Source organism: Populus nigra, chromosome 1 (assembly GCF_951802175.1).
Source record: "Populus nigra chromosome 1, ddPopNigr1.1, whole genome shotgun sequence".
Taxonomy (NCBI): Eukaryota; Viridiplantae; Streptophyta; class Magnoliopsida; order Malpighiales; family Salicaceae; genus Populus; species Populus nigra.
In genome coordinates, this window is record NC_084852.1 from 30,210,666 (window position 1) to 30,282,754 (window position 72,089).

The window sequence follows — 72,089 nt, forward strand, 5'->3', positions numbered from 1 at the left end:
GGTGTTTCCATTCTACTCCTCAACTATCGATAACGCCAGATTGATAGAGGTACAAGAATTAGAGGACATGGCTGTAGGCCAGTCTAAGAGGTTGAAAAAAAAAGGGGTCAATCTTTTAAACAATAGGGATCAAGTGCAGGTCCGTATAGGGGACAAAGTGGCCGTCACGACTCATGGGTTTAGAGGAGGTTTAGACAGAGACCTTTAGTTAGTGGCTCAGACGGTCAGAATGACAGTGATGGTACTCAAAGTTTAGTTTAGACTGCACTTTGTAGCTCATTTGTTTCATCTGGGATAGTTCTTTATGTTAGCATTGCGGATGATGTCATACTAGTGCAGAGTGCTACAAAAGGATTGGGGCTTGTTTCAGTTGTGGCCAGATAGGTTATAAGATTAGAGAGTGCCCTAGAAGATAGTCATTAACTCTGGGGTTATCTGTTTCGGTCCAGCCTCCTATTTAGGCACCATCAATGAGCTAGTCTGTGGCTTATGATGATAGAGGTTTTAGTGGCCGTGGTTAGAGAGGTCGGGGTGCAAGTGATAGAGGCCAAATATAGCAGGGTTAGGGGCATGCTAGAGTGTTTGGCTTGACTCAGCAAGATGCCCACACATCCAACACAGTTGTTTCAGGTATTCTTTCTATTTGCTCTTTTGAAGCAAAAGTTTTGTTTGATACGGGTACAACCCATTTATTTATATCCTCATATTTTTTCATGAGGTTAGATATGCAATCAACTTTGTTAAGATCCTCAATTTCAGTCTTTACTCCCTTACATGAATTAATATTAGTGAAGTATGTGTATTCAGATAGTGAAATAAAGATTGAAGATATGATCTTTATTAGAGACTTAAATGTCTTAGATATCATTGGTTTTGATGTGATTTTGGGAATTGATTGGTTGATAAAGCATAGGGCTTCGTTAAATTATTGGGGTAAGAAAGTAGTATTTGATCTAGATGAAGAAGTTGAGTCGGTATTTTAGGGAGATAAAATTGCGTCTTCATTAATTATGTTGTCGGTTATCTTGATGCAAATGGCGCGAAAAGGGATACAATGCTACCTAACACATATAGTGGATGTAGAGAAGGAAGTTCCTTATCGAGACCAAGTCTCTATATTCAGGGAGTTTATCGATGTTTTTCCGACGACTTACTTGGATTGCCTCCGTATAGGGAGATTGAGTTTTGTATTGATTTGGTTCTGGGTATCGAACTAATATTAATGGCACCATATAGAATGATGCTTGCAGAATTGAGGGAGCTAAATAAGCAACTGCATGATTTGTTGGATAAGAAGTTCATCCAGTCGAGTGTGTCCTTTTGTGGAGCCCCAATGTTGTTTGTAAAGAAGAAAAATGGGTCATTAAGATTGTGTATAGATGACAGTTCAAAATGGATACCTACTCCCTCGTATAGATGATTTGTTTGACCAGTTGTAGAGAGCTTAATTTTTTTTAAGATCAATCTTCGATCTGGGTATCATCGGTTGAGGATAAGGGAGGACATTTTAAAGACAACCTTTAGAACTCGATATGGTCATTATGAGTTCTTAGTGATGTCTTTTGGATTAACAAATGTGCCAATAACTTTTATAGACTTGATGAATAGGGTGTTCAGACAGTTTATTGATCGATTTGTAATAGTTTTTATTGATGATATTTTTGTATATTTGAGGTCTAGAGAGGAGCATGCGTAACACTTGAGGACGATGCTTCAAACTCGCTGAGACCATCAGTTGTATGATAAGTTCTTGAAGAGCGAGTTTTGGTTGGAGAGTAGCATTTCTTGGGCACGTAGTGTCAAGGAATGGGATTGAGGTTGATCCTCAAAAGATTGAAGCAATTAAGCAGTGATTTAGGCTTACTTCAACAACAAAGATTAGAAGTTTCTTAGGTTTAGGCAGCTACTATCGGAGGTTTATGGAGAACTTTTCTTTGATTTCTGCTCCATTGACTAAGTTAACACAAAAGAATGTTAAGTTTCAGTGGTTTGAAGCTTGTAAGAAAAGTTTCTTAAAGTTGAAGCAGAGATTGACTACAACGCCTATTCTAGTAGTAGCATCAGGTTGTGATGCTTCAAGAGTGGGGTTAGGATGTGTTCTAATGCAGCATGACAAGGTTATTGCCTATGTTTCATGGTAGTTGAAGAAACATGAATAGAATTATCTTACGCATGATTTAAAGATGACTGTAATTTTTGCTTTGAAGATTTGTAGGCACTATTTGTATGGTGAAATTTGTGAGATCTTCACAGATCACAAGAGTTTGAAGTACATCTCTCAATAAAGGGATCTAAGTCTGAGGCTAGGGTAAACGAGATGGATGGAACCGCTGAAGGATTATGATTGTGCCATACAATACCACTTAGGTAGGGCAAATATAGTCGCTGATGCTTTAAGTAGAAAATCATCAAGAAGCTTATCTCTTATTCAAGAGGTACGAAGACCTCTAATTAAGGAGTTGCATGGGTTAGTGGATGAAAGAGTTAGATTTGACCTTAGTGAAGTTGGAGCAATAATTGCTCACTTTCAGGTTAAGCTAGATTTGTTTGACAAGATAAAAATAACTTAGAAGAAATATGATTTCCTACTCAAGATCATAAATGAGGTTGGGTAGGGTAAGACTGCATATTTTGTGATTGGTGATGATGATGTGTTAAGTTATGAGAATAGACTTTGTGTACCTGATATAGATGATGGAGAAGAAAATTGATGGCAGAGAGAGGCACATCAGACAATTTACACAGTGGATCTAGGTTCAACCAATTTGTATAAAGTTTTTAAGTTGTGTTATTGGTGGAATAGGATGAAGGCTGATGTACCGGACTTTGTTTTTAGGTGTTTGACCTGTCAAAGGGTAAATGGTGAACACTAGAAACCTCTTGGATTGTTGCAACCATTGTTGATTTCAAAATAGAAGCGGGAAAGGACAATGGACTTTGTGACATGATTGCCTAGGAGTCAAGAGGGTTATGATTCGATATGGGTGATTGTCGAGAGGTTGGCAAAATCAGCCCATTTTCTGCCAATTAAGATTACTTTGGATATGCGAAGTTGGCAGAATTATTTATTAGCGAGATTGTGAGATTGTATGGAGTGTCAATTTCGATAGTTTCAGATAGAGGTTCGCAGTTTACATCGTGGTTTTAGGTGAAGTTCCATGAAGCTATGGGTACTAAAGTGCAGTTGAGTACAACTTTTCACCCTCAAACATATGGTTAGTCTGAGAGGACTATTCAGATGTTAGAGGATATGTTAAGGGCTTGTGTTATGGATTTTGGAGTTGGTTGGAGTAAGTTCCTATCATTAATAGAATTTGCTTACAACAACAGTTTTGAGGCTAATATAGAGATGACGCCTTATGAGGCTTTGTATGGTCATAAGTGTAGATCACCGGTCTATTAGTATGAGGTTAGTGAGAAAAGGCTAATGAGACTACAATTGATTTGGATTGCTTAAGAGAAGATATAAGTTATTAGAAAGAAGTTTCAAACAACTCAAAGTAGACATAAGAGTTACACAGATAGAAGAAGGCATGACTTAAAGTTTTTAGTGGGTGATTGTGTGTTCTTAAAGGTATCACCGACCAAAGAAGTATTCAGGTTTTGGAAGAAAGACAAGTTAAGTCATCGATTTATTAGATCGTATGAGATTCTAGAGAGAGTTAGAGCATTTGCTTATAGGTTAGCACTACCATCGAACTTGTCTGTTATACATCCAATATTCCATGTTTCTATGCTACGGAAGTACATGTTGGATACATCTCTTGTGTTAGAAATTCATCCAGTTGAATTGAGAGATGATATGAATTATGAGATGCAACCAAAAGCTATCGTGGACCGATAAGTGAGGAAGCTTGGGTAGAAGGACATAACTTCAGTGAAGGTGATGTGGAAAGGTCATTTGCGTGAGGAAGCGGCATGAGAGCTCGAGGATAAGATGCGCGAGGAGTATCCTCATCTTTGTGATAATATTGGTAAATATTCAATTGTTTCTATTAAGTTTCAAGGATGAAACTTTTATAAGGTGGGGACATTGTAATATTTTGAAAATAAAAAGAGAATAGAAAAAGGCAACAAAGTCCTTGAAGGCTTAGAAGTAGGTATAAATGAATAAGGGGTGTTGTGGTAATTGAATAAAACTTTGATAAGTATAAATAAATAAAAAAGACAGGGATCTGAAATTTGAAAGTGAGAACTAGCAGGAGAGAAGAAAAAGGAAATAAGAAGAAGACAAAAGAGGTAAAGATAAAGGAAGGAAAATAAAGTTAGAGAAAATAAGTTTAAAAGGTAAGATTTATGTTTCGATTTGTATAATTGTGTTATTTAGATTTGATTTTCTGTTTTGTTGAAGATTAGTGATTTGAAGATTTTGTTTTGAGTTTGATTGATGCATTGATTTGAATATTATGAATTAATTGTTATGGATAATGAGTTATTTAATTGATTTTGAAAGATTTTAGATAAATATGATTTTGAGTTATGGTTTGTTTAAATGATAAATTTGAGTTATAGATTTTGGTAAACCAGTAGGTGATCTGTGAAAAGATCTGGATTTCAGGTTGAAGATGATAAAATTTTAGTTTGGTACCTTAATTTGTGAAAATTATAGTTTAGTCTCCAAACTGTGAAAAAATTACAGATTTGTCCCTGTAACAAAATTCAAGATTCTGGGCAGAATTGAGGATGAGTTATGGTCAAAATTATAGTATGGTTATGAATTTATGACATTTTCAGTTTGGTCCTTTAATTTGACAAAATTACAATTTGATCCTAAAGAAATTTGATAAAATTTTAGAATGATCCCTAGAGCATAATTTTCCCATAATTCAACCTCAGTTCTGTCCAGAATCTCAAATTATGCTTTAGAGATCATTCTGCAATTTTTATCAAAATTTAAGGTGGTCAAATTGTAATTTTGTCAAATTAGTGGACCAAACTGAAAAAGTCACAAATTCATAACTATCCTGAAATTTTGCCCATAATTCATTCTCAGTTCTGTCTAAAATCTCAAATTATACTGCAGGGACCATTCTGAAATTTTATCAAATATTTTGGGTCAAATTGTAATTTTGTCAAATTGAAAGATCAAAATGAAAGTAATAAATTCATAACTATACTGAAACTTTACCCATAATTCATCCTTAATTCTGTTCAGAATCTCCAATTATGCTCCAGGGACCAATCTTTATTTTTTCAAAATTTGGGAACTAAACTGTAAATTTCATAAATTGATGGACCAAATAGAATTTTTTTCATCTTCAACCGCAAACTTATATTTTTTCATAGATCACCTACTGGTATATCAAGATTTCTAACTCAAATCCATCATTTAAACAAAACATAACTCAAAATCATCTTTACCTAAAATCTTCTAAAATCAATTAAATAATTCATTACCCATAATATTCAAATCAATTAATCAATTAAATCCAAAATTCTAATATTCAACAAAATAGAAAATTAAAGCTAAAGAAAACATTTATACACATCAAAACATAAATAATTTTAAACGTATTTTTTCTAACTCTTTTCTCCTTCCTTTATCTTTCTGTATTTTCTCTTCTTTCTTTTTCTTCTCTCTTGCCAGCTCTCACTCTTAAATTTCAGATCTCTCTTTCTTTTTTTTCTTTTTTTTTTCTATTTATACTTATCAAGTTTTATTCAATTACCACAATACCTCTTATTCATTTATACTTACTTCTAAGCCTTTAAGGGCTTTGTTACCTTTTTCTATTTTCTTTTATTTTCAAAACATCACAATCTCCCCACTTTATAAAAGTTTCATCATCGAAACTTAATAGAAATGATTGAATACTTACCGAGATTATAAAAAAGATGAGGGTACTCCTCGTGCATCTTATCCTCGAGCTCTCATGTCGCTTCCTCGCACGAATGATCGTTTCACATCACCTTCACTGAAGCTATATCCTTCGACCTAAGCTTTCGCACTTGTCAGTTCACTATAGCTTCCAGTTGTACATCATAAGTCATATCATCTCTCAATTCAACTGGATGAATTTCTAACATATGAGATGGATCCGACATGTACTTTCATAACATATAAACATGTAATATTGGATGTATAACAAACAAGTTCGGTGGTAGTGCTAACCTGTAAGCAACTACTCCAACTCTCTTTAGAATCTCATACAATCCAATGAATTGAGGACTTAACTTGTCTTTCTTCCAAAACCTGAATACTCTTTTGGTTGGTGATACCTTTAAGAACACATAATCACCCACTGAAAACTCTAGGTCACGCTTTCTTCTATCCGCGTAACTCTTCTGTTTACTTTGAACTGTTTGAAGCTTCTTTCTAATCACCTCTATAGAACTAAGGTAATCCAAATCAACTATAGTCTTATTAGCCTTTTTTCACTAACCTCAAACTAATAGATTAGTGATCTACACTTGTGACCAAGGTTGTTAAAATCACGATTTTAACACGGCACGGAAAGCTGCACACAAACTCGGATCGTAAAAACGGATCGTAAAATCATAAGGAATTTTAAATACATTAAAAAAAATTCATGCTTCAAATAAAAATTTATACATAGTTCAAGCACCTTAAAAAACATGTTTCAAATAAAAATTCATACATATTTCAAGCCTTCAAATAAAAATTTATACATAGTTCAAACATCTTAAAATACATGGTTCAAATAAAAGTCATACATAATTTAAAATAACTTTTCATTAACTAATAATTAACAAACTTAAAACAAACAATCTGCTGGTGTGTCATGTAAACTAAAACAGCTTCATTCCCTTCATCTTCCTTATCATTCCTCATGCATTCATCAATATCATTAGCATCAAAAGGATTATTAGTATCACTATTAGTACAAACACCAATATTATGAACATTAGTGCTACTACTAGTACCAACACCAATATCATCAATTTGAATATCCAAATCATCTTCAATACCATGACTCTCCATTTCAACATCATTAGGAATTTCTTCTTTATCACTTTCATCTTCATCACCATTTTGTCTTCGTGTTGCACTGTCAATAGCACCAAGCAAATCAAAGTTTGGATGTTTTTCTCCCTCGGTTATCCAATCATCATCAGATGAAAGATCATCTTCTATACCAAAATCACCAGCTTGCTTTTTGACTTGGTTATCATTCAATTTCAGATTGCACATTACAAATACCAAGTCATTCATTTTTTTCTGGTGCAAACGATTTCTTCGTTTTGTATGAACCTAAATAAACAATTCAAATTTATAAGATTTTTATCAAATATTTCAATATTTAAAATAAAAAACAAAAAAAAAAATACCATTTCAAATGCACTCCAATTATGCTCACATCCAGATGAAGTACAAGTCAAGCTTAGAACTCGGATTGCAAATCTTTGTAATTCTGGACATTCATCCTCATAAGAATCCCACCATTGAGCTAGAGTTTTTTTATCTCTTGTTGTCTTGGCAGCGTCAATGCCAAACAACCCTTTTGCATTCTTGAATGATTCAAGTTGTAAGTCAATTTTGCACCTTTCATTTGCATTAGGCACCATCCTTTCTAAGCATTGATATAATCCAATTTTAATGTTGGCATTAACCTTAAAATTGGGATTATAATGATAATGGGGATTCAAATAATAAGCCGTTGCATGTAAAGGTCTATGGAGTTGAAGTTCCCATCATGCATCAACAATATTCCATATAGGTATATAACTATAAAAAAAACAATAAAAATATCATTACAATATAGGAATATCTCAATTGAAAAACATTCATATTAATAGATGACAACATTTGAAATAAAAATTAGCAAGATATATAATTTTTTTTCATAGAACCAAAATTCACTTGTATCTTCTCTTTTGCTTCATCCATTGCTTTATATATAAAACCCATAGCTGGTTTCTCATGTGAATCAACTAATCGAAGCACTTTAATTAGAGGATATGCTGCCTTAATACATATAGTGACATCATGCCAAAACCTGCTGTCCAAAACACAATTTTGAATTCGTTTCCCTTCTTCTATTCTTGCAAACCTACATGAACTCCACTGGTTGGAAGTAAACATAGTCATCAGCTGCATTTTATGATCAATCAAACATCCTAGAGTCAAATATGCAGTAGCAAACCGAGTGGCAGCAAGCCTAATCAAATCCCTTCCTTTCGTAAAGTGCCTTAGCATGGAAATAAGAATGGTTATTGAATAAATATATTAGGTGATTCTCCTCCCCTTAGCAATAGTTACTTGATGAACCTCTAACTTCTTTCTTTTTATTCAATCAATACAATGAGCAACACATGGTGTCCAAAACAAACTCTTTCTTTTTTCCATTAATAATTGTCCCGCTGCCTTATAATTTGCAGCATTATCGGTGACTACTTGGACAACATTTTCCTCCCCAATCCTCTCCACAATGACATCTAACATCTCAAATACCTTATCAGCAGTCTTGGACATATTAGAAGTATCCATCGATGATATAAAAACTGTCCCTTTAGGACTATTAACCAAAAAGTTACAAATACAACGTCTTTTTTTATCTGTCCATCCATCAGACATTATTGAACAACTTGTTTTTTTCCATTCTAGCTTGTACTCCTCAAGCAATTTCATTGTTTGATCCACTTCTTGCTTCAAATACTTCTCTCTAATATCATAGTAGGATGGAGGCTTGAAACCTAGCCCATGCTTTGCAACCATTTCAAGTGCCTTAATAAACTCAGGATTTTTTACACAATTAAATGGAATTGCACTAGTGTAGAAAAACCTAGCAATTTGTCGACATGCTTCTTCTCTAATATCCTTTTTTAGCAATTGATTTAGAATTGTTTGTGTACTTCCACTCCCACTAGCTACTCTCTTTCCTTTGTCCTTGGAGCTAATTTCTTTTATTTCATCACCATCATCATCATCATTTCCACTATATTGAAGGGCCTTTCTTTTCTTTTCAGCTGCCTATAGATTTTTCACTAAAACACCCAAAATCATCTGCTTAACATTTTCTGACACTTGTTGACATGGCTCAACATCCTTATGAGTGCAAGCCAAATGCTGTTTGAAACGAAATATACCTCCACTAATAATTTTTTGACAATACTTGCACAAAACTTTCTAGAATTTTTATCAACATCTATACCATGCTGCCATCCTACATCAAGCCTATTACCATAAGCATTTTTTCTAGATGCCATAAGTTTAACAATTCAAAGATCAACTCAATCAACCCTGTAATCAATCCAAACATTTTATGATTATAATTAATTTTAATATTAAACATCCAGCTATAAAAAAAATAAATACTGCATTCGGAAACTAATACTGCATTCAGAAACTAATACTGAATTCATAAACATTTTAGATACTAAACATCCAACTATCAAAAAAGACTTACGTTTTTCTTCTCCAAATAATTTATTTGTTGTTCACAAACTTTGTAGTGTTTTCCTCTCTGTCCCGTAAGCTCTGAAAAATAAACAAACCATTTTCAAAATCAGAACCCAGTTTTCTCTCAAACCATTCACAATCACAGACTCACAGACTTTGTTTTCGAAATCCAAACAGCAACATCAATAACATTCAATAAAATCCATTCATCACAAATTCACAATTCATAACTCAGCAGCAACAACATTTAATAGACAGACTGACAGAGTCCATTCATCATAATTCACAACTCAGCATCCAAATCCAGTGCAAGAAAAAACAGAGTCACACATACGCTACCTCTGTTCTGAAATCCTCACTGTAAAGAAACTGTAAAGATATGAAGCTTACCTTTATTCTAAGCAGTTACCACCGAGGCTGAGCAGATGCAGCTCAATATTGCAGTCAAAGTTGGAGCCTGCGAATCCAATCAAACTAATATTAACATCACTACATCAGAGTAAGAAACGGAGAAATGAAAAAAAAACACCCCTGACACTGGAAAAAAAAGCACCCACGAACAGGGAAAAAGAATTAGTGGCTGTGGTGAAGACTTACCTGGTGTAGACTGGAGAAGACTGGAGAGACGCCGTTGTTGTTGTGTGGACTCTGGTTCTCATGGTGGCTGCTGAAATGGACGGCGTCCGTCGTCGATTATGGAAAAATAAAAAAGATCAGGGGCGACTGGCGAGGGCTGTTGTGGAGGTGGACTGTGGTTGATTGTTGGCTGAGAGAAAGAGATTAAGAGACCGAGAGTCCGAGACACCGAGTCACTTAGGAATCCTCAGTGAGGATTTTGAATTTTGGGTTTTCAATTTAGGGATTTCTGAACTTGAACAATGAATGTGAAGAGAAGAGTGATGACTGATTGATTCGGTGAAGAGAGATTAATGAATTACATTTGATCTGGTATAGCCAATAGGAGATCGACACGTGGCTCCTGAATTGTATTTAATTTCCTGCGGGCAAAAATCGTTGAATCGGCAATGAAATCACGATTTTAAGCGATTTCACCTGATTTTAACGATTTTACCCGATTTTGACTCGATTTTATTCGTTTCCGAGTTTCGTAAACGATTTAGCACGTAAAGCCTGATTCAACTCGTAAAAACATACGATTTTACGAGTTGAATCGCGATTTTAACAACCTTGCTTGTGACCATACAAAGCCTCATAAGGCGCCATCTTTATACTAGCATCATAATTGCTGTTGTAAGCAAATTCTATTAATGGTAGGAAGTTACTCCAACCAACTCTAAAATCCATAACACAAGCCCTTAACATATCCTCTAAGATCTAAATAGTCCTTTTAGACTGACCATCTGTCTGAGGGTGAAAAGTTGTACTCAACTGCAATTTAGTACCCATAGCTTCATGGAACTTCACCCAAAACCACCATGTAAACTGGGGACCTCTATTTGAAACTATCAAGATTGACACTCCATACAATCGCACAATCTCGCTAATAAACAATTTTGTCAACTTCACATATCCATAAGTAATCTTAACTGACAGAAAATGGGCTGATTTTGTCAACCTCTCGACAATCACCCATATCGAATCATAACCCTCTTGACTCTTAGGCAATCATGTCATGAAGTCTATTGTGTTCATTTCCCACTTCTATTTTGGAATCAACAATGGTTGCAACAATCCAGGAGGTTTCTAGTGTTCACCCTTTACATTTTGACCTAGAAACAAAGTATGGTACATTAGCCTTCATCATATTCCACTAATAACACAACTTAAGAATTTTATAGACCTTGGTGGAACCTAGATGCACTGTGTAAACTGTCTAATGTGCCTCTGCCATCAATTTTCTCATCGGATAATCTATATCAGGTACACAAAGCCTATTCCTATATCTCAGCATATCATCATCACCAATCACAAAACCTGTAGCCTTACCCTCCTCAACCTCAATTTTGATCCTGAGTAGGGAATCATCTTTCTTCTGAGTTGCTTTTATCTTGTCAAACAAATATGGCTTAACCTGATAGTGAGCAATCATTGCTCTAGCTTCACTAAGGTCAAATCTGACTCTTTCATCCACTAACCCATGCAGCTCCCTAATTAGAGGTCTTCGTACATCTTGAATAAGAGCTTAGCTCCCTGATGGTTTTTTACTTGAAGCATCAACAACTATATTTGCCCTACTTGGGTGGTATTGTATGGTACAATTATAATCCTTTAGTGGTTCCATTCATCTCCTTTGCCTCAGCCTCGGATTTAGATCCATCAGTTGAAAGATGCACTGCAAACTCTTGTGATCTGTGAAGATCTCAAAAGTTTCGCCATATAAATAATGTCTTCAAATCTTCAAATAAAAAATTATAGCCGCCTTTTCTAAATCATGCGTAGGATAGTTTTATTCATGCTTCTTCATCTGTCATGAAGTTTAGGCAATAACCTTGCCATGCTGCATTAAAACACATCCTAACTCCACTCTTGAAGTATCACAATACACTATATAACCACCCGAACCTGATGTTACTGCTAGAATAGGCGTTGTAGTCAATCTCTGTTTCAACTTTTAATTTTTTTTTTGTCTCAAGCTTCAAACCACTTAAACTTAACATTCTTATGTGTTAACTTAGTCAATGGAGCAAAAATTGGAGAAAAGTTCTCTATAAACCTTCGATAGTAGGTGACCAAACCTAAGAAACTTCTAATCTCTGTTGCTGAAGTAGGCTTAAGCCACTGTTTAATTGCTTCAATCTTTTAAGGATCAACCTCAATGCCATTCTCTACGTGCCCAAGAAATGCTACACTCTTCAACCAAAACTCGCTCTTTGAGAACTTGTTATAGAACTAATGCTCTTGTAGAGTTTGAAGCATCATCCTTAAGTGCTGCTTATGCTCCTTTCTAAACCTCGAATACATCAAAATATCATCAATAAAAACTATCACAAATCGATCAATAAATTGTCCGAGCACCCTATTCATCAAGTTCATAAAAGCTACTGGCGTATTTGTCAATCCAAAAGACATCACTAAGAACTCATAATGACCATACCAAGTTCTAAAGGCTGTCTTTGAAATGTCCTTTTCCCTTATTCTCAACTGATGATACCCAAATCAAAGATCGATCTTAGAAAAGAATTGAGCTCCCTGCAACTAGTCAAACAAACCATCTATGCGATGGAGTGAGTATCTATTTTGAACTGTCACCTGATTCAATTGCTTATAATCTATACACAATCTCGGTCGAATGAACTTTTTGTCTAACAAATCCTGCAGTTGCTCCTTTAGCTCCCTCAATTTCGTAAACGCCATTCTATATAGTGCCATTGATATTGCTTCAGTACTTGGAACTAAATCAATACAACACTCAATCTCCTTATACGGAAACAATCTAGGTAAGTGGCTGGGAAAGATATCAATAAACTCCCTAACTATAGAGACTTGGTCTAACTGGGAAACTTCCTTCTCTACATCCACTATATGTGCTGGGTAGCACTGTACTCCTTTTCGGGCCATTTACTTCGAGATAGCCGATAACATAATTGATGGAGACATAATCTTACTCCATAAAATACCAACCTAACTCCATCTAAATTAAACATTATTTTCTTACCCCAATAATTTACCAAAGCACTATGCTTTGCTAACCAACCCATTCCCAAAATCACTTCAAAATCAACCATAACTAAGACATTTAACTCGGGATAAAGATCTTATCTCCAATCTCTATTCCATAATCTGGATACACATACTTCACAAATACTAATTCATTTATGGGAGTAGAGACTAAAATGGAGGATCTTAACAAAGTTGGTTGCTTATCTAACCTCATGATAAAATATAGGGACACAAACGAATGAGTTGTACTTATATCAAACAAAACTTTTGCTTCAAAAGAGCAAACATAAAGAATACCTGAAACAAAGTGTTGGATGCCTGGGCATTCTACTGAGTCAAGGTAAAGGCTCTGGCATGCCCTTGACCCTACTGTATCTAGCTTATGTCACCTGCACCTCGACTTCTACCACTATAACCTATAGAATAGCAAGCCGCAATCCATATGTAGCACTTTGTACTAGTATAACCTCCTTCATAATGCTGACATGAAGAACTATTCCTAGATGAAATAAATGAGTTATGAGATGCAAATTGAACTAAACTTTAAGTACCACTACTGCCACTCTGACCGCCTAAGCCACTAGTTAAAGGTCTCTATCTAAGGCCATGTTTGTTTCCCGGAATTCATTTTCCGGGAAACCACTTTCCAAACTTTCCTGTGTTTGTTTACCATTAGGAAAGTTGGTCAACGGAAAACACTTTCTGGTCAACGGAAACACTTTTCGGTCAACGAAAAACACTTTCCAGTCAAAGAAAAATTTGGTTTGATTTATAGGAAAGTGTTTTCCCTTTTGGCTGTGTTTGTTTTCTGGAAAGTGGTTTCCGGGAAACCACTTTCCAAACTTTCTTGTGTTTGTTTGCTATTGGGAAAGTTGGTCAACGGAAAACACTTTCCAGTCAAAGGAAAATTTGGCTTGGTTTTCAGGAAAGTGTTTTCCTGAAAAATTTGGGCGGAAAACACTTTCCGGAAGTTGTGAAAAATTTAGAAATGTCATTATTTGCTAATTATATCAAATTTGATCCTCAAACTTTTGATTGCTATATATAATTTGTTTTGAATATTTATTTTTCAATTTCATCTCTTAAAATTTAATTTTTATATTAATTTTGGTCCTTATTTTTATAATTGCTATTTGCTTTTTTCTTATCATTTTTTTATTGAAATTTTTTATCTATCAAATTTGGTCCTCATTCTTTTGATTTTTACTTATTTTATTTGAAATAATTTATGAAATGTTAATTATTATTATTTTAATTTCTTCACCTTTCATTTTTTTTAATTTTTTAGATTTGATCTCTATTATTTTGATTATTATTTATTTTATTTGAGATAATTTATGAAATTATATTTTTTTTCAATTTCATTCTCATTCAACTTTTTAATTTGTAAGATTTGTTCCTCATTATTTTAATAAACTTGAAAAAATAAAACATTAATAAGTTATTTTCCAGCTCATTTTCCATAACATAACCAAACACTGGAAAGTGTTTTCCAACTTATTTTCCATTACACTACCAAACATCGGAAAATACTTTCCCGGAATTCACTTTCCTCGGAATTCACTTTCCAAAAGGAAACTACTTTCCTGCAAACAAACGAGGCCTAAACCTCCTTTGAACCCATTAGCCCTGACAATCACTTTGTCCCCTACACGAACTTGCACTTGATCCCTGTTGTTTAAAAGACTGACCCTCTTCTCTAGGCCTCTTAGACTAGCCTGCAGCCATGCCCTCTAATTCCCACACCTCTATTAACCTGGCACTATCAACAACTGAGGAGTAGGATGGAAACACCCGTGACACTATCATAATATACATCAAGGATTTGAGTCCTCTAATGAACCTCTTCACTTTCCACTCCTCAGTGGGTAAAAGATGTTCCGCATACCTGGATAGCTAAATGAACTTCAAATCATACTCATCTACTGTTATGCGGCCTTGAGATAACCTCTCAAACTTATAATGTTGAGTATCCCTACCAGTATGAGGGAGAAACCTGTCCAAGAACATGATGCTAAACTCCTTCCATGTCCACTGAGCCTTTACTAGCCTTACTCTTTTTTTATACTCAAACCAAGAGATTGTTATATCTCCCTCGAACTTGAACAATGCCTAACTCACAGCCTGATGGTTTGTACATCCCTAAGCTTCGCAGCGTCTTTAAATATCATCTAGAAACCTTTGAGGATCCTCTGAACTGTCCATCCTAGTAAATGTAGGAGGTGCCAACTTCATGAAGTCATTCAACGACACATGTCACTCCTTGAATAGTGTGGGATGATGATGTTACATCTTTATCCCTTCTCTTATCTCTCTCCATAGTAAACTCTATCCGGGTCCGCATAACCTGGCTAAACTACTGAAACTTTATAACAGGCTCAGAGTTAGCTACCCCTACATCTATTTCATCAACCACATTTTCCTCTTCTAACTCCTAAGGCTCTTCCTCAACATGTTGAGGTATGGGTGCACAACGCCTCCTTCTCTGCCTTGCAGTCCTCAATTGCACAATAGGAATGTCATCTTGATCGTCATATACTTTAATAGTACCAACTATTTATCTATTCCTCAGTATTTTCTATAAAAAGTGAAAACACTCAAGTCATGCTAGAACAATAACATGATAATTATCACAAAATTATAGGAAAACATATCTATAATAAAATATAAAGATTCGAAGAAGACATGCTTGATGAGAATTTAGAATTTCAAAGAAAAGAAACAAGACAATACGAATCCTAATGCTCCACTTACTATGAAATTAATTATACTATTGTTTCTTTAACCTAAAGCTCTAATACCAAGTTTGTCACGATTTGATTCCCGAATCCATGATCGGCATATAAACAAGGTCCCACTCCAGGGTTCCATACCTATGCAGACCCAAACTTACATACACACTTATCCTTTAAATAACTCAATTAGAGTTTAACACAACAGTAATAATAAAACTAACTTCATAATATAATTTGATTATCTTAATACAAGAGTTAATATAAATTCGTAATTATAGAGCACTAAATAGACATAAAGAAAAAGTACAAATTACAACAAAAAAGTAGGTTCTGAAGGTCCAATAAAAGTAACCTGCTAACAAGCTATGAGCCTGAAAAATGATAAATAATGAGAGGGTGAGTTCAACAACTCAGCGAGTAGATAACGTTCAATATACATACATGACGTAATACAACAATGATGAATACACACACACACACACACAATTATAGCTCTAGGTTCTTATAAGAAGGTTTCTCAAATAGGCTATAACAAGAATATCATAAGGTAAAGCTTGTTAAAAAATCAAAATGCAATGAGTATGAGACTCCGTATTGTGGGATGATCAGTCCACACATGTTGGTGACTGGGGACCAACAAGGGTTAAGATACGATGTGCACAAAGACTAACACTACCTTGTTAACATGAGTATTTTGACTGACATATCATATGTTTATATCATAATCAAATAGACATATTCATATCACAAGACTCAACTCATGACATCAATCAAATGAGGAGCTATCAATTCAGAAGTCAATTCAAAAGTATATATTGACTCATATCAAGAATTTAGTTTCAACAATTGATCATGTTTTATTGTAACAAGAAAAATAAATAGCATATATATTATCAAGAAACATGATTCAATTCGTATTAAAAACTCAAATATTTATACTATTTCTCATGCATATAAAAAATTATCCACTCACCTGACTTAAAAGCGAACATAACTCGAAAGTACATATCGAAGAAAATCTTACTAATATCCCGCAAGTAGAATATCAGGATTATCTGAATATAAAGGAAACATATTAAAAAACGACTTGAAAAGAACGTAAAACCAATTTAATACATTTAACTAAGGATCTATTCCATAACCCTATATGTTTTTGAACTAAACTATTAATTTTTTTTCTAAAAACCAAAAGATTAAACGGTTTTTCTGAAATCTAATTTATAAAAAAACAAATAATAAGACTTGATAATAATTCACTAAATAACCCTCAATTATTCATTAAACCAATATGAAAAAGCTAAACTTACAGTTAGGGACCAATCTAGATTTTTATCATATTTTTACGGGTCAAATTGTCAAATTAGAGGACCAAACTAAAAATATCATAAATTCAATACTATACTGGAATTTTGCTCATAATTCATCCTTAATTCTATTTAGGATCTCTAATTATGCTCTAGGGACCATTCTTGAATTTTATCCAATTTTTAGGGGTCAAATTGGAGGACCAAACTAAAAATATCGTAAATTCATTACTATACTGGAATTTTCCCCATAATTCATCCTCAATTCTGTCTAGAATCTTCAATTATGATCCAGGGATCATTTGGATTTTTTTCAAAGTTCGAGGACTAAACTGTGATTTTCACAAATTGAGGGATCAGACTGAAATTTTATCATCTTCAACCTCATACCCAGATTTTTTCATAGATCATCTACTGATATATCAAGATTTTTAAATCAAATTCATCATTTAAACAAACCATAACTCAAAATCATCATCTTTACCTAAAATCTTTCAAAATCAACTAAATAAATCATTACCCATAACAATCAACCCATAATATTCAAATCAATTGATCAATTAAATCCAAAATAAAATCTTTAAAACCCTAATGTTTAACAAAATAGAAAATTAAAGCTAAAGAAAATACATTTATATTAGGGGTGTTCATTTTCGATTCGGTTTGGTTTTTATAAAAAAAAATAACCAAAACAAATTTTTTTTTTAAAATCAAAACTGGTTCAAATTGATCGGTTTCGGTTCGGTTAGGTTTTTTAGAACAAAAACCAGTTCAAAATAGTTTGGCTCGGTTTTTTCAATTTGGCTCGGTTTTTTCAGTTTGGCTCGGTTTTGGCTCTGTTTTTTTTGCCGGTTTTTTTCAGTTCGGGTTCAGTTCGGTTCGATTCGGTTTTTTCGGTTACAGGCTTAAAAAACCGAAACCGAACCGGTCAGTTTTTTCAAAATTTTAATTGGTTTAATTGGTTTTTTTTCACGGTTCGGTTTTTTCGGTTATTGTTTTTCGATTTTTTCGGTTTAATCGGTTTTTCTGTTTTTTTGAACACCCCTAATTTATATACATCAAAGCATAAATTTTACATTTTAAACTTATTTTCTCTAATTCTCTTCTCCTTCCTTCATCTTTTCCTCTTTTCTCTTCTTTTTCTTTCCCTTTTCTTCTGTCGTGCCGACTCTCACTCTTAAATTTCAGATCCCTCTTTTTTTTTTTTTTTTTTTTCTATTTATACTTATTAAGTTTTATTCAATTATCCTTTGTTACCTTTTTCTATTCTCATTTATTTTCAAAACATCACAATTCCAGATCCAGAAGTCATGTTTATTCCTCGTGCTAGAGATGATGAATGCCTTATTTTAGCTAGTAATGGATTATGGGATGTTATTACAAATGAGGAAGCCTGTGAAGTGGCTCGACCGCGGATTCTGTTATGGCACAAAAAGAATGGGGTTGCATCTCTTCTTGAAAGGGGAAAAAGGTACAGATCCTGCAGCTCAAGCAGCGGCTGATTACCTCTCAATGCTTGCCCTCCAGAAGGGAAGCAAGGATAATATCTCTGTGATTGTGGTGGACTCGAAAGCTCAAAGGAAGTTCAACAGCAAATCTTAATCAAGGTTCATCCATCATCTAATTCAAGTCCATATACGTATAGATATTAGAACGTATATTTTTTTATTAATACATAGCTTGGTCCATCCCTTTTTTCTTGTGGGCTTAATGTGTGTACAAGAATAGAAACTAGTGTGTGCCGTATAGCTAGTGTATCTGGATTCCGTATTGACTGTGTTTTTGACAAGCACTGTGCCATAATTTTATGGTTATGTAAATTTTATCTGTTGTGGTAAGGTGATTACAGAGTTCAGTTTTAGATTTATTCTGTTGTGCTCTCAGGTTTCAGTCAAGTCAGTCTGGGTTTTTTTCCTCGTTAGACTGTCTGGTACAAAATCTCAGCATATGGCCAAAGAAGAAGATTTCAACTGGAAGTAGCTCCATTTTGTGGCAGTAGTTATGTGTGGTTAGAGGTTGAATTGATGGTCTAGCATGGCACCTCGTTAGTAGATGGCGTTTGGTTAGATGTTTGAGGTTGCTTGAAGCCTTGTAGGGTTCTGATATTTCTTCATTTTAATGTTTTCTTTTCCTTGAGGTTGGTATGCACAGCACAGGTGTCCTCTTTCTCTATGCAAATGCCATCAGAAGTGAACGGCACTCGTGATTTAAAGAACTCTCAATATTCAATGCTTGGTGCCAATTGTCAAGATCCAAAAGTTTGTTGTTAAAATGTGGCATCATTTCAAGCCATGTGTTTATTGAACTTACCCCATCTGTTCCTTTTTTGGAAGCGTTTCTGCTTGATATATATGATTGCACCATGCGAGCAAGTAAGAAACTACACCATAAAGAAAGGATCTTCATACCCAAGTCCTCCCAAGTGGTAGTGGTAGGTCATGCTAAACCCTCTGGTGAAGCTTGTTTTTATCATTTAGTTCATTTCCATCTTGGATCGTGTTTGTTAAAATAAAACAAAGAAGAGAGAGAAAAAAAAGGGTTAATTCAAGTTATAACCCTTGAAATGCAATGCCCTTTTAACTTGTTTGTGAGACATGGCAAAAACATTTTGTCAGCATGCTAAAGCTCACAGCCTCACACTATCAACTACATGTGTCAGACAACTCGAATAGAAAGTGTAGGAAAATTGAATAGATCATATCTCAAGATTCTCTTTATCAGAGACCATATCTCAGATTTGAATGCTTCGTTGTAGCCTGCAAAAGATGTTCGAAGATGATAAGCTGATCAATTCTACCTCTCAAGAACACATGTAGACGCACTCATCCACTTTCCCAACGACAAAAGAACACAATTCCCCTTTGCGTAAAACATCATATATGAGAAGGATGGCAGGCTTTGTTACGGAAGGAAAGAAAATCGGTAAAATCCTGGAAAGTCATCTAGAAGGAAAAAGTTAAAAGCTACAAAATGGATACTTTGAGCTTGAACATATGAATAATTACTATGAGCTTTGGAATACGTACTTATACCAGTTGAACTACCGTTCGAGATAATTGGCAACCACAAATATACTAAAAGCAACAGCTAGAAATATATACCTGGAATAAAAGAAATATAATTAATTAATTAATTACCATAACCATACATATTCTAAATTTAGTTTCCCCGGCAAAGCATCTTTGTTTCAGAAAATTGGAAATTTAATCCTCAATCACAACAAACAACTCACACTAAAACAAGTGTGTTGTCAAGAAACAAAACTAACTTAACAGCATCAATCCAGAGAAGGAAATATATAGTTATGGAGCTGGCTGCTGGCTGCTGGCTGTGGCTGGCTAATGTTTTTGTTTTCCTTGTCATCAATGTCATTTCTCTTACTAAATTTAGTTAAAACACTGTAACCAGACGGTTATCTTGGCAGGAAACTAAAACCATCTTCTTTCTTATATATAACAATGCAGCATTGTGATCTTCTTTCTGTTCAGCTCAATTTTGGACATGAAACTTTAGCGTTACCTCATCTGGTTTTTGTGGTCTAGTTTTCTCAGTGTTTCCATGCATCCTCCATGGCTTTGTTTCTACCAAATTTATCCGAAGTGGAAGAAAAGCACGGAATCACAGCTATTGCTATTGATGAAGACAAGAACAGCCAGCTTGCAGTGAAATGGGCTGTAGAAAACTTTTTTAACCACAAAAGCCGTCATTTCATCCTTGTTCATGTTCGAATCAAAACCTTTAATCCTCGTAAGGAGCTCCTAATTAATTCCATCATCAACACAACACTATTTTCTCAAATGTGAAAACATTTATGTACAAGATGATAATTTGTTTTTCCAAGGAATTTGAGGCATGATGATAAATTCTGTGAAATTTTATGAGAAAGGATCATGTATAACTGACATTACTAATGTTATTGGAAATTACAAGTATAGAAGACAAAACACGAGTTCAAACTCAGAATTGAATGCCCTTTGAGCTACACATGGTCTTTTTTCTTGTTCAAATTTGGAGAGCACTGCAGCTCGAACAAAGGCAGGATGTCTAGCTAGCCCCAGCTGAAAGGCATACGTGATAATGCTGAACCTTTAATTAAAGTTCAAGCTATCTGTTTGTATCATATATGCTGCGTTAATTCCATTTGAGACCGAAATTATTGAGTTTGGCATTACAGATTGTTGCCTTAATCAATATTGTGTTTGATTTTGTGTTTCCTTGGCTTCCCAGAGGGTTTTGATGCTGTACCAAAAGAGGGTCGTCCACCAACTCAGCAGGAGGTGCAGCTATTCCTTCCATACCGTGGATTTTGTGCTCGAAAAGGAGTGAGTAATTTTCATAAACATGTCTCCAGAAAAGGGCATTGCAAGCTCCATGATCTTGATATATTTGTTTTTGGTGCTGCACCCTTTACAATGGCTGCATTTGCATAATACCGTACTTGGAAAAGGCCAAACATGTATAGAAGATCTCATTGAACCCTGCCAATGTGCTGATTCCTTGATTTTTTTTTTTTGGGAATTCAGGTTGAATTGAAGGAAGTAGTCATCCATGATATCGATATTGCAAGAGCACTAGTTAATTATATTGGTAACAACTGCATTGACAATATTATTCTCGGTGCTTCCACCAGGAATCCTCTAACAAGGTCTACCCCTCTCTTTCTGCGCACGCGCACACACACACACACATCACATACTTATGTAGTTTTGGTGGATTCAAAACTGTATTGAATCAACTGAGATCTGTCATAGTTTTTTTGGCTTCAAATGTTTAGGTTTTCTTGAAAAACATCAACTGTTATAATAGAAAGCAAGAGCTCTTGCAGCTATGCGCAGTTCCAGCACACTGCTAATTTATGCTTTAATGAGCTAGACAAGTTATGCATTAATAAACATATCAACTGATAAAACCGTACTGCTTGTGCAATTGGAAAGTTAAAAATTGTAACCTACGGCAATCTTCTTCATGCAGGAAATTTAGGAATCTAGATATTCCATCCAGCTTACTAAAACTTGCTCCAGAATCTTGTGGAGTATATGTTATCTCAAGAGGAAAAATTCAGTCCCAAAGTCGACCTCAGACACCCACTAGTCCAAGGCAACCTCAAACACCGACTAGTACTGCTATTGGTCCAAGGAAACCTGAAACACCTACTAGTGATGCTTCTCACCGAAGGCAAGTTCGAACACCAAGAGGTGCCGCTACTCCTCCAGGACAGCCTCAAGCACCTAAAACACCACCTGCCACTCCCAGGCACCTTCAAATGCTTACTCATATTGCAACTACAAGGCAACAAAATCACCAGGGTTTTTTACCTTATCTTCTATCCGATAGCCCAAAACATGAAGATATTCCTAGGTAAGTTTTGGAATATGATTAATCATATGTTTTGCTTGGAGAGTGTCATTACTTCTGTTTTGACAGTCAAAGCTTTCAAAATGTTCATTCATTCTTGAGACTTGCTGAAAAGAAGAACATCCGACTGCCATAATGAGGTTATGATTATAGTAAATTGGTAAATAATTGTAAGCTTAGCTTAATTAATCCAATCATGAATGTTCTCAGTAGAGAAGGGTGCACTTAGAAGCGGTATATACTTCTTGCTTACCGAAATCTTACTTGCTAGCGGAAAAATACAATTTAAGTCATGCAAGTTGGAAAAGTAAATGTTTTGATACAATTTCTTTTGGCAAAAACAGCAATCCTCTGTCGAAGGCACCACGTGAGGAGCGTACATTCAGCTACCAGACTCTTACAACATCAATGGATGGTCGAGCGCCGAATGCGTTGAAAGGAGATTTTGTATCATGTCTCGGTGAACTTTCAGGGCCACCAAGTTTAGTATCAACTGAAATTTCCTCTGAAGATTTTGAATTCTCAATAACATCAGAAAGTCCTAGGGACTTCTCACCAACCCCAGTGAGTATCTCTCATTAAAAGTTGATACATAGGGCCACTGTATCAAATCTTCAACCAGGATGGTGACTGTCTCCAACTGCTCCAAGACATTTGACTTCATTTCCAAAATCATTATAAGATGCATTTTCAAAGTTAAAATAGGTTATAGGGGAAAGGTGCTCATTCGTGTGGGACAAGTTGGATGATGCTCTTGGCTTTTTGAACTATAGTTAATTCTGTTTTCAGCATTGTGAAAATGTAATCATGTCGACAAAGACTTCAGCTAGACTTTTTAGAGATCATTTGTATTTTGAGATTCCTGATATTCGGGATCAAGCTGCATGTATAAAATTCAAGCATGAAAGTTATTTTATTTTAACAGAACCGATTAAACGTGCAGTTCAGAAACAATCATGTGCAGGTCCTGCCTAGGGCTTATAGAAATTTTAGAATTCCATTAAAGCGGTAGATATCACAACATTATTGAAATAAATATTGTTCCTTGTCGCAGAATGTGGTGGAAGCAGAAATAAGGAGACTAAAACTCGAATTGAAGCAATCTATGGAAATGTATAGTTCAGTTTGCAAAGAAGTTGTTTTGGCCAGACATATGGTAATATCGTAATCGTAGATCGATAAGATTTATGAGCTTTTGAGTGTGCACGAGTAAGCTTATTCTATGTTTGTTTTGTTTTTAGGCAAGTCACCTTCAGCATTTGCATACATTGAAAACACGTAAATTAGATGAAGCAAAGCTTGCTGAGGAGGCTGCACTGTCATTGGCAGAGATGGAGAGGCAAAAGGCCAAGTCAGCTATAGAAGCAGCAAAAATGGCACAGATGCTAGCACAAATGGAAGCTCAGAAGAGACAGACTGCAGAAAAGAGAGCCATACAAGAGGCAGAAGAGAGGAAAAAAGCAATAAAATGTTTGGCACAAAATAGTGTGCTATATCGCAAATATACTATTGAAGAGATAGAAGTTGCGACAAATTACTTTGAGAGCTCCAACAAGATCGGTGAAGGAGGATACGGACCTGTTTTCAAAGCCACACTCGATCATACTCCGGTTGCCATCAAAGTTTTGAGACCAGACTTGTCGCAGGGCCAGAGACAATTTCATAAAGAGGTATCGTATATTATTTTGTTAGTGTAGCGCGCTGCATAAATGTAAGCTTAACATTCTTTTATTTGCTGTTTGCAACTGTTAGATTTTTTAGAATTTAAAACCTAGGTTAGGCTCAAGTTTTCAGCAAGGTTACATCTTTCAAGTATACACAAAGATGATAATGCAACTTAGATGGCAATATAGATTTGACAGTAACATGCTAACTTGTATTTTAGAAACGCCCGATATCCATCTTACTAGCTATGATTGATCATCATGCTGAGAGGCAATCTTGGTAGAAATGAAAACTTGAAGAAGAAAAACAAAAAAAGAGGAAGAATGACAATCTAAGTGGAGAATGGTTGAAGATTGTGGCAAGCATGCTGAGTTGCAGATGCTCAGTTTGTGCATTCCTGTGAGCTAGCCTGAAGGACTTCACCAACTAACACGCATGTCGATTTCATTTTTAAATGCTTGAGGATACTACACTCCCTTAGTGGAATCAGCATGTGCCAGATTAATTGAACCTCCTCTCCTACAACTTCAAAAGCTAAACAATTTAAAATGACAATGATATAGGTCGTAAACTTGCTTTTTGTTCCCTTCTTCTCTGCAAAAACACAGATCAAAGATGCGAGCATGTGATGAGGAAGAAATAAGAAAGCATAACAACATGACAATTAGCTTGTAGCCTTTAATTCCTTCTGTTTTTAATAAGTTATCGACCCATGTTATCAACACAGGTTCAGGTTTTGAGCAACGTGAGACATCCACATATGGTTATCCTGCTTGGTGCCTGCCCAGAGTATGGATGCCTCGTGTATGAGTATATGGAAAAGGGCAGCTTGGAAGACTGCCTCTTCAGGAAAGGCAACACTCCTCCAATTCCATGGAGAAAACGTTTTAGCATAGCTTCTGAAATCTCCACAGGCCTACTTTTCCTTCATGAAACAAAACCAGAACCCTTGGTGCATCGCGATCTTAAGCCTGGAAACATTCTCTTAGACAGGAATTATGTGAGCAAGATTTCGGATGTGGGTTTGGCCAGGCTTGTTCCGCTAGCTATAGCTGACACTATTTCTCAATATTGCCAGACAGAAGCAGCTGGCACATTTTGCTATATTGATCCGGAATATCAGCAGACAGGACTGCTAGGCGTCAAGTCAGATATATATTCATTGGGTATAGTACTGTTACAGCTTATTACAGCAAAGAATCCTATGGGTCTATCTCACCAGGTTGCGCAGGCCATTGAGGAAGGAACCTTTTCAGATATTCTTGACCAAACACAGACAGATTGGCCTGTAGAAGAAGCGTTATCGCTTGCAAAACTGGCGTTGAAGTGCAGCGAGTTGAGGAAAAAGGATAGGCCAGACCTTGCATCAGTGGTTTTGCCGGAGCTGAACAGGCTAAGAGATCTTGCATTGGCTAATGAAGCTGGTGAAAATCAGACGGTCTTACCACTACCCCACCCTTACGTGTCAGTCTCAGAAGGGAAATGTCATGCTAGTCAGGTCAGTTACTGTCTCAAATCACTTGACCTAAATTTCAAAAGCAGATAGTAGATATAATCCTGTAGCTTTAATCATCTTATCTCTTACCTCATACTTCATCCAGAACAGTACACATACTATAAATCTCCAGTAGGCCGTTTCATAATATGAACCAGGAATTAAGATTTCAGGCGATAACTGATTCAACCCTAGAATAGCAGATACATGGCCTCCTCTCTTTCCTTACTGGACAATGCTTGGGCAAAGAGCAACATTAGAAAAACATTTTCAGTATGACAACTGCAGATCAGGAAAATGAACCATGAAATGTTGTTGCAAACGGGACAGGCATAATAAACATGTTGAAGGGTGCATCGTATTCTCAATTTCACAAAGAGAAAAAGGGAAACAATAATTGCTCCAAAATTTCCTAAAATAGTTATAAATCTCTTTACTATGCAAGATAGGAAGGACTGAGAAACAATCCTAACGTCGAAATGCAAAATTCAACGTAGATTTATGTAAAACGAGGATGGCATCAGCGATACATGTCCACGTTCTGGAGCTTCAAGTCTAAAGATTCTTCCAGCAACAGGAAATCTAGGATTTTTCCGCCGCAAAGAGGAAACCGCAAGTGGAAAAAAGCAGACATGAAAAAATTCCATGGTTGCAGCTGGTCGTCCTTTGCAAGCTGTGCTTCCAATCCTAGTGCTCCGATCCAAAGATTGAAGTCATTTTCATGAGCAAAGTTTGAATTCTTGCAAATAATTGATTTCCATTCTGCATGTCCGATAATGGACCGGACACTGGGTAGATACTATCTTACTTTTCTGCTGGAAGACAATCTTTGCAACCATCTGATAATATATATTCAGTACAGTCAAGGCAATGATCTTTTTTTTTATAAATTTCTATGGCACTGAATCGTTACAATCTATCCTGAATTCTGTACGCGTGATTCAGTTGTTTATTAGTTGAATACAATTAATTCTTTACGTACGTATGTTTGGAGTACTTAATCTTTTGCATGCATCCTTAATTGTTTCTCAAACAAAAGTTTTGATTCCAAACAAGTTTTTTTGGATACTGGACGGAATCCCTCATCATCAAAGCTCGCCAAGTCAAGTGTTTTCCTTTCTCAGAATTTCCTCATTTCCATTGCCTGTAAGGATTCAACTATGTCCTGAAAGTATATATGTTTCTTGTCTTGGACAAACTTTATTGTTTTTTCCTTGGCTGTTTAATAATCTATTTTTCTCCTCTTCATATCCTGGTTTCTAATTTTCCCTTAGGATTTTCACTCGCATTTGTTTTTTTTTCCCTTTAAATTACAAGATCTCATGTAATACCATATAATTTGATAAAATCTAAAAAAAACTATAATAACTACAAAATTATACATTCATACTACAAGTTTCTTTGACAAATAACAATCAAACAAGTACATACATTAACAAAATATATATACTAAAAAAACAATAAAATTCATATTTAAATATTAAAACTAAAAAGGATAGATTTATTTATAAAAAATGATAAAATCCACAAGAAATAGATATTGTGACCACGTACAAGGTATAAAAAACTTGAATGCTTGTGTTGAGAATAGTGGAGAGTTGGGATGGGTGGTTGGTTGCAGTTTGGGAAGGGAGAGGTGGGATGGGAAAGAAGAATAAGGAGAAATAGAGGAAGAGAGTGTCAGCAGAGGGGGTGGGTATATAATGGCTTTTTCTGATGGAATCACCGACAGATTCATTCCGTCAGTGATTCCTTAGGTGATTCCGTCGGTGACAGTGCTACGTCACTGTACGGTTATCTCAGTTTGAATCCCTTCGTCATTCCGTCGGTAAAATCGTCTGAAAAAACTCCACGTCACCACGCCATTGTATCTTTCCAGACAAACTATATACTCTGTCGGAGAAACGGTCGGTATATACCGACGAAAATATTCCGTCGGTATATATCAACCGTTTCTTCGACGGAGTTAGGCCGTCGGTATATACCGACAGATTTTGAGATGGAATTATTTCCGTCAGTAATTCCGTTAGTTTTCTCCGGTTTTCTGGTAATGCATCTTTTTACGAATATATATAACATTTAAAACTTATAAAGGTACATATTATTTTTTCTAGGAAAATGCTGGGTATAATGAATAACAAAGACACGAATCAATCACAATAAAAAGATGATTGTACAACTAGGCCATTTTATGTCTGTGAAGTTTTCTAGCTATTTTTGCTTATCAGCACAATTTTTTTTTTTTGCAAAATAACATGGCTACAAAGAATTGGTGAAATAACATAATTGTAAATGATATATAAATTAAGAAGTTGCGATTTGGACATGCAATATTTATAAAATGTTGTGTTTCCGATATGTAATAACTACCAAACCACGAAGTACCACTAAATTCACCCCTAAACAATACCCAAACTATTTGTTAAGCTCTATCTAATTTGTAAACCTCTGGTTAAAAGAAGAAGAAGAAAAACAAACAAACAAATAAATTTGTCAGTCAGTGATAAATATTGTAATGTTTAATTAATAATAATAAATTTAGGGGAATATTTCATGATGATTTAAGTAAATAAAGTAGTGCGCAAAATTTGGATTTTTTTTGCGTAAATTACCAATTGTCCAGTTTAATGATATTAGCATATCTCTCAATCCGACTGTTGGATCAAGGTGAAATTTTATGAAGGGTTTTCTGACATATTATTTTATTATTTTATCTTGGGTTAAATGTGTATAGCGATCTGACCTCAGGAAGATGTCTAGATAAAAATATCAGTTGAGGGGGGTGCTTGTAACAAAAAAACTTTTAGGGGAAAAACTAAGAAGGGGTAAAAAGGTAACTAATCGAAAATATTATTCTTCAACTACAGTACATGCTATTGTTCACTCAGAACAATAGCAATGAAAAGAGAGAGGGACTTTGTTCCTATTTTCTTCAAGATAAAGCATCATTACATGTCTTTACATGAAGAAATTTGAGAGATATTGTGTGTGCATGTGAAGAAAGAACCAAACACTAAGCATTTGAGAGAGATAGGGATCGTTTGAAGAGTGAGAGAGTAGTGAGAGCAAGTAACTTGATGAAAAAGAAAGAGAAGAAGGAAAAATTGTCAAGGAAATCACAATCTTGTGCATAAATTCATTTGGTAAGGGAGTTTTTATCCTTTAATTTGCATTTTAAGTAGAAATTGATGGAGGGGATGTAACACCATAAAATTATGATGTTAGGGTTCTTGAAAATATTTTGGAATTGGATATTTTAGAGCAAATAATGTTAGGTTATCAATGGAAGAGTAAAAAGGAAAGGAATTATGAAAAAAAAAAACCAAAACAAACGAAGAGGAAACCCTTGGTATCGGGCCAACTGGTTTTGGGAAATAGAGGGGGTAGAATTTTGGCTTAAAGTTTGTAATAAAAAGTGTTTAATCAAACTATGAAATGGGAAATATGTAGTGGATTAATTATGTGTTCTTTGTGTACAAAGAAGGATGAACATATGGAAATGTTAGTATGGAACTTTGATGTGTATAATGTTTAAAAAGAAGAAAAAAAATTACTTGGGTTATGAGTAGGTTTTGTGTGTGTGTGTAATGAGATGAAAGAAATATAACAAATTAAAAGAACAGATGAATTGTGAAAAATGAAAGTGTAAATGGCATGGACCATATTTGGTCAAATGAGGAATTTTGGGGGTGCTTTAATCTAGCTAAAATTCTTGTTTTAATTGAGTTAGCAAAGATGGAATGAATAGAGGGTGTGGAAAATTAAAGGAAATTGCACTTCTTTTTACCTTTATATTGGGTCATTTTAAGATGAGGATGAATATGATTAAGTTGATTGTTGTGGGACTTATGTTTAATGGTGTTAAAAAATATAGTGAATGAAGATTATTGCCTTGAATTGTGAAAAATTGCATGAAAATATTTGGTTATGTATCAAGCTGATGAACTAGAATTTGGATAGTTTTATCAATTGACTTTTAGCTGAAGTTTGAACTAGTAAATGATAGAATTTGTAGTGCATTTCTTTGTGAAAATTGTAGCTAGGGGTGTTAAATTTCAAATGGGACTAATTTTACTTAATTTGGAGCTATAAAACTTTTTATATAGGTTAAAAGTTAAAGAAAGATCAGACGGAATATATATGTTATTAAAATAGGTAGTTTTGGTATTGTTAATGGCATAAATAGGTTTTCTTCCCTTCATCAAAATTATAGCTTTGTATCTTGGATTTCTAAAAAGACAAGCCACACTCAAAGCCAAATTTTATAACTTTAATTATGAATAAGTCATCAAACTGTGTTCTAGGTTGATTAAGTTAAATCGGCTAGATTTAGTCAATTTTAATATTTGTCTAGAAATGTTCTTGATGCAGTACTTTAATAGTAGAAATTACAAGAATAAAAAGGGAAAATATTTGTTTAAAGTTTAAAGAACATTTGTAAACAATAATGCTAGTTTATATGTTTGAAATTGAAAATTGAATCAAATTGAGTTAGTGATAAAAGAAAAGGAAAATGTACTAGCTAACTATATCATTCCTTTTGAGTAAAGTTAAATTGTTAAGAAGAAAAATGTGGGTTTGTGTGTAACTTCTTGTTTATGAAGTTTTCAACATAAGAGATTAAAAATATTTAATGTTAAGATGATTTTCTCTTTAAAACGGAGTGATGATTTTAAATCATGTTGGTATAAGAAGGACTGCAGGATCTGCAAAGAGGCAAACAATCGCAATGAGAGTATAAACACAAAATAGGTGTCCTACACCATAATATTTTTATTTGAATTATTTGAAATGTTTTATCTGCAATTTTCTTTAATGTTCAATCATGAGCAATGTATAAAAAGATAAAAAGGTGAAAGAAAAAAAGAAAATTGTTCGAGGTGATTTGGAAGCTAATGATATTAATGTAATAAATTGATATCAGCATCTGCTTGGATTTGATTAGTTTTTCCAAGTTATGGAGGCTAATGATGTCAATGGGTACAATGACATCAACATTGACAAAGTGGACAATCGACAATATTAAAGACTTTGATTAGTCGTTCTCGGTTTGGGAGACTAGTGATATGAATGAGTTATATTGGTATTGATATTTCTTAAATTTGATTAATTGTTCCTGATATAGAAGACTAATGATACCAATGGATTACATTGGTATCGACATTCTTTAGATTTGATTAATCATTATCAATTTAAGAGATTAATGATATTTATGAGGTTCATCGGTATTGATATCAATATGAAAGGTATAATTGAAAAATGGGTTTGATTAGCTATTTCGAGAAATGGGAAGGCTAATTATGTTAATAAAACTATATCATTTATTTATGTTGGTTTAATGTAGAAAACTTTTAGGACTATCTCATACCTATCAGGAGTAGATTCTCTTATCACTTTTGATTTTATAAGCTAGGTATGTTATCGTATATTTTGACTTATAATATAATTTTGTTTAAGCATGTAATATATGTTTGCTTGATTTTTTGTTATAGACATATGAAATTAAATGACCCATTATATTTACTTGTTGTTCATCTACGCTAGGATATCATATCATGTAAACTCTTTTCAATGTATAATTTAATGTGTTATATAATTAATTGTATGTGATGTTGTATGGCTTGGATTTAATTGATAAATGGTTGATGTGGATGACGATCTAGGATACTTGATCGTGGTTTGGAAGTTGTATAAAAGTGTAGATTTGACAAGTTGATAACTTGGAATTTTCTATTTATAGAAGAAACTCTACCGAAATCTTGATAAAAGACACAACCAATATATATATATATATATATATATATAAACCAAATAGCATAACATTGCATTCATATTGACCAAATGAGACTGTAAATGTAGTTTTGTAACGATCCATGGATCTAGATTTGCTAAAAACCTGATTTCATATCAAACTTAGAAAATATGAAAGCAAAATTTAATTTTTGTAATAAATAAATATCTTATCCATTTTAAAGCCTTATTAAGTGGTTTATAATTGATCATAAGTCTATGTGTGCCTCATTCTATTTCAGAGTTTTTGTTAATATAAAATGCACACGATCAAGGTGATCTGGACTTTTGGATGAGATTTTTTGACTCTAGATCTTGGATTTCAAGTGTAAAATGCTATTCTAATTCAGCATTCTTTTGGATTGGTCTCGCTTTTGTAGGTATTTGTTTCTTAGAAAAGTTATCTTTATAAGGAAGATCAACAACATGTTGTTTTCTTCTCCAAAAAGCATTTGACAGATCAGAGCAAATTTCATGCTCGACTTTATTTTGAAAATCTAAAATTCTTTTTTTGTAAAACAAAATTTTGTAATTGATGTTCAATTATTTGCAAAGAAACATCTTTTTTAAGATCATGTAAATGAAATTATTTTCCATGGATCAATACAATGATATGATATTTATGTATAAAACATGCTTTGATTAAATTAAGATTTATAGTTTTTGATTTTTCTAAAAAAGGGAAAACAAGTCGCACACCATTAATTTTTGAAATTATGCAATCATGTTTGGCTTTGTAAGGGGTAATTATGTCAATGAAAGGAGTTCCAAGAATAATGGTATGATTTATATCATTTGTAACAACAAAGAAATTTTTAGGAACATGTTTGATGTTTGACAATGCATGATGTAATGTATGGGTCTTAGGGGTTTGATCTTCAAATTTTGGTTCAGAATCTATTGTAAAATGGTTGATTCTTTTTGTTGGGCTTGTCTAAGAGTTTGTAACTCAAATTTAAGGATCTTAATTTCTTATTGTAATTATAGGATAATAGCTATGGGTTTGGATTTCTTTTTCTTGTTGATGATTTTTGTAAGGTCATATGTGTTGGTACTGGTTGTAGGTAGAATGAAATGGTTTTGGACGGGCTGGGGTGTCTGAGGTTTGTTGAAATTATTCAATAGTTTATCAAAATAGGATTTTTGTAATTGGGGATCATCTACGGCTGGGGTGTCTGAGGTTTGTTGAAATTATTCAATAGTTTATCAAAATAGGATTTTTGTAATTGGGGATCATCTAGTCTTTTAATGGCTTCAAGAATAAATTATTGGTCTCTGGTTAAGACATTGAGTTGTTTTGAGTGGGATGAGATCTCGGAATCAGAAGTTGCTAATTCATCAATTTGGAAAGTTTCTTCAGAAGTATCTGAAGGGTTTGATTCAATATCAGAAGATTCAATGAAAAGGCTTTGGATTTGGTTAATTGTTTCTTCATCTATTTGGAGCTTATGTAATTTTGTATTGACTTCACAGAATCGGGAAGTATGACCTTTCTGGCCACATTTATAACAAGTGATGTTTTTAAGTCAAGCTTGGTTTTGGACCTGGATTATGAATGTTTATAGGCCTTTATAGGTTTTCTTTGGGTTTTCTTGTAGTAAGGTTATTCTGGTTTGGAGTAGAAACGTTTTATATGGGTTGATCTCTTATAGTATGGTTTATTGGGCTTTGAATAAAGCTCGAACTTGGGATAGTTTCCACAACAAGTGGATTTTTGTATGGATAGGTCAAACTATTGGCAAAAGCTTCCTAGTTCATGTCTAATTCGCTTCATTTCCCACTTTAAGTATTTTTGGAGCTTGAGGTCTTGGTAGATCTTATGACCTTCCTTTTGGATAAAGCTAATTAACTCGTCATATGAAGATAACTTTTCTGAGAAACAAATACCTATAAAAGCGAGACCAATCCAAATGAATGCTGAATTAGAATAGTATTATAGACTCGAAATCAAAGATCTAGAGTCAAAAGGTCTCATCCAAAAATCCAGATCGCCTTGGTCATGCACTGCATTCTATGTTAACAAAAACTCTAAAATAGAACGAGGCACACCTAGACTTAACCACTTAATAAGGCTCTAAAATGGATAAGATATCTAATTCCAAATAAAAAAGATTTATTACAAAAATTGCATTTTTTTTTCATATTTTATAAGTTTGATATGAAATCAGGTTTTTGACAAATCTTGATCCATCCTAAAGACCGTTATAAAATTGCATTTACAGTCCCATTTGGTCAGTATGAATGGAATGTTATGACATTCAGTTTTAAAAAAATGCACCATCAAAATTTCAAAGAATAATGAATGACATATTTAATGCATAGTTTATATTGATGATGTTCTTATTTTTTTTAACATCATTAGAACAACACTTTAAACACTTACAAACATTTTTTCATGTTGCAAAATAGAATGGTTTGGTTGTTTTCAAATCAAAGATTTCTCTATTCCAAACTCGTGTTTGTTTCATCGACCATTATATCTGTCAAGGTATCATTACACCCATTGAGAGGTCTCTTCTCATTACCAATAAATTTTTTGATAAAATCCTTGATAAACCTCAGTTATAAAGATTCCTAGGAAGCCTGAATTATGTTTTAGATTTTTATCCTAATATTAGGAGACTTGCAAAACCCCTTCATGATAGACTAAGAAAAAACCTAGTTTCATGGTCTGATGAGCATACTACTCTCGTTCGTCAAATTAAGAAGCAAGTCCAAGAAATTCCTTGCTTTTATCTAGCCAATCCCTTAACTCCCAAGATTGTAAAAACAAATGCGTTGGATTTAGGGTATGAGGGTATTCTCAAGTAAGTTCAAAATTTCAAAGAACAAATTCTTTAATTTACGTCTGCTCATTGGAATGACTATCAAAAGAATTATTCTACTATCAAAAAAGAAATTCTTTCAATTGTTCTATGTATTACAAAATTTCAAAGTGACTTATTAAACCATAAATTCCTTTTACGTATTGATTGCAAATTTGCTAAAAAAGTTTTACAAAAAGATGTTCAAAATATTGCTTCAGAACATATTTTTGCTCGATGACAAGCTATATGAAGTATTTTTTATTTTGATACTGAATATATAAAAAGAGATACAAATTCCATTCTTGACTTTCTAACTCGCAAATTTCTCCAAAATAGATTCTGATGCCTTCCAAGTCTAAAGATAAGGGCAAAACCCCTCAGTCAGCATCTACAAACCTACAAAAAACCTAAAGCACTCCAAAACTTATGTCTTCTGCCATATCTTCTGCAAAACCAATAACTTCTTGGTATAATGCAGTCATTGCTGAAGAAAAAACAACAAATCCTCCAGCAATACAAAGCGACAAAGTACAGAATTTGATAGACACCATATCTAAATCTCCATAATTACTTCTCGCCTTACAAACTCTTAGCCAAAAGTCCTTCCAAGAGGATGAATCCTCTCAATCAAGTAAACTTCTAAACTGAATTAAAAATCCCAAGCAGAGTCTTCTTCTCAAAAACCTCTGCTTTATCCTAGAAATCTTTCATTCTCCCAATGCAATTTCATGAAAGCATCTTTAAAACCTAAATCTAAATATTTTATCAAGACCAATTTTCAAAATGTTTTAACAGTTGAAGATGGTTTTTACCATCCTGATCATATATGATCACAACTACAAAAAACTTTCCTCTAGGGTGGTATTTTAAACCTTGGGATACTACAAAAACTCATGCTTACTACATGGCCATCCTTAAAATTACAGGTTTAGTAAAATTTAAACATTGTAACCTCAAACAACACCATACTGAACCAGCTTATTTTATTGGTATCACCAAACATGTCCTACATCCAACTGATTGGAAACAACCTCTTTATCATGGAATCCATTTTCCTATTAGCTTCCAAACCATATTACATAACCATTGCCAAACCTATTCCTATTAGGACTACCAACAGGCATGGTTTAATGCTTTCTTTCTCCAAAACTCCAAAGGAAGCCATTCCTAGTTATTTTATTTTGATACCTCAATCAATACTATAAAACTACCAAATTGGTTTCGTTAATGGTGGGATTACTTTGGTTACATTGTTGAACTCCTTCACCTACACCCTATGGTTGAAAAAGGCTACAAACTTTTCAAACAAAATTTCAGAGGCACATAGAGAGAAAAGAAATTTCCCCCAATGCTTTTGTTCTATTCCAAATTCTTTGTGCTTTGGGTTTGTTCATGGTAATTTGACTAGAACGATCAAAAACCTGTGTAATTTTGATAAGAAAATACAATGTTAAATAGTGGGACTCTTTTGCGGTAGAAAATAAAATCTCTGAATATGCTGTAATGTAACAACCCTAATTTTACTATTAGTTTATCCATTAATCTCCCCCCTATAAAGGGTAAATGGAGCATAATTTTTTTTTTACTTGCCGAACGAAATTTCAGCAGAATCTCCCCTATAGATCTCAAGTTATCGATAATGTACCCTGCACACATTTAAAATCACATCTCATCCACAATCACATCCATGATTAGTACAATCAACTATATAATTCATTCCAGATTATGCTCAGGACCATATTCATTCCCAATCTCCATCTTATATCACACATATAAATTAATAATTAAGAGAACCAATTCGAGCACTAAAAATTTCATATATATATATATATATATATATATATATATATAACACAACACAGTTTAATATTCTAACATAATCTAGTACAATCTAATATCCTAAGTATAGGTTGATACATTTAATATTTCGGAAACAAAATATTACGAATATATTATTCTATATAGGTTTCATGTTTACTGCATGATAAAATTACATCACAAATCCCGAAATTCCTAACTTATACAAAAAAGGATCAAAGAACCTAAAATCTATTCCTGACGTGAATGGGAGAGACCTGCAAAAATATAGATTTTTCCATATAATTAAAAAAACAAATAATTAAAATATAAGAAATTTACAGAAGAAAATTATACAACATATCTATCTATTTAAATCATATGAGATTCTAGATACAACCATAAACCCCTTTTAAGGGTTATAAAAATTTGTTTATGTTGACTACTTTTCCCTCCCCCCCTCCGCATCGGGAGGACTATTGCCGACACCAATAACCTCCAATAGTATCTTTAGTTGCCTGTCCTGGAAATAACTAATCAGTTTCATGAAAATGCCGACACGAACATAACATTAACTATTTTAAACCAAAATAGTTAATCATTGTTCCATATTACCTTGGGAGGTTCTCGGGTATGCCGATATCAAGGATTCTTGACATCATTAGCTTTCAACTCGGAAAGTTAATCAGGTCCCATAAATTTTGTCGATATCGACGTCACCCGCCGATATCATTAACTATTATGAACCTGAATAGTTAATCAAATTCAAATTTCTCCTCCCACATACCGGAAATGTTGATGTTAACCAACCTTAGATAACATTTTTAGTCTCCCATACTTGGGACTGACTAATCAAATTCGAGGAACAGTCCTTCTGTTGCGATGTCGCGGTCGCACAAATTAATTACCCTAGCTTCAAACACAACACACAAGATAGTATAGAGCAAGCAAGGGGTCGATCCCACGAGGAAGATTCAAGTCAGATTTTTATGCTAGATGATATGCAATTTGGGGGGGGGGTTGGACGTTATCTAGGCTAAAGCAAAAGAAAACAGAAAACTATCAAACTAAATTTAATAAAATCAGAAAATTATCAAGAGAACAAACCTTGGTCACAAGCACACATCCACCTACAGAAATCAGAACTGATCATGGAAACGAAACATCAATTTATATTCTGAATATTTATCTCTTCTTAACATTGGTTAGTTAACGGATCCGCCGTATAACTAGCCCTAACCATCAAACAACCACAGTGTCCGCACTAGTAATTTAATTCAATGGCAGCCTTAAGAACTAGATAAGTTGATTAATCAAGAAAACATAACTGTCCGCAGTCTATGTTTGATTTGATTGAATGTTCTCCCTAAGATTAATAACGTAGATCCGCCACAATTATTAAACTCAGTTGCTTCACAAGTTCATATACCACAACTCCGGTTTTGATATCAAACTTAACAATAGATTGTCTACAATAATAACTTAGAGTCCGCTCTAGCAATTAAAATAAACAATCATAGGAAAAATAAGCATAGGAGAACAAACATATTCATCATATAAACTGAAAAGAAAAGGTAAAATAAATCTCACAGTTCTTGAAATCCGAAGGTTTCCGTGTCCTTGCAACCAAGAAAAAGTGTTTAGCCTTGCATGTTTGTTGAACAACTAATCAAAAAGAAGAAAGAATGCATAATTTAGGGTTTCTTAGAGGAAGGGGGCGTTTTTCTCTCCTTGGCTGGCTGCTCCCCTTCTCTTCTCTCATTCTTTTTATATCCTAGGAAACCCTAGGTCTCTATTTTACAAAATAGTCCTCCATTAAGTAGACTGTTTACATTTAAGTACTTCAATAACTATTTTCCTAAAAAGGAGAAATAGCCTTGCATGAAATCTTCAAGCTTTGATTTAGAGGAGCTAAATTGCTGAAATAAAAACTTGGATATCGGTTTAAATGCTTCGGAATGTCATTTGGACTCGTTTCTTCACGAAACCTGTTTGCTGGCAGAATTCAGATGTCATCTTTGAAAACTCATATCTCCCTCATATGACATCGTTTTTTGCTGCAATTTTGAGCGTTTATATAACTTTGAGTCATGAATCCAAAAAAATTGAGTTTGCATCAATTGGACTTCTGTAGCTCCAGATATTCAAGTTGGAATGGCCAAAGGTCAACACTGGCAGATTGCGAGATTTGACTTTGAAGGCTGCGATTTCCATGCTCTTCCTTATTTTATTTTCTTGCCTTAGATGTCCAGAAAGGTATGGATGTTACCTTTGTAATTCCACTGGAATCACTTCATTTCAACCTCTAGAGCTCACGCTCTGCACAAAACATCGACTGAAGGTCAAATCTGCCAATTATCTCCAATTTACTCCTTTTTGCATCTTTCATCCAAAAGTGCCTTCAAAACATAAAACAAAGAATATCAAGGCATTTTATATATAAAACATAGGCAAAACACTAGTTAAATGTGGGTGAAACTATTGAATAATATGGTTGCATCAAATACCCCTACACTTACCTCTTGCTCGTCCTCGAGAAAGGATAGGTAAAACCAAATTGAAGTTAAATTAAATGAAATCACTATGACTAATCTTCTAATCTCCCATCAATATCCAAGAATATATGCATTATAAACAAGAACACAATTAAGAAGGATAAAGAGTATAAATTTTCATGAATTTATTTACATGCAAACTTCAAAACTTAATTAATCGTCGAGATTTAAATGAAATCTATGCCATGCCAAAGTGATAGGTCCTCTCATTGATATACACTCCAACACTCACGTGTTTAGGGCTTATGTGTTTAAATCTCTCAAATTCAATCAATGAATATGTTCTACTATAAGCTTGCTCTTCAATCTCATCTCCATTAATAACATATTACAAACAATGCATGAATCAAAAGGTCTTATTTTCTGGTTGTAATGGGGCTAAGGTAAAGGTGAGGTAAAAGAGAGTAAAAGAAAAAGGTTCAAACCAAAGAAAGTAGAGCATTCTGAAAAATGATATTTCAAACAAGATATTCCATCGAAGCACATAAATTTTCCATCTTTAATCACCAATGCTTAACTTCTTTTGATTTCAAGCTTTTTCAATATAAAATCTTAAGAACATAAAGGAACGCTTTTTTCTTTTTCTTTTTCTTTTTTCTGTTTTTTTTTTTTTTACCTTTGGCAACTTTGCCCATCTTTTCATCAAACATCACTTCTTCTTTCTTTTCACATAATTTCCAACCATAATTCCATGAAATATCACTAGTATATGCTCTACTAATCCTTGGCCAAGGGAAAAGGAAAACATAAAGTTAAGGCTTATACATGGATAAAGCAAAGAAAAGATAAACAAGCTCAAAAGGGGTTTACTAAGGATAATATGCTTTAGGTTGGCTTTTTGGCTCAAATGGTTAAAATTCCTAATGCCTTTATCATCTTCATGTATGTATGTAATATGAATGTAATCTCAACAAGATATGAAGCAAGTTCTAAAGATACATATCATTGAAAGAAGGCACAATCAAAGAATATAATGTTGAAGGCTCAAAAGCTTGCATTGGTATAACACTATAAAGTCAACATGGCATATTCTCAAAGTCAATCCCTAAACCAATTAAACCTTAAAACTTGCATGCACACTCCTTCATTCGATTTATATCTTCATCTATCTCAACTAATTCTCATACATAATACTCATATTCTCAAAAACCAATGGGAGTTCAAAAGATCAAACATAATTTTTTTTTTATTTTGAAAAATAACAAAGAAAACCAAAATTAGAAAACCAACATTCTCCCAATACCCCCACACTTAAAACATAACATTGTCCTCAATGTTAAAATAAAAGAAAAGGAATATTGGAGAATGACAAAAATAAAGTAAAATGCGAAAAATAAAAGACAAGGGAAAAAGAAAGCAAATCTGTTTTTTTTTTTTTGTGCTGGGTTGCCTCCCAGTAAGCGCTTTTGTTTTATGTCATTGGCTCGACATGTTGCATGCTTATTCTTCATAGATTGGTTCAGCTAACTCCGCAGAAGCGGTGAGTTCTGTCGTCCAACCTTCATAGAAAGGTTTCAAGCGATGCCCATTGACCTTGAGTACTTTGTTGGTTTCTAAACTTGTAATTTCAATTGCACCATAAGAAAAAACATTAGAAACAACAAATGGTCCAATCCAACGAGAGCGTAACTTTCCAGGAAAAAGTTTCAAACGCGAATGATAAAGAAGGACTTTGTCTCCAACATTAAACTCTTTTCTTGTAATCATTCGGTCATGGAGACTCTTAGTCTTTTCTTTATAAATCCTTGCATTCTCGTAAGCATCATTTCGAATCTCTTCCAACTCTTGCAATTGCAACTTTCTTGCAATCCCAGCAGCATCATAATCCATGTTACATTTTTTAATGGCCCAAAAAGCTTTGTGTTCAAGCTCCACCGGTAGATGACATGCTTTTCCATAAATCATCCTATAAGGTGACATTCCTATAGGTGATTTGTAAGCAGTCCGATAAGCCCAAAGTGCATCACCAAGTCGTAGACTCCAATCTCGCCGGTTAGGTTGCACTGTCTTCTCCAAAATGGACTTGATTTCTCGATTTGAAATTTCAGCTTGGCCATTCGTTTGAGGATGGTATGCTGTGGAAGTTCGATGAGTCACATGATATTTGCGTAACAATGCTTCCATTGAACGATTGCAAAAATGAGTGCCACGATCACTAATGATAGCTTTAGGGATTCCAAACCTGTCAACTATGTGAGTCCTGACAAAATCTAAAACAACCTTAGCATCGTTAGTTCGTGTGGCTTTCGCCTCAATCCATTTGGACACATAATCAACAGCAAGAAGGATATAAAGATTGCCAAAAGAAGAAGGAAATGGACCCATAAAATCAATACCCCAAACATCAAAAATTTCACTCACAAGAATATTTGTTAAAGGCATTTGATTCTTGTGAGTGATATTACCTGTTTTTTGGCATTTTTCACATGATTTGCAAAAATGATATGCATCCTTAAAAATAGAAGGCCAATAAAAACCACTTTCAAGTACCTTGTGGGCCGTTCTTTTTGCTCCAAAATGCCCACCACAAGAATGAGAATGACAAAAGGTAAGAATGGAATGAAATTCATCTTGTGGTACACATCTCCTAACTACTTGATCCACACAAAATTTCCACAGATAAGGAGTATCCCAAAAATAATATTTAGCATCAGCTCGTAACTTGTCTTTTTGGGATGTAGACAAACCTGGAGGGAATTCTTTGGTGACTAAATAGTTCACCAAATCAGCATACCATGGTCTTGTAGAGGAATGTAACACATACAACTGCTCATTGGGGAATGTCTCTCTTATTGTTTCGGTTTGTATATCCTCAGTCCTTAGTCGGCTCAAGTGATCAGCCACATGATTTTCGGCACCTTTTTTGTCTTTGATCTCAAGATCAAATTCTTGTAAAAGCAAGATCCACCTAATCAATCTTGGTTTGGACTCCTTTTTCTTCAAAAGATACCTTAAAGCTGCATGATCAGTAAAAACAATGACTTTTGTACCAAGTAGATATGACCTAAATTTTTCAAGAGCAAACACCACTGCAAAAAGTTCCTTCTCAGTTGTATGGTAATTGCATTGTGCACCGTCCAACATGCGGGAAGCATAGGCGATAACATGCAAATTCTTCCCAATTCTTTGCCCAAGGACAGCCCCTACCGCATAGTCACTTGCATCACACATTATCTCAAAAGGCTCATCCCAATTTGGTGGCTGGATGATAGGGGCAGATGTGACACGCCTCTTAAGCTCATCATGGGCATCTTTACATGCTTGATCAAACACAAAATCCACTTTTTTGGCTAATAGTTTGCACAAGGGTGCTGTAATCTTTGAGAAATCTTTAATAAAGCGTCGATAGAAACCTGCATGGCCAAGAAAAGAACGAATTTCCCTCACGCAGGAGGGGTAAGGCAATGATGAAATAACGTCTATTTTAGCTTTATCAACCTCTAATCCACGTGAAGACACAACATGCCCAAGAACTATTCCTTGTTCTACCATAAAATAACACTTCTCATAGTTTAAGACAAGGTTAGTTTCAATGCACCTTTTCAAGATCAAAGATAAATTTTCTAGACATTTATCAAAAGAATCACCATACACCGTGAAATCATCCATGAAAACCTCAATTATTCTTTCAACATAGTCAGAAAAAATACTCATCATGCATCTTTGAAAAGTTGCAGGTGCATTACAGAGACCAAAGGGCATTCTCCTATATGCATATGTACCAAATGGACATATAAATGTAGTCTTTTCTTGATCCTCAGGATTAATAACAATCTGATTGTATCCACTATATCCATCAAGAAAGCAATAAAAAGACTTACCTGCTAGGCGTTCAAGCATTTGATCCATGAATGGTAATGGAAAATGATCTTTGCGTGTAGCAAGATTTAGCTTTCTGTAATCAACACACATTCTCCATCCACTCGAGATACGAGTAGGAATGAGCTCATCATTTTTTTTTTTCACCAACGTGATTCCGGTCTTTTTAGGCACCACATGGATTGGCGCAACCCATTTACTGTCCGTGATGGGATAAATGACTCCTGCATCTAACAGTTTTAAAATTTCAGCTTTCACTACCTCCATCATAGGCGGGTTCAACCTCCTTTGCATTTCCCTTGTTGGTTTCACATTGTCCTCCAATAGTATGTGATGCATACACATTGAGGGACTAATGCCCTTGATGTCAGCTAAAGTCCATCCAATGGCCGTCTTGTGATCACATAACAATTTCACAAGTTTTTCCTCTTGCGTATTTGTCAAACCTGATGCTATAATAACGGGAAGTGTATTGTTGTCGCCAATGAATACATACTTCAAATTATCAGGCAAAGGTTTCAATTCTAACTCGGGTGCCTGTAAAATAGATGGCAAAAGCTTTTTATGTGAGAGTACTAAATCAACAAAGACATTACCATGGGGAACAGTTTGCAATGATTGCAAAGCCAATGCTGATTCGTGCACGTTTTGGGGAACACATATGTGCCTCTCCATCTCTTTTATCTCGTTAAAATCATAGCCATAGCTCAAAGCTACGCTTAATCCATCCTCACAATCAAAATCAAAAACTTGCTGCACACACTTATCAACTTGGTCATAGCATGTGATAGAATAAACATTGCTATAAGGATATTTCATTGCATCATGAAAATTAAATTCAATCTTTTCATCTCCTACTTCCATAGACAAAGTATCCTTACCACAATCTATCCTTGTATTGGCAGTTTTCAAGAATGGTCTCCCAAACAATATAGGAGTGCTGTTTGATGAATCACAAGAATCATGTTCCATATCAAGAATATAAAAGTCGCATGGAATGACCAAACTATCAATCTTAACTAGGACATCTTCTATCACACCAAGTGGGTAAACAAAACTACGATCCGCAAGTTGTATTACAATGCTAGTTTTATTCAAAGGCTCAAGACTAAGAGAATCATAAACATGTTTGGGCATAACACTAATGGATGCACCTAAATCGCATAAAGCTCTTTTAAAACTAGCATTACCAATAACACATGGGATAGTAAACGCACCTGGGTCTTTTTGTTTCAAAGGCAGATTCTTTTGAACAACGGCAGATACAACTTCACCCATACTTACCGTTTCATGACCTTTCAGTTTGAAAGCTCTCTTAGTAGTACACAACTCCTTCAAGAATTTTGCATACTTGGGAATTTGCTTGATAGCATCAAGCAAAGGAATGTTGAGTTCTACTTTCTTGAAAACCTCTAAAATCTCTTTTTCTTTGTCCTCTTTCTTTGACCTAGAAGAACTCACAGGAAAGGGTGGAATTGTTTTAAAACTGGAAGTCATTGATTGAGGACTTACCTTTAGAGTGTTGGTCGTGGTTTCAATTTGTGAAGGAGAAGGATGTTTCTTTTTTGTACTCAATTCAGTTTCTATCTCTTCTTCTTCCTCCATCTCAATTTGTTTCGACCTTTTCTCTTCAAGTTCTTTCCCACTTCGCAGCATGATCGCACTAACATTCTCTTTTGGATTCAATGCTTGGGAGGGCAATTTTCCATTCATTTGTGCTTCCAATTTCCCCACACTTGAAGCTACTTGCCCCATTTGCTTCTCCAAGTTGTGAATACTTGACCTTGTTTCCTGTTGAAAAGACATGACATTTTGTTGCAAGGTCACAGTGTTAGAAGCCAAAGTTTTCATCATCTCACGAAGATCATCACTGGATGACGACCCCATAACATTGGAGTTTGTGAATGAAGGGGGTTGTCTTGCTTGATAATTCTGTTGGGGTTGAAATCCATGGGGATGGAATTGTCGGCCTTGATTGCCTTGTTGAGGCTGGTTCCCATACCGTAGGTTGGGATGATCTCTCAATCCAGGATTGTACGTGTGGGAAAAAGGATCATACTTACGCTGAGGTTGTCCATTGAATGCTCCATCAACTGCATTAGCTTGTTCAATGTAATCTTCTTGCATTGTTGGGCACATATCTGAAGCATGTCCTTGTAAGGAGCATATGCTACAAACTTTCACCTGCTGTACATTGCCACAGGCCAAAGAACGCACAAGAGAAGTAAGATCATTAACTTTATTCTCAAGGTTAGAAATACTTATCTCATTTACTCGTTTATTTGCAAAGTCTCCACGAGTGCCAAACTGTTTCGAGTTGGCTGCCATGTTTGAGATCAATTGGCGTGCAGCCTCGGGTGTCTTATCTACCAATGCCCCTCCACTTGCAGCATCAATGATACTACGGTCAGTAGGCATCAATCCTTCATAGAAATATTGAATGAGCAGCTGATCGGGTATTTGATGATGAGGGCATTGAATGCACAGTTGCTCAAATCTTTCCCAATACTCGGAAAGTGTCTCTCCATGAGATTGTCGAATCCCACATATTTCTTTCCTTATGTTGGCAACTCGAGATGCTGGGAAATACTTCTCAAGGAAGATCTTCTTCATGCCATTCCACGTTCCAATTGAACCTGGGAGAATGGAGAAAAGCCATACCTTTGCTGCCCCTTTTAAAGAGAAAGGGAAAGCTTTCAACTTAACCTGTTCTTCATCAACTCCATTCGGTTTCATGCCAACGCAAACCATATGGAATTCCTTGAGATGAGTATGAGGATCTTCTCCTGCAAGACCATTGAAAGTTGGTAGCAAATGTATAAAACCAGATTTGAGCTCAAAGTTTACATTATTGTCGATGTTTATGCACAATGGCTGATTTTCCACGTTAGGAGCAGCAAGCTCCTTGAGTGTTTGTTGTCGTGCAACAACCATGGTGTTAAGGCGAACTTCCTTTCGTAACCTGCGTAAAGTTTTTTCTATTTCGAGATCCAAATGCACTTGAATTTGATTAGTAGAACGGGTTACTGGCATAAATCATCAAGAAAATTCAAAATAAACCAACCACACAAGAGATCGAAAACAATGCAAATTGTACGAAAATCCTACGGTAGAAAACAAAAACTGCCTAAAAACCCTAGAAAACAGCGGAATTTGGCCTCGATAGGGTGGGGCTAGTGGTTTACCACTAGTCCTGTTTAGAACGTCGTTTCCCTTCAGGAAACAAATGGCCGATACCTAATTCCACCAAAAAATCTGTTTTGAACAGTACCGCTGCCGTAATGAACAGTACCGCAACAAACAAAAATTCTGTTTTTTTTTTTTTTTCAGAAAAAGAAATAACAATCACAGCAAATAAAAATAATAGCACAAGAATCAACTAAAATTACTTCCCCGGCAACGGCGCCAAAATTTGTTGCGATGTCGCGGTCGCACAAATTAATTACCCTAGCTTCAAACACAACACACAAGATAGTATAGAGCAAGCAAGGGGTCGATCCCACGAGGAAGATTCAAGTCAGATTTTTATGCTAGATGATATGCAATTTGGGGGGGGGGGGGTTGGACGTTATCTAGGCTAAAGCAAAAGAAAACAGAAAACTATCAAACTAAATTTAATAAAATCAGAAAATTATCAAGAGAACAAACCTTGGTCACAAGCACACATCCACCTACAGAAATCAGAACTGATCATGGAAACGAAACATCAATTTATATTCTGAATATTTATCTCTTCTTAACATTGGTTAGTTAACGGATCCGCCGTATAACTAGCCCTAACCATCAAACAACCACAGTGTCCGCACTAGTAATTTAATTCAATGGCAGCCTTAAGAACTAGATAAGTTGATTAATCAAGAAAACATAACTGTCCGCAGTCTATGTTTGATTTGATTGAATGTTCTCCCTAAGATTAATAACGTAGATCCGCCACAATTATTAAACTCAGTTGCTTCACAAGTTCATATACCACAACTCCGGTTTTGATATCAAACTTAACAATAGATTGTCTACAATAATAACTTAGAGTCCGCTCTAGCAATTAAAATAAACAATCATAGGAAAAATAAGCATAGGAGAACAAACATATTCATCATATAAACTGAAAAGAAAAGGTAAAATAAATCTCACAGTTCTTGAAATCCGAAGGTTTCCGTGTCCTTGCAACCAAGAAAAAGTGTTTAGCCTTGCATGTTTGTTGAACAACTAATCAAAAAGAAGAAAGAATGCATAATTTAGGGTTTCTTAGAGGAAGGGGGCGTTTTTCTCTCCTTGGCTGGCTGCTCCCCTTCTCTTCTCTCATTCTTTTTATATCCTAGGAAACCCTAGGTCTCTATTTTACAAAATAGTCCTCCATTAAGTAGACTGTTTACATTTAAGTACTTCAATAACTATTTTCCTAAAAAGGAGAAATAGCCTTGCATGAAATCTTCAAGCTTTGATTTAGAGGAGCTAAATTGCTGAAATAAAAACTTGGATATCGGTTTAAATGCTTCGGAATGTCATTTGGACTCGTTTCTTCACGAAACCTGTTTGCTGGCAGAATTCAGATGTCATCTTTGAAAACTCATATCTCCCTCATATGACATCGTTTTTTGCTGCAATTTTGAGCGTTTATATAACTTTGAGTCATGAATCCAAAAAAATTGAGTTTGCATCAATTGGACTTCTGTAGCTCCAGATATTCAAGTTGGAATGGCCAAAGGTCAACACTGGCAGATTGCGAGATTTGACTTTGAAGGCTGCGATTTCCATGCTCTTCCTTATTTTATTTTCTTGCCTTAGATGTCCAGAAAGGTATGGATGTTACCTTTGTAATTCCACTGGAATCACTTCATTTCAACCTCTAGAGCTCACGCTCTGCACAAAACATCGACTGAAGGTCAAATCTGCCAATTATCTCCAATTTACTCCTTTTTGCATCTTTCATCCAAAAGTGCTTTCAAAACATAAAATAAAGAATATCAAGGCATTTTATATATAAAACATAGGCAAAACACTAGTTAAATGTGGGTGAAACTATTGAATAATATGGTTGCATCACCTTCCAACAATTATTTGTAACTATTCATTTCCTCCAAGAGAACCCATAAATTAAATTTGGTTCTCTGTTTCTATAATTCTCTCTCTTTTTTTTTTTTTATAATGTAACCTTTCTTTCTTTTTCCTTTTTCCTTTCCTCACCAATAAGCACCAACATTTATAGTTCAATAGTTAATTAAAATAATTATCAACTATAAAAGATATAGGTACCGAGTACCTACCTATTGTAGACACTCGACTTACGTTCCCCTGTTGTTGTACTCCTCCCGCGGTTCCTCTTGAAACCACAAACACCCATCATTATTCCATATTAGTCCACATGTCACAACACAACACCAACAATGACAATAATATTCATTTCTCTTTTACCATTCTTTTCTTTCTCACCTACATTCCTTATTATTATCCATTAACATTTTCAGCTCATTAGTAGCCTATGTGGACATCATGAATTTAATTTTGATCGCAGCTTATTTCTTTTTGAAGATCAAGACACAATCTTACATGTTTTATAAAAGGCAAGAAAATGAATTCTATCCTTAATACGACTAAAACTCGCCGTTTTGTTGACTTGGCCGAATCTGCCAACAGTGGCGACAACTCAAGCTCTTCTCAGATTTTTATTCATATCTAGAGTTCTAGGACTCTAAATTAAGCAGGGTCAGATTCGTTGGAAAGCTAACACTCCCGGCTACAACTCTTATGAAGAGATTGTCTCTATATTTTACTGTTCTGACACTCGAAACTCCTCTAGAAAGGAGGTAACGAATATGGCCAAATTCATTTATGATTTCTAAAAATGTTTTCTACTGCCACAATTATGCATCAAGAACACACAATGTATCAAATTTTTTTTCTTCCCTCCCTTACTTGGCTCTTGGCCTAAGGAAACTAAGGGTTCCTTTCCTTTTTTTTTTTTTATACACTTAATCACCACATTTCCTTACTGTTCACTTCCTAAAACCTATTTCAATTGAGCAACAAGGAAAACAACATAAAACTCAGAATTTCCCCTCTTTCTTTACAACCCCATGGCCGACCACTATTTCCCCTTAGTATTTGATTTTGTTGAAATCTTCTTTGCATAATTTCATCCTTTTTAGGCAACCTATGCTGCTCAACTAATTTAATTCCAATCAATTCCATATTTCCCCAATTTTACTCAAGAACCCTAATTTTTCAAACTTCAAATTAATGCACAATTCTTGCATGAATTTAAATTGGCTTTCCTAATTGGTTTAGAACTTCATACCTGGAGGAAATTTAAGTTTGATTTCGTGTTTGATTAAAGTTTCCTAACCTCTTTCTCCTCTATAAGCAGCCGACCTCCCTCTCCCTCTTCTCTTAACAATTCCTTCACTTTTTTTCTTGCAAATCTCCTGCCCAAGTTTGTCTTCCCACTTAGTAATTCTAAGGTTTGTGTAGGTATAGAATTTTAGGTGTTTTCTCTTAGGCTTGATGAAGAAAAATCTGAAAATTTCCCTCCCTTTTCTTCTTGTTACCTGTCGGCCATAGATGAGAGAAGGAATGGGTATTTATAGTCCCATTTTTTATTAATTCCATTTAGGCCCCATCTTTCTCTCTTTTTCTTATTTTAGCCCCCATTTTGTTTTTTACAAAACTAATAAGTTTTTATCATCATCATTATTAATTTAATTTAAATTTTTTTTTTTGCATTATTTTGTATTATAACAAAATTTTGAATTATTATAAACCTCCCCCTTTTTATATACTTTATTCTCGAGTTTCACATATAATGTCATAGCTTTCCTCAAACAACAGACATGACATCAAAGAACCACCAACTCTACAAGACCAGTCACAATCCCTTTTCCTTGCCTAAAAAGCCCATGCCTTAGCACTCTTGACAACCGCCAAATCCAAAGAAGAATATTTTAAAGTCATGAAGCAACTCCTAGACAACAGAAAATGAGAATTTCTGATTTCTTCCTCAACCTCATCATCCTCAGGATCATATACTCCTCTAGGTGCTGAAAATGAAGATGATTGCTTTAACATCCTGCCATCTCTACAATATCCTTTTAAAAAAGAGAGTATTTAGGCTCACCTGTTTTGAGCCCATTTTCTATGTCTTTTAGGCTCATTTGTTTTGACCCCCTGCTTCCATTTTTAGGCCCATTGTTTTAGGCCTTTTTTAAAAAACTTCTTGATGATACAAAAAGACAAATCAGCTGTTAGTGAAAAGAAGACAATAAAAGAAAACCCCATAAAAAAAAAGGGCAATTTCCAAATTATCGTCTCTTGATCATGAGGAACAAAAGCACATGACTTACTACAACACATCAGAAGGAATCTTTAGGCTTTCCAAAAGCTTTTTGGCCTCTTCTATGACAACTCCATTATAAAAGGAGACCCCTTTAGCTTCGAAGAAGCAAAGAAAAATACACTGAAGAAAATTCTCTGTAAACAATCTCATGTAATCAATATCTCATGTAACCAACCATTATCTCCTCTATTGATTTCAAATACAAATTTAAGTAAGATTCTATCCTATTTATATTTATTTACATTCTTGTAAAATTTATATTTCTGCAAATTTAAGTATGCTCTGTATTTGGTAGAGGATCTTATCTTTGACTTGTCTCTTCATTCTCATCAGAAATTTGTGTTGTTTTGGAATCAAGTATATGGACTAAAAACCTGTGACCAGATCTTTAGATCATTTTTAGGTGTAACAATGCCACATATTGTTCTATTTCTGTTATCTCTTTTCTATTACTTGTTCTTTTCCTTTTGGCGTGTGTGTGTATGTGTGTAATAAACCAATACATGACATTGTTACACCTGAGAATGTTCTAAAGATCTTATCATAGGTTTTCAGTCGATATACTTAATTCTAAAACAACACAAATTTCTGATGTGAATGAAGAGGCAAGTAAAAGAATGACAAGATCCTTTGACAAACACAAAGCATACTTAATTTTGAAAAAATATAACTATAAATTTAAAGAAATTAAATAAAAGCTAATGTATAAAGTTTGAAGAAAAAAACCTTTTATTTGTAAAAGGATAGTATAGGAGATGTTGGTTACATGAGATGTGTATTTGTAACAGAAAAGGGAATAATGGTTACAGGGAGAGTGTTAATAGAAGAGTTTTTTTTTATTTCTTAAGAGAATACAACAAGAAAATTTTCTTCAGTGTATTATGCTCTACCCCTAGAAGTCTAGGAGGTCTCCTTTTATAATGGAACTACCGTGAAAGAAGCCAAAAAACTTTTATGAAGGGTTGAAGACCCTTCTGGAAAGTTGAAGCTAACCATGTGTTTATGTCTCCCACAGTCAAGAAATGACAATTTGGAAATTGCCTCTAAAATTTCAAAAGGCTTTCCTTCATTGTCTTCTTATTCATTGAAAGTTACCTTGTCGCTTGTATAAAAGAATATCAGGAGACTTTGTAGATATAAGGCCTAAAACAATGGGCCTGGACAAAAGTTTAAAAGGAACATGCCAAACATTATGAGCCTAAAAGAAGGGCTCAAAATAGGTGAGCCTAAAAAAGGGCCTTGATATTTTTCTAGGCCTCTTAAAATACCTTTTTTAAGGGTTTTGTAAAGATGGTAAGGATGTCCTAGTAGTCATTTTCATTTTCATCACCTAAAGGAGTATAAGATCCTGAAGATGACGAGGCTGAAGAAGATGAAAATATGAACTCTCATTTTCCATTGTACTTAAAGCTTTTATTTTCTACTGTAAAATAATCCCACCATTTGACTTTGTATTTTCTGATCAAAATTACATGAGTGTTTTGATCATTGTAGTCAAAGTACCATGAGCATACCTAGGGGACAAAGATTTTGGAACAAAACATAAGCATTGAAGGGAATTTCTTTTCCCTTTCTATGCCTTAGAAATTATATTTGAAAAATTTGTAGCCTTTTTCAACCATTAGGTGTGGGTGAAGGAGTTCAACAATGCAAACAAAGTAATCCCACCATTGGCGAAACCAATTTGGTAGTTTTGTAGTATCGATTGAGTTATCAAATAAAATATCCAGGAATGGCTTCCTTTGGAGTTTTGGAGGATGAACCATGCATGTTGGTAGTTCTAGTAGGAATAGGTTTGGCAATGGTTATGTAGTTTGGTTTGGAAACTGATATGAAAACAAATTTCATGATGAAAATGTTGTTTTCAATTAGTTGGATGAAGGATATTTTTTTTTATACAAGTGGAATAGGCTAGTTCAGTATGGTGTTGTTTGAGGTTAAAATGTTTGAATTTTACTGAACCTATAATTTCAAGGATGGCCATATAGTAAGCAGGGATTTTTGTAATGTTCTAAGATTTGAAGTACCATCCTGGATGGAAAAGTTTTATAGTTGTGATAAGAGGATCGAGATGGTAAAATCCATCTTCAATTGTTAAAACATTTTGAAAACAGTTTTTTATAAAATACTCAGATTATGATTTTAGAGATGTTTTTATTAAATTAGTTTGGGAAAATGAAGGATTTGTAGATTGAAGCAGGAGTTTTTTAGAAGAAGATCTTGCTTGGGTTATGGAAATCAGTTTAGAAGATTTACCTGATTGAGATGATTTATCCTCCTGAGAGGACTTCTGGCTGAAAGTTTGTAGGGACAAAAGTAATTCTAGAGAATTGATAAAGTGTTTACCAAATTTTGTACTTTGTCGCTTTGTATTTTTTATGGATTTGATGTCTTTCCTTTGGTAGTAACTGCATCATACCAAGATTTTATTGGTTCTGCAAAGGATATGGCAAAAGCTATAAGTTTTGGAGTGCTTTGGCTTTTTTATGATTTTGTAGGTGTTGATTGAGGGGTTTTGTCGTTATCTTTGGATTTGGGAGATATCAAGTCCTATTTTGGAGAAATTCGCTGGTTAGAAAATCAAGGATGAAATTTGAGTCTCCTTTTATATATTTAATATCAAAATAAAAAATACTTAATATAGCTTGCTATCAGGCATATATTTGTTTTGAAGCTATATTATGAACATCTTTTTGTAAAACTTTAGCAAATTTACAATCCATGATTTAAAAAGATAATTTAAAAATACAGGCTGCAGTTTATATTGGTTTATTGCCCTGTCATCACTCAACTGGACTTACAACCATTCAACAGGGTTCATCTATACCTCTAGGCTTGTATTTTTAAATTATCTTTTTAAATCATGGATTCTATTTTTTATATAACAACTTCTATTTAAGCTTCCTTTACCTCTGAATCTTTTGAGAGTAAAAGAGTTATAAATAGTGAAGAAACTACAATTGAAGATTTTACAAAAAATATTGAGGATTGGAAAATTTCAAAAGTTTCAAAAACATAGATTTATCAAAATTCCAAATTTGATTTTTTCAAAACTGATTTTACAATTAAAACTGAAGAAAGAGATATTCAGCTCATAAAACCCTTTGAAACTATCCAACTCCTTTATAAAAAATCCTTGCAACATCAAGACCGAAACTACAAATGTATTCATATCGGCCTAGTACAAGTTGGGATCAAACCCTTTACAAAAAAAGGTTTTACTACCTCCATTCTAGCAATATTCAGAGACACTAGATTTCAAAATTTCCAAGACTATTTACTGAGTTCCATCGAGTCTAGCCTATACAGTGGACCAGTTTTCTTCAACTATTACCCAAACCTTACTATATCCCTCAGAGATCGATATATCTTACAAAGCATGATCTTACAAATAAAAACTCACAATTACAATATGCTTGAAGGATCAATTTCAATTGCCTTGATCTTTAAGATCCACTACAAAACCATGTTTTCACCTTTGCTAGCAAACAAAAATTCCAATCATAAAATAGTGAAACCCTACTCCTTCAAATTGACATTTCTATATCAAATATAGTTGTTCCTAGAGCCATCTAGTGGAGAGATGTAACCTTTTTATAAGACTGGATCTTCGAAGGTGCAACACAACCTGAACTACAACAACCACCAAAACTCAATGTCCAGATTAAAGAAGTAACCGAATATACTTATGGTAAAATCAAATTGTCTTTCCATCACCACTCAACCAGTTCTAGGTTTTCAGATGAATCTTCCTCATCCAGTACAATAGATTTAAGATGTATCTCTAAAACCCCTTCTATCATAAATATACCATACAATACAAATCCATCTAGGAAATCAACCTCTGATATTCCTAATACCAGCTTTCAAAATGCAGATTACACTACAAATATACCTAAACCTTTATATACAAACCCTAAACAACAATCCCCTCCAACCTCTCTAACCTTTTCTGCAGTTACAAAAAACATCCAAAACGAGCTGAAAGTTTTGACTTTAGAAAAAGAATTTGTTATTGACAAAACTTATTTTAAAAATGATTTTTATGGTGACTATAACTCTGAAAAGAGATCTTGGTTTTTCAAAAACTTTTTACAAAAAAGACACAAGATACAAAAATGTTTATTTTATTTCATCATATTACATAAACTTTAAATTTTATTTTTTGATTGGTTTGAATTATATTATGCATCTAAAAATTATAATACATATCATTTCACGTCTGCAAAACATGCATGTCCCATAACATCTAGGAATAAAAACTCCTATATAGAAACCTGCCAGTGGTCCTTCAATGGAGTCTGAACATCCACCTTTAAGGAACCTCAAAATCACTCACAAAGACAAAACAATTGAAGTAGCTCCTTACAAAATTCCAATGAAGGCATTACTACAAATACGAAACATATTATTCAGCAAAACAATTTCACCAATACCAACCTTAACACCTTAAGCAAACAACTAACTAAAATAGAAAAACAAATCCAAAAGACTGTTGCCAACTTTTTCTAAGACTACAAGACCTATAGACCTCAAGCTAAAAACCTCAGTTTTCAAACCTTACCAAGTCACCAACACAAGCTAAACACAACTCTAAAACAACAAAAAATGACTTTTTCGAAGCTATCAAAAACCATCTTCACCAAATTGAAGCCTCAACCCTAATTGTTCTTGATACCCTTCAAGTTAGTAACAATCCTTCAACTTCTACCAACCAAGTAAACACCATTTAATATAACCAAACAGATCATATCCAAACTTCAGATAAAGAAGCCTTCCAAGAAGAAAGTCTTGAGATTAATAAACTCATCTGGAGAAACCCAAAATCACCAGATGCCTCAGACATATCCATTCAAAATGAACCTGCTATCATAAACCAAAAAACATTTAATGCCTCCTCCTTCTATGAGTGAAACATAGATGGAATGTTAGAATAGCACATCCTAAACACCCTATAATAAATGATCATGAAAACCAACGCCTACAAAACCCATACCGAAACCCCAAACAAAGGCATAACTGAACTCCTTATAGTTGGTTTCTCTAGCCAATTAAAAGGATGGTGGGATTATCACCTCACCAAAGGTTAACACCTTTAGATCCTAAATTCCATTCAAATGACTAGGGCCCCGTTTGTTTGCTGGAAAGTAGTTTCCTTTTGGAAAGTGAATTTTAGGAAAGTGAATTATTTTTTGATGTTTGATAGTGTAATGAAAAATAAGTTGGAAAACACTTTCCAGTGTTTGGTTATGTCATGGAAAATAAGTTGGAAAATAACTTATTAATGTTTTATTTTTTTCAAGTTTATTAAACTAATGAGGAGAAAATCTTACAAATTAAAAAATTGAATGAGAATGAAATTGAAAAAAAATATAATTTCATAAATTATCTCAAATAAAATAAATAATAATCAAAATAATAGAGATCAAATCTAAAAAATAAAAAAAATTGAAAGATGAAGAAATTAAAATAATAATAATAATTAACATTTGAAAAAGAATGAGGACCAAATTTGATAGATAAAAAATTTCAATTAAAAAATGATATGGAAAAAGCAAATAACAATTACAAAAATGAGGACCAAAGTTAATATAAAAATTAAATTCTAAGGGATAAAATTGAAAAATAAATATTCAAAATAAAAAATATATATATAGCAATCAAAAGTTTGAGGACCAAATTTGATATAATCAACAAATAATATGACATTTCTAAATTTTTCACAACTTCTGGAAAGTGTTTTTTGCCCAAAATAAAAGGAAAACACTTTCCTGGAAACCAAGCCAAATTTTTCTTTGACTGGAAAGTGTTTTCCGTTGACCAACTTTCCTAATGGCAAACAAACATAGGAAAGTTTGAAAAGTGGTTTCCCGAAAACCACTTTCCGGGAAACAAACACGCCCTAGGTATGATTTATGTCATCATATGCTTATGTTTTCCCTCTGATACCTATGGGAAATGAAACAAACCAGACAAGAACTAGAAGTTTTTGCCAAGAGTTTGAATTTTATGTACAAAAACCCACTTGCAGAGGAGACTGTCCTAAATCAAAGCCTTATTCAAAGCCCAATAAACCACCTTACAAAAGTTCAACCCATAAATATAGAAAACGTTTCTACTTCAAACCAGAACAACCTTACTACAAAAACCCACAAAGGCCTACAAACCTTCATAGTCCCAACCCAAACCCAAACTTGACTTAAAAAACATTACTTGTTATAAATGTGGCCATAAAGGTCATACTTCTCGATTATGCAAAGTCAATATAAAACTACATAAGCTCCAAATAGATGAAGAAGTTATTAACCAAATTCAACACCTTTTCATCGAATCTTTTAGTACTAAATCAAACCCTTTAGACACTTATGAGGAAGCCTTTCAAATAAATGAATAGGAAAATTCCAGTTTTGATTCAGAAACCTAATCTCATTCAAAACAAATCAATATCTTAACCTGAGCCCAAGAATTTTTCTTGAGGCCATCAAAAGACAAACTATTACAAAAATCCTACTTAGACAAACTATTGAATAATTTCAACAAACTTGAAGCATCATAGCCTATCCAAAGTCATTCCATCGTACCTATAACCAATACCAATACCTATGACCTTACAAGAATTCTCAACAAGAAAAAGAAATCCAAACCTATAGCTACCATCCTAGAGTTACAGTCAGAAATTAAAACCCTTAAGCCTAAGTTACAAACCCTTAAACAATCCCAACAAAAATACTCAGCCATATTACAACACCTTCTGTCCAAGTTAGAGAGTCAATGAGATTCTGAACCAAAATCAAAAGAACAAACCCTTGAGTCTCATACATTAGATGATGCATTATTTAACATCAACCATGTTCCTGAAGATTTTCTAAATGTTTTGACACAAACTACTTCAAAACATTATTTGATAAAAATTACCTTAGTTTTTTCAGAAGACTACAAACTAGAAAGTATTATCTTGTTTGATACAGGTGTTGATCTAAATTGTATCAAAGAAGGAGTAGTTCCTAAATGATTTCTTCAAAATACTTCTGAAAGACTTTCTGTAACAAACAATTCCAAGCTTCATATTTTAGGAAAAACACAAGCATTCATCTTCAACAATGGCATTTATATTAAAAATTTCTTTGTTGTTACAAATGACATAAACCATACTATCATTCTTGGAACTTTATTTATTGACATGGTAACCCCTTAAAAAACCAAACATGACTACATTACTTCAAAAACTAATGGTGTGAGACTTGTTTTCCCTTTCCTAGAGAAATAAAAAACTAGGAATCTAAATTTAATCAAAGTATGTTCTATACATACATATCAGATCAATGTGTTGATCCATAGAAAACAATTTCATTTACATGATTTGAAAAAAGATTTTTCTTTAAAATAATAGAGCATCAGTTATAAAATTCTGTTTTGCAAAAAAGAATTTTAGATTTCCAAAACAAGATAGAACATGAAATTTGTTCTAATCTACCAAATGCTTTCTGGAAAAGAAAACAACATGTTGTTGATCTTTCATATGAAGATCACTAGATGGAATTTGTGTCTCCTTTTATATATTCCATATCAAAATAAAAAATACTTAATATAGCTTGTCATTGGGCAAATATCTGTTTGGAAGCTATATTATGAACATCTTTTTGTAAAACTTTTTTAGCAAAATTACAATCTATACGCAGAAGAAATTTTTGGTTTAATAAATCACTTTGAAATTTTGTAATGCATATCACAATGGAAAGAATCTCTTTTTTTATAGTAGAATAATTTTTTTGACAATCATTCCAATGAGCAGAAGTAAATTGAAGAATTTGTTCTTTGGAATTTTGTGCTTGCTTGAGAATACCCCCATATCATAATTCTGACGCATCTGTTTCTACAATTTTAGGAGCTAAGGGATTGACTATATGAAGACAAGGGATTTCTTGGACTTTTTTTTTAATCTGGTGCATAAGAGCAGTATGTTCATCAGACCATGGTATTGGGATTTTTCTCAGTTTATCAAGGAGAGGTTTTACATGTCTTTTGATATTTGGATAAAAGTCTAAAACATAATTTAGACTTCTTAGAAACCTTTATAACTGAGGTTTATCAAGGAATTTGTTAGCAAAGATAAGGGATTTCTCAATGGGTGTGATGGTACTTTGGCATATATAATAGTCAAGAAAATGAACATGAGTTTGAAAAAAAGAAATCTTTGTTTTATAGATAATTAAACCATTTGTTTTGTAACATGAAAGAATGCTTGTAAATGTTTAAAATATTGTTCTAATGGGTTTGAAAATAAAAACATCATCAATATAGCTTATGCAGAATTTGGAATATGCATTGAATATGTCATTCCTTATTCTTTGAAATTTAGATGGTGCATTTTTCAAACCAAATGGCATAACGTTCCATTCATACTAACCAAATGGAACTATAAATGCAGTTTTGTAATGATCTTTTGGATGAATTTGAATGTGGCAAAAACATGATTTCATATCAAACCTAGAAAATATGAAAGTAGAATGCAATTTTTGTAACAAAATATTTTTTTATTTGGAATTGGATATCTAATCCACTTTAAAGCTTTGTTCAATGGTTTGTAATTTATCATAAGTCTTGGGGTACCGCATTCTATCTCAGAATTTTTATTAACATAAAATGCAGCAGATGACCAAGGTGATCTGAATTTCTAGATAAGACCTCTAGACTCTAAATCTTGGATTTCGAGTCTACAATGTTGTTCTAATTCAACAATTATTTGGATTGGTCTTGCTTTCATAGGTATTTGTTTTCCAGAAAAGTTATCTTCATATGGAAAATCAAAATATTCTTTTCTTTGTTTAAAAAGCATTTAGTAGATCAGAATAAATTTCGTGTTCAATCTTGTTTTGGAAATCTAAAATTCTTTTTCGTAAAACTGAATTTTAACTAATGCTCAATTATTTGTAAAGAAACATTTTTTTTCAAATCATGTAAATGAAATTGTTTTCTATAGATCAACGCATTGATCTGATATGTATGTATAGAACATGATTTGATTAAATTTAAATTCCTAGTTTTTGATTTCTCTAGGAAAGGAAAAAACAAGTCTCACACCATTAATTTTTGAAGAAATTCAGTCATGTTTGGTTTTGTAAGGGTTTACTATGTCAATAAATGGAGTTTCAAGAATGATGGTATGATTTATGTCATTTGTAACAATAAAGAAATTTTTAAGATAAAAGTTATTGTTAAAGATGGATGCTTATGTTTTTCCTAATAATAATAATAATAAATAAAAATAAAAAGTATATGATAAAAGCAAACAATTTTTGATGTGAATGAAGAGGCAAATCAAAGAAAGATAAGATCCTCTAACAAACACAGAGCGCTTAAGTTTGCAGAAATTTAAACAAAATTTAAATATGATATATATTGATAGTAGGATTTAAAGGAACCTTACTAAAAATTTTGTATTGAATTTAATACAGGAGATAATGGTTATAGAAGTTCAGATCCAAGAAGTATGGATCTTTTTATATGATAAATGATAATATAGAAGGTTATATGGGAATTTGAGTATGCTACAAGATGATAGGTATTTGATGTCTTCTACTGAGAAACTCTTCTATGTAGTTTTGTCTTCAAAAGCTAGGAGGAGTCTCCTTATATAAAGTAGAACAAGGTTATCATCTTTGAAAATTTTGTAAAACCAATGATTTTCTTTTTGAAAAGTTAAAAAAGTTGTCTGCCAGTTATCACCAAAAGTCATTTGTCATTTATGTAAGTGAGGGATTAGCTTTTTGAAAAGTTGGAGTGGCTACTAGCTATTTTAACCATTTGTGCCAACAGGAGAAGGTGAGTCAGATTGTTTGGTCCTGATTGTTTGGAAGATCTAGACTAAGAAATAAAATGGGCCAAAATATTTTTAGCCCTCTTAAAAAACTTTTTTTAACAGAGATAGTGGATGATGATGATAAAGAGAAATAATTATCTTTAATGCTTTATAAAAGTTGCTTTATGATTTGGAAATACTCTTCTTCAGTTATGTTGAGGTAAGAAGAGTAGAAGCATGAGATCGACGTGCTAGGAATTTGGACTGAGGGTTTGAGTCTACAATCTTAGCATTTTTATGTTGTTGTAACCATTTCATGATAATAGGTTTGGAACTTTTAGTTTCTGCTGTAAAAGAGTCCCACCATTTTATTTTGTATCTCATGGTGAGGATGGGATCCTCATGCTGGATATTGTAGTCAAAATACTAGGAGCAAACCTAAAGGATAAAGAATTTGGAATAAAAAAATAGAATTGGTGGGAATTCTTTCTAAGTTACTGAGGGTTTAAAATTTTGTTTCAAGTAAATGTAATTGTTTTAAACAAAATGTCAGGTTTTGTTACTTTATAAGTACAACCAAAGTAATTTCACCATTGAAGAAACTAGTTGGGTAAATTTGAATTCTTGATGGAATTATTAAAGTTGAATAGTCATGAGTGACTCCCCTTGAAATTTTAAAGGAAAAAGGTGGTGCACCACGCTTATTGATAATACCAATAAGAATAGTGCGGATAATAGAATTACCAAGTTTGACATGGTAACTAATTGGAAATTGGATTGCTTGGTGAAAGGGTTGTTTCCAATATGAAGGATGAAAGATGTTTTGAATTATACATGTAGAGTAGGCGTATTGAGAATGATTTTGTTGCAATTTGAAATATTTGAATTTAGCTAAACATGTTATTTCAAGTATTGTCATCTAGTAGACTGGGTTTGGATAAATCCCAAGGTTTGAAGTATCAATTTGGAGGGAAGATTTTTGTAGTTGCAATGGAAGGGTCAGAATGGAGAAATCCATTTTAATAGTTAAATTTTTTTGAAAATTGGTTTTTCAATGTAATTAGATTTTTCTTTTGGAAGCTTTTGAGATAGTTCAAATGGAGAATTCAGATTAAAAAGAAGCATGGATTTTCTGATGAAGAACTTGCTTTTATTTTGGAAATTGGTTTAAGAGGTTTACCTACCTGAGAAGACTTTTCTTACTGTAAGGACTTATAACTGATAGTTTGTAATGCCAGATGTAATTCTGATGAACTGGATAAGGATTCTATCCAATTTTATACTTATGAAAAGCGTTCTACTTCTTTATCTTCAACTATTGCTTAATACCAGGATTTCATTGGCTTTGCAGAAGAAATGGTTGAGGTAAAGAGTTTTGTAGACTTTTAGGATTTTTAGGATTTTAAAGATTTAGACTTTGTTTGTGGGGCTTTGCTTTTGTCTCTGGATTTGGATTTGGATTTAGGAGGCAACATGACCTGTACCTAAGATTGTAGACTCAAACCCTTAGAAATTAAAAGTTTCTTTGCAGCAGAAACTAAAAGTCTCAAACCTATTATCATGAAATGGTTACAACAACACAAAAATGCTAAGATTGTAAACTCAAACCCCGAGTCCAAATTCCTAGCACGTCGATCTTATGCTTCTACTCTTCTTATCTCAACACAATCTAAAAAAGAGTATTTCCAAATCATAAAGCAACTGTTATAAAGCATCAAAGACAATTATTTCTCTTTATCCTCATCATCCACTATCTTTGTTAAAGAAAAAGTATTTTGAGAGGCCCAAAGATATTTTAGCCCATTTTATTTCTTAGGTTAGATCCTCCAAACAATCAGGACCAAACCATCAGGCTCACCTTCTCCTGTCGGCATAAATGGTTAAAACAGTTAGCTGCCACTCCAACTTTTCAAAAAGTTGATCCCCCACTTACATAAATGACAAATAACTTTTGGTGATAATTGGTAGACAACCTTTTCAACTTTTTAAAAAGCAAATCATTTGTTTTACAAAATTTTCAAAAATGACAACTTTGTTCTACTTTATATAAGAAAACTATTCCTAGCCTTTAAAGGCAAAACTATATAGAAAAGTTTCTCAGCATAAGGCATCAAATATCTATGCTCTTATAACATACTGAAATTTCACTGTAACCTTTTGTATTATCATTTATCCTACAAAGAGATCCATACTTCTTTGATTCAAACTTCTACAACCATTATCTTTTGTATTAAATTCAATACAAAATTTTTAGTAAGGTTCTTTTAATTCTTGCTATCTATATATCTAATTTAAATTCTATTTAAATTTATGCAATTTCATTTCTGTAAACTTAAGTATACTCTATGCTTGTTAGAGGATCTTGTCTTTCTTTAACTTGTCTCTTCATTCATATCAGAAATTCTATTTGTTTTTATCGTATTGTTTGTATTTTAATTGGTTTCTATAATTTCATTTCTGCAATTCAAATAAAAAAGATTTAATAAAAAAATTGCATTCTGCTTTCATATTTTCCAAGTTTGCTATGAAATCATGTTTTTGACAAATCTAGATCCATCCTAAAAACCATTACAAAACTACATTTACAATCCCATTTAGTCAAAGTCAAATGTTTTAACACAAATTACTTCAAAAAAGTATTTGATAAAACTTACTCGTAGTTTTTTCAGAAAATTACAAACTAGAAACTATTACCTTGTTTGATACAGATGCTGATTTAAATTGTATCAAAGAACGGTAGTGCCTAAAACATTTCTTCAGAATACTTCTGAAAGACTTTCTACAGCAAACAATTCCAAATTCATCTTTTAGTAAAAACACAAGCATCCATTCTTAATAATGTTTTTTTTATTTTAAAAATTTCTTTGTTGTTACAAATGATATAAATAATACCATTATTTTTGGAACTCCATTCATTAACATAATTACCCCTTACAAAACCAAACATGATTGCATAATTTCAAAAATTAATGGTGTGCGACTTGTTTTTCTTTTTTTAAGAAAAATAAAAAACTAGAAATCTAAATTTAATCAAAGCATGTTCTATACATAAATATCAAATCAATGTATTGATCCATGAAAAACAATTTCATTTACATGATTTGAAAAAAGATGTTTCTTTCCAAAGAATTGAACATCAATTACAAAATTCTGTTTTACAAAAAAGAATTTCAGATTTGCAAAATAAGATCGAACATGAAATTTGTTATGATCTGCCAAATGCTTTTTGGAAAAGAAAACATCATGTTGATCTTCCCTATAAAGATAACTTTTCTGAAAAATAAATACTTACAAAAGTGAGACCAATTCAAATGAATGTTGAATTAGAACAACATTGTAGACTCGAAATCCAAGATTTAGAGTCAAAAGGTGTCATCCAGAAGTCCAGATGACCTTGGTCTTGTATTGCATTTTATGTTAACAAAAACTAGAACGAGGCACACCTAGACTTGTGATCAATTACAAACCACTAAATAAGGCTCTAAAGTGGATAAGATGTCCAATTCCAAATAAAAAATATTTATTACAAAAATTGCATTTTGCTTTCATACTTTCTAAATTTGATATAAAATCAGATTTTTGGCAAATCTAGATCCATCCTAAAGACCGTTACAAAACTGCATTTACAGTCCTATTTGGTCAGTATGAATGGAACATTATACTATTCGGTTTAAAAAATGCACCATCTAAATTTTAAAGAATAATGAATGACATATTAATGCATATTCCAAATTTTGCATAGTCTACATTGATGATGTTTTTATTTTTTCAATATCATTACAACAACACTTTAAACACTTATAATCATTTTTCCATGTTGCAAAACAAAATGGTATAGTTATTGCCAAACCAAAGATTTCTCTATTCCAAACTCGTGTTCGTTTCCTTACCCATTATATTTGGTAAGGTACCATTATACCCATTAAGAGATCCCTTACCTTCGCCAATAAATTTCCTAATAAAATCCTTGATAAACCTCAGTTACAAAGATTCCTAGGAAGTCAAATTATGTTTTAGATTTTTATTCTAATATTAGTAGACTTGCAAAACCCCTTCACGAGAGACTAAGAAAAAACTCAGTTTCATGGTCTGATGAACATGCTACTCTTGTTCGTCAAATTAAGAAGCAAGTTCAAGAAATTCCTTGCCTTTATCTAGCCAATCCCTTAGCTCCTATGATTGTAGAAACAGATGCATCAAATTTGGGGCATGGGGGTATTCTCAAACAAGCTCAAAATTTCAAAGAATAAATTCTTCAATTCACTTCTGCCAATTGGAATAATTGTCAAAATAATTACTCTACCATCAAGAAAGAAATTCTTTCAATCGTTCTATGTATTACAAAATTTCAAAGCAACTTATTAAACTAGAAATTCCTTTTATGTATTGATTGCAAATCTGTTAAAGAAATTTTACAAAAAGATGTTCAAAATATAGCTTCAAAACAGATTTTTGCTCGATGGCAAGCTATCTTAAGTATTTTTTTTATTTTGATATTGAATATATAAAAAAAGATACAAATTTCATTCCTAACTTTCTAACTCGTGAATTTCTCCAAAATAGATCCTGATGCCTTCCAAGTCCAAAGATAAGGGCAAAACCCCTCAATCAGCACCTATAAAACCATAAAAAAGACTCAGTAGCATATGCATCCACAGTTTTTGGGCCCGGTACGGGTACAGTCAGCTACACAAATACCATATTGTAGTGGGGTTCCTAACCTCGGCCATTATCCCTTCTTCAGGTTGGGCAAAGGTTATAGGCCAATTAGATGGACCTTCACCAAAGAAGTTTTTAAGTGTTTGCTTGAGTAGGCTAGTAATGTGAGCCATGTTGAGTTTAGTGTTTCCTGTAAAATCCATCTCCCCTTGAAAATAAGCATCATGATAGGCACACTCCTTTTCTTCTATGTTTCTTCATTAAAATCTAGTGTTATAGATTCTACGGGTTTGGATTTTTCAGGAACCTATATTTCAACATATATATATACACGTGACATTTAAAATCCCAAAGCATGTATGCATGTAAGCTCATGTATGAATGAAGGCGTACATATATATAGAATATGGATTAGCTTGTTCAAGAGCTAATCCATGACTTTTTTGTTCAACACAAGCAAAAATCTGTAATCTAATAAATCTGAGATCTTTTCCCCAGTCCTCATCTCAGTTAAATCCCATCCATGTTGGAGAGTACAAAACAAAAAGGTGGGTTTGATCCCCTTTCATTTAAAAAAAAAGAGGCAGGGGGTTGTTATGTGGAGAAATTTCTCAACCTTGGTTCTTGGTCAATTTCCCTCAGTTAGTTATATCATCTCAATTTTTTGCTTGTATTTAGAAAAAGTCATGGTCTTAGTTTAGAAAAATCCTACAAAGTTTAAAATTATTGATCAGATTTGCCTTAATGCAAATAAATTATTAGGGAGTCAAAGGTTGTGGTGAGGTTAAACATCCTAAAGGTAGATTCTTGTCATTATATGAGGTGTAAGCCTACTACCTAGTCTCAAAAGAGTCAATGATCTGCCCAATGACTACCTCTCATGAAGACAATTAGTTTACAAGAAATGGTTAGGGAATAGTATGATCGTCATTACCAATTAAACTCTCAAATCATAGTTGGATGTCTCATGAATTTAAACCCTAATTAAAAGTCATTAGATAGACTGATAATCCCCCACCTAACTTAAAAATGGGTTTCACTCTCATAATTTAAAATGCATGAAGGCATGAGCCCATATTCGATGTACTTGTACATAAACAATATGTAAAAACACATGCTAAAATTCAAGTCACCAACAAATAAAAATAAGGCACAAATAAAATAAAACACAAATAAAGTAAAGCACAATAAATAAACAATCAACAAAGATTGGTCCAATCATAAAAGTCCTCGATGGAGTCACCATTTTGTTGTGTCGTGCACGGTGTCGAATGATGGATATGTCTCCTAGATCGAGGGGTTTTGGATATGTTGAGATTAATCATAAAAATATGATCAATAGGGTTCAAGAGTTGTCACCTAGTATTATGGTCACTAGGAAACCTAATGGTCTATGAGAGTCCAGGTAAAGGGACTAGTTATGCACGGGAAAGATGTATCAGCTCCTAGTGCGCCCTACTTATAATAAGTTGCATTGTTAATTGATTGTTTTAAGTCATATTTCTATTCATTGGGATGTCTAAGGTTTAAGAAAAGTTTTTCTTGGTAGAAGGTCATTATCTTATCATGTTAGAACTTAACCAATCTAATGCCTAGAAAACAAATAAAGGTGTTTTTGTTTAAAATTTTTTTGTCAAATCCTAATGGATAATTACAAACTTATTATGATACCTATTGATAATTGTTTTTTTTTGTATTTTTTAAAGTATGATAAAATACCAATTTTATTATTTTATTAAAACATGTTTGAAGATTTTAGAATTTGGTTGTATGAACACAAATAAAAATGTATTTTTTTCCAAATAAGGAATTTTTTATTTTTTGTATTTTTCTGAAATTTTAAAGAAAAGTATGTATATTTAATATCAGGTCGGTATCTTACAGTGTAAGTTTATAACCCATATATTAAATGAAAAGGTTGGGAAAAAAACATGCAAGAGGCTCACAAATAATTTTGAAATGGTCCACTAAGATTTTTTTAGAATTTTTTAAAAAATTAGTTGAGGTTTGTTTGGAAAAATCACAAAAACAAATCAGCAAAGAAAAAAATCACAAAAACAAATCAGCAAAGACAAATAATCACTCATGCATCCTAATATCAAATGATCAAACCAAATCACAAAAATAAAATCACATCAAGCAACTTTTCACTCAAATAAGACATTCAGCTATTGTAAATTATATAAACTAGTACACAAACATATGATATTGAAGAGACTCAAGGAGTTTAAGGACTAAACCTGAAAATGGCCAAAAACATAAGAAGAAAAATTGTATGAATTAAAATGCAGCTACTCGAATATTGGAACTCTCAGCTGTAACTAGCACTACTGATGAGAAGTGGCTAAAACACTGGTGCAGAAAGGTTTGCTGCTCACATTGTTGGGTTGATAATTGCTAGTGTACTTTGTTGGTGTGAGTTGTAATATAAAAGTAGATGAGAGGAATTATAGGAAGATGAATGGAAAGAATTTCTTTCCATCCCTTGAGATTATAATTATAGGAACTTGATTTGTATAGCCAAAAATAGAAGATTTAATCTGATCTTATATGTGTAACAAACAACTGTGTAAAGCATGATGAATAATATACATAGTAAATATTTTGATATACTATCAGAGTTTAGTTCTAAACTTTTTTGGTTCCCAAAAACCCTAATACTTGCCTTCCCTTACCTCGCCAACCATGTCATTGGATTCTGATATAGAGCACCACATTGATGCATCTCAGTCTGATTCCATGTTTACCGAATTAACCACAAAAATCATTGAAGCTCTTAGCAAAGTCCAAACATCGTCCCTGTCCACTAAACCTCTTGCTGCTCTGATCAACATCAAGCTAGACGACACCAACTATGCCCTTTGGTCCCAAGTTGTCGAGATGTACATCTCGAGCAAAGACAAATTAGGATATATTAATAGCGATTTTCCACAACCACCATCGACGAATCCCTCCTTTTGCAAATGGCACACAGATAACACTATTGTCAAAGGTTGGCTAATTAACTCAATGAATTCCTCATTAATAGAGAATTTCATTCAGTTTCCTACTGCTAAAATGGTGTGGGACTCTATTTCTACCACTTATTTTGATGGTAGTGACACATTTCAGGTTTATGACCGTAGGCGTCGTGTGACACAACTTAAACAACCTAGAGACTTCCTGGAGCAATACTACAATGATCTTCAGGGGTTATGACATGAGATTGACTTCTAGCATCCTAATCCAATGAAGTGTGCAGTTGATATTCACAAGTATAATATTATGCTTCAAGAAGATCGGGTGTATGTTTTCTTGGATGGCCTTGACAATTGACTGGATAAAATTTTAGAAGACACGTTGCAACTTCATCTATTCCCTACTATTGAGCAAGCATATGCTCACATCTGTCGTGAAGTAATTCGCCAGACTATTATGATCACTACCAGCGAGGCTATTCCTAGTGTTAATCTTGCCACCAAAGGACTTTGACATAGGCATGTCAACCCCACGTCTAACATGCATAATGGGAAGCAGAAATCTCGTGCGTTGATTGAAGGCTTGAAATGCACCCATTGTGGCAATTAGAAGCATACACGTGAAAATTTCTTTAAGTTACATGAATATCCTGATTGGTGGAATGATCCCCAAGCTAAGAAACATCGTGACGCAACTAGCCAAGACGAGGGTCTTGGCACCGAGCAGTGGCTAATACAGAGTCTCATTTGTCTTTTACACCATTGATTGCCCACGGTTCCTACTCTTCGAACTCAGGTAACCTTGGTTGTGTTTGTTTTAATTCATCTGGTGATGCTGAATGTGGTGCATGGTTGCTGGACTTCGTGCCATTGACCATATGATGTTTGATGCTAAAGATTTCACATAAACTTCCTTACTAAGACATACCAATATCGATAATGCTAATAACGTTATTTCCCTTGTCATTGGCGTGGGCACCGTGACCTTAACTCCTACTTTGCAGTTGTCTAATACGTTACTTATTCCATCACTATCTTATAAACTCCTCTCCGTAAGCCAAATGACTTTTGACCTTAATTGTATTATGCTTATATATCCTGCCTTTTTTCTTATCCAGGACATTCTCACCAAGGAGATCATTAGGTGTGGTACTATAAAAAGGAGGTTATATTATATAGAAGACTTTAGTGTGGGCAGAGCACATCATATACAGCATTCTATTGGTGTCAAAGAGAAGGAGATATGGTTTTGGCACTATCATTTAGGACACTCGTCCTTCACCTACATGAAACACTTGTTTCTAGATTTGTTTTCTCAATTGAAACATTTTGATTTTCAATGTGAAACTTGCATTTTAGCAAAAATTCATAGGATTTGTTATCCTTTGCATCTAAATAAAAAGGATACTCCTTTCACCTTGATACATTTCGATGTGTGGGGTTTTTTCCCAATGAATATTGTGTCCAGGTTCAACTGGTTTGTGTTGTTTGTTGATGAATGTACTCGCATGACTTGGCTTTATTTGCTAAAACATAAAGATGAAGTTTTCGGTGTGTTTAAGTCATTTCATGTTATGGTAAACACATAATTTTCTGCTAAGATTCAAGTGTTTCAATCGGATAATGGTGGTGAATATATTAATCACCAATTTCATGATTATTTCGACCATCACAGCATTGTTCATAAAACTTCATGTCCCCAAATCCTTAGCAAAACGATATTGCAGAGCGAAAAAATCGACATGTTCTTGAGACTGCCCGAGCTCTCCTAATAGATGTCTATGCTCCTTCTCAGTACTGGGCTAATGCAGTTACTACTTTTATGCATCTCCTGAATCGACTGCCCTCTAAAGTGTTGGGGTTCCAAAAACCATTACAAGCTCTTCCAGCACATACTCCCCTGCATATGGTCTTGATGCTTCCACCTTATGTGGTTGGGTGTATTGCTTACGTTTATCTCCATACGAACTAGTGGATTAAGCTAAACCTATGTGCTTGTCGATGCTTATTTTAGGGGTATGTATTTCATAAAAAAAGGCTATAGATGTTATAACCCCACTTCTAATCACACCTATGTATCTATGGATGTCACCTTCAAGAAAACCGAAACCTTTTTCTCACCCAATTCTCCTCTTCAAGGGGGCCTAAACAGGAAGAACCGAAATGGATGGAACTAGAATGGTCAAGTTTGTCTGAAGCACATGTGGAACTAATGCGATCAGTTTGTGTTCCTTAAGCTCCTGAACATCAAGTAGTTAATTGTCAAGAAGTCAATCACAAAGCTGCAATTTCTTTCCCTCTATAGTACACGAAGACCCCAACTCCTGAGAATGACCCTGAGGTAAGCACTTTGAATGCTAATATAATAGAATCTCTTGTTGGTTATGTATTACCTCACAAGCACAATCATGGCAAACCACCAAGTTGCTACTCACTAGACATTGAGGAAAAAAGATCATGATACCTCATTGCCAATTATATGTCCATAAAAGGGCTTCCTAAACCTCTCAAGACCCTCATACATGACATCTCTACTCATCATGTTCCAACAAAAATGGAGGAAGTCATGGAAGACCTGAAGTGGACTTGAGCCATCAGAGAAGAAATGGCAGCTTTAATGAAAAATAAGACATGGAACCCACTAGAAGTTGCTATTTCATTAATTTGAAATTCTTCTTCAGAAGTGTCTAAAGGAAAGGGGTTTGTATCTGTGGTTTTAATATATAGGTTTTGTATATGGTAGATGGTTTCTTCATCTATTTGAAGCTCATGGAGTTTGATATTGATTTTGCAAAAAGAGGACGTATGTCCTTTCTGGTTGCATTTGTAACTGGTAATGTTTTTTAGGTTAAATTTTGGTTTGGGCTTTGACTGGAAAGGCTTATGGGCTTTGGTAGATTTCTGGTAGGGTTTTTTGTAGTATGTCTGTTCTAGTTTGGAGTAAACCTATTTTCAGTATTTATGGGCTGATCATTTGTAAGGAGGTTTGTGACTTGAATAGTTTTTGGGTTTTGAGTAGTTTCCACTACAGGAGGGTTTTTTAGTAGAAAAGTCAAACTAGTTACAGAAACTACCAAGTTCTTGTTTGGTACGTTTTATTTCCCACTTCAAGTGTTTTTGGAGTTTGAGATCCTAGCAGATCTTAAGACCTTCTTTTTGGGTGAAGCTCACAAGTTCATCATTTGTAAATTGGTCATATGGTATGGTTTTGGTTGTAAAGGCATCTTTGATTTTGTTTCTGACCTTTTCTCCTAAGAGAATAGGTAAGCCTGCAAGGAATTTTTCTTTCCAAAAAAACTGGTTTGAATCTTCTCTAAGCATGACACAGGTAAGGAAGGTGTTTTGTACCATTGAAAGTCACTGAGCTTCTTACACCTAAGATTGGAAAGAAGTTCGGCATTTTTATCTTTCAAATGGGAAGGGTCTCCGACAAAATGTAAGGAGATTGTAAGGATAAAGGTTGACACATCTTGGATGGCGTTTCTAGATGGGTCAAGGATGGGTGTTTGGTCTTCATATGTTTGGAAGGAGTTGAGGATATATAGGTGGTCGATTTCAATGAGATGGTAATCCCATCATCCTTTTAACTGGCCAGAGAAGCCAGTAATAAGGAGTTTAGAAATGGCTTTGTCCGAGGTTTCTGTTTGAGTTTTGTAGGCATTAGCTGTCATGGTCATTTGTTGAAGGGTGTTTAGGATGTTGTATTCAGACATTCCATCTATGTTCCATTCATAGAGGGAAGAGGCATTGTATTTGTGTTGGTTTAGGATAGTTGGTTCAGTAGATATGGAAATATCTGGGGCAATGGGAGCTTGCCAGGTAAGTCTATTTAGTTCAAGAGGTTGGTTTGGAAAGGCATTTTCATCAGAAGACTGCCCAGGGTATTAACTTGATTTGTGGATGTAGAGGGGTTGGTTGTTTGTGGTGTCTCTAGGACAATTAAAGATGAATTGTCAAGGTGTTGTATGTGTGTTTTGATGGCTATAAGAAATCTGTTTGGTTCTTTTGGGTTTGTGTTTGGCTTGTTTTTGTAACTTGATAAGGTTTGATGACTGGGTTTTTTAGGTTTAGGTCGACTGAGGTTTTAGTGTCAACCGTAATGGTGTTTTGTTTTTATTTTTCCAGTTGGGTAAGTTGTTTAACTATGAAGTTGAGGTTATTATTTGTAAAGTTATTTTGGTGGATGATGTGTTTGGTGTTTGACAAAGTGTCATTATCGAGTAATTTGTAGGGAGCAACATCAATAGTTTGATTGATGTGGATTATTTGGATGTTTCTTAGAGGTGGATAGTCATACTCAACCGAAGGACCACTAGTGAGGTGCCATACTGGAGTTTTTGACCTGGTTGTAATCAGACATGCATGTTTAATGGATGCAAATGGATATGCAACATGATGTGCATATGCATAATATGATGCAAACCAATCAAAGAATAGTATTTGTTCTTCATGTAATTCAATATAAGCATATAATTCTTTTTGAATATCTTGTCTTTGTTGGAGAAAATGTTTGAAAACTAAGAACGTCTTTCAAAATTTGTTTCACTATAAAAGTCATTTTTGAAATGAGATTTGTCAAGAACGAAATGTTTTTCTGAAGTCAAAACATTCAGCTCATTTTGGATGTTTTCAGTGATTGTAGAGAAGGTTGGAGATGTTGGAGGCAATTGTTTGTTAGTGTTGGTATACACTGGTTTGGTATATTTGTAGTGTAATCTACATGTTGGAAACTTGCAGAAGGGATGTAAATCCCAGTAAAATCAAGGCTAGATTAAATTAAAGAAAATAAACTAAACTAAAACGAAGTAGGGGCAAAACGAATACACTTAGAGAAAATAGGGCCTAAATGCAAATAAGAATAATTATAGAGCATAAATACTCCTCTTCTTACCAAAAAAAATCTGGTTATAAGTAGAATGAACACTTGTGGGCAAGGGATTAACAAGAAAAATTAAACAAGAAGAGAAGAGGGGAGGGCCGACTGTCATTAGAAAGAAAAGGAGGAATCGAGACCTTGATTCGTACCGGGTAAGGTATTCT

The 72,089-nt window shown here is 33.9% G+C and overlaps 1 protein-coding gene across 1 annotated transcript; it reads left to right on the forward strand.

Annotated features, from left to right (window-relative positions):
- The first annotated feature begins 20,590 nt into the window (after positions 1-20,590).
- Positions 20,591-52,210, forward strand: LOC133681184 (U-box domain-containing protein 34-like). Its single transcript, XM_062104349.1, has 10 exons — positions 20,591-20,768; positions 21,249-21,343; positions 21,545-21,666; positions 21,993-22,379; positions 22,721-22,940; positions 23,166-23,262; positions 23,414-23,532; positions 23,618-24,046; positions 24,769-25,539; positions 52,133-52,210. The coding sequence occupies exons 1-10, from the start codon at positions 20,591-20,593 to the stop codon at positions 52,208-52,210; spliced, it is 2,496 nt and encodes an 831-aa protein (XP_061960333.1).
- Positions 52,211-72,089: the final 19,879 nt, after the last annotated feature.

Bases quoted from the DNA above. Each gene is read 5' to 3' on its own strand.
- LOC133681184 (XM_062104349.1), top strand. From the start codon at position 20,591: ATGGCTTTGTTTCTACCAAATTTATCCGAAGTGGAAGAAAAGCACGGA. The intron at 22,941-23,165 runs GTGAGTATCTCT...TTCTGTTTTCAG, and splicing joins GGGACTTCTCACCAACCCCA to CATTGTGAAAATGTAATCAT. The intron at 24,047-24,768 runs GTATCGTATATT...TTATCAACACAG, and splicing joins AGAGACAATTTCATAAAGAG to GTTCAGGTTTTGAGCAACGT.